The sequence below is a fragment of the Mesocricetus auratus genome, unplaced genomic scaffold, assembly GCF_017639785.1.
Source record: "Mesocricetus auratus isolate SY011 unplaced genomic scaffold, BCM_Maur_2.0 Super-Scaffold_100676, whole genome shotgun sequence".
Classification (NCBI taxonomy): Eukaryota; Metazoa; Chordata; class Mammalia; order Rodentia; family Cricetidae; genus Mesocricetus; species Mesocricetus auratus.
Genome location: NW_024429266.1, coordinates 22,746,814 through 22,818,902, shown reverse-complemented (window position 1 = coordinate 22,818,902; position 72,089 = coordinate 22,746,814). Strand labels below are relative to the sequence as shown.

At 39.8% G+C, this 72,089-nt stretch overlaps 2 pseudogenes; both read right to left on the bottom strand.

Moving 5' to 3' along the window:
• Positions 1-24,612: 24,612 nt before the first annotated feature.
• LOC110341118 lies at positions 24,613-25,219 on the bottom strand (annotated as a pseudogene).
• Positions 25,220-29,603: 4,384 nt separating this feature from the next.
• LOC101836355 lies at positions 29,604-69,978 on the bottom strand (annotated as a pseudogene).
• Between the last annotated feature and the right edge of the window lie 2,111 nt (positions 69,979-72,089).

Sequence of the window (72,089 nt, the reverse complement as noted above, 5' to 3'; positions counted from 1 at the left end):
GTTCAGGATCAGTAGACATGGTTACAGCTATGACCCAGGAGTTTTCTTCATGCTATGGTTCTATCTATTCCAGAAGACTGGATCTTCAGTCATTTGCTTGAGTATCATTTTTGCACTGCTTCTTCCTTTATCTTATCCATTTTGTATTTGTGTCTGTTGGGATTCTAAATTGATTACCAGTCAAATACAGGTAGCCTTTCCCTCTGCCAATAGGAATCTCTTTGAAACTGATGAATCCTGTTAAGGCTGATAGCAGTTGTCACTTGGTAATGAGTAACACATCCTCAGCTTTACAACAGCTGCTAGAAGAGGAAGATTGTCACTCAGAGGAGGAACAGACCGCTCAAACACAACACCTGCCATTTTCATCCAGCGATTTGCTTTAGGCTTTAACACCAAGACCTGGCTGGCTGGGGCTTGAGTATCCAGAGACATTTTGATCAGCAATGGAACAGCTGAAGAATGCACACTCTCAGAACCTGGAGTTCTTGTCAGTTACATTCAGGAAGGAACACCTTAGGCTCCAGAACTAGAGTCAGTGACAAGATGACTGCATCAGAATGTGGCTCTCATTCATGAGTGGCATCTTCTACGAGAGGACTTTATCTTATCAGATGAGAACGACAAGGCCATGGCTTTCAATGTGTTCTCCAAGTCTTAGAATGCCGTGGAACGATAAACTTGAGTTTCATTGTTGGAGGGACTGGACAGTCAATGACTCTCACCCTCCTGGGCACATTTCTGCCCTTGTAGAAAAGGGAAATTTTCATTGGTTACTTATGAAATAAGGTAATGGAAGGCAAAAAGCATTGAAAGCTAAAAATTTGGAAGTAGAACCTAATATTGAAAAGTAATCTACGATGTTAAAATATCATGAGTCATTTTTTAGAAAGGTCAATTTCTAGCATTTCTGAAAATAGTAATTTTCCCCCTTAATACACCAAAGCTATCAACAATGGGAGGGAACTGTGTTTTCCTACCTTTCTTGTAAGGAAGAGTTGCTTCTACTTAAAATGATAGCATGGTGAGTTTTAGCCAGGTTCCATAGTACTGGCCAGGGGAAAACAAAGAACAAACCCTCAAAGTTTACAAAAGATGTTCAAAGATGGGGGCTCTCAGGTTGTCTTTTCTGAGCTAGCTTCTCCATAGTCTTACTAATTAAAGAAAGAAGGCTGGCATTTTAGACAATGGGTTGACACTCAATAAAAGTTCCCTTGTGTCTGATGGTCCTGATGTTGTACAACTTAATTTTCTTCTGAGATGTTTGGTTCAAAAGCCCATACCGTGTAGCTCATTTTTGCAACCCTTCCAGTGCTTAGCACAGAATCAAAAGAGAAAACACTGTTTATTGGCTTACTAACTCTTGAGTTCCCAAGCAGAAGTAAGGACACAGCAGGCCATCTTCTCAGCTGTGTGTCTCATGGATTAATTTCTTCATGCAAGCAGTCAGGCAAGTAATTACCCACCTAACCAGGCATAGTAGTAATTTGGAATTTAGTCATTCTTTTGTATAATTAGTTATATTTGTAGCTATATTCAAGCATGTCCTATCACTCTGCTACTCCAAATAAAGGGAGAGACTCAAGAATTTGAGGGCAAAAACTGGTGAACCTTGGCCACTGTTTCATGAATTAATGGTGAAAAGCAGAGACAAGGGACTTAATATGGTTGTATTGAGAAGAATGCAAAAAGGGTTGTCTTTAAACAGAGAAAAACTTGGGGCAGACAACAACAGATTTGAATAACTAAGCAGTATAGGCCAAGGGCTGGTCAGCTTGAGTACTGTCCTCACTCTGCTTCCACAAAGTGGTCTGAAGAAGTCCTTCTGTGCTGGAGGGGGCAATCTGCTCCCACGAGAGCAATACTGCTCCAGTATGCAACCTTGCCTTCACGTGTAATCAAATCCAAGGTGACTCAAGAAGAAAGATGAAGGGCAACAACTTAATCTCTGTACCTTCAGGGAAAACAGAAACTCCAAATGCAGACAGAACATTCTGGAGATGTAAGGCAGAGATGTCAAAATTTGCCCCTACTTTCAGCTACGTTGTGGACAGGTCCAGGTGAGGGGTATTCAGGCATCTGTACTGGCCTGTCCTTGGGGTTTTGACAAGACATGCCCTCAGCTGTAGCCACTAAGAGCACTACCTGTGCATATTCACTATTTCCTTTTTAAAAACCCTGCACACCTCCCATCCTTCTCTCTCTCTCTCTCTCTCTCTCTCTCTCTCTCTCTCTCTCTCTCCCCCTCTCCCTCTCCCTCTCCCTCTCTCTGTTCTCTCCCCTTTTTTTTTCCTTTCTCCTCTTTCCTGCTGCTCCTGTCCCTGGTGCCCAGTCTCCCCACCTCCCTTTCCCCTTTTTATGATCCCTTCCCCTAATAAAAAAACCCTCTGCTTGAACCTTGTTGCACTGCATCTTTCTCTCGAGTGCTGCTTTTCTTAAATTACAACATCCCTCCTCTAATTCCTTCCATATCCACCTACATTTCCAAACCTCACCCACCTTCATGTTCTTTTTTTTTTTTAACCCACCAAGTATAATTTGTGCTGACCATATACTTTTGGTGTATGGCCTCCCACTGGAGTGTCATTGACTTACCAGGGGTCACATTCTTAAAGAAAGCCAACTCTCTTGTGTGGGACTTTGTGCCCTGTTTTCTTGTAGTCATCCACCTCTTCTGACTCTTAATATTTCCACCCCCTCATTGATGCTTTCAAAACTTTTTTTCTAAATAGCTTCTAGGTGTCTGTTTGAACATAAGCAATATCTTTCATACTCTATCCCATTTCTTCTCTAGTCTCTGTATTGTGCCTAAGCATAACAATGCTCATTTTAAAAAAGTCAAAACCAATACAGAAGAAATTAACACTATAAGCCTGTCATAGCTAGCAGTAGTGGAAGTGCAGGTGTATTCATTTCCAGACAAACAAATCAAGGCTGCAAGCAAAGCCAGTGCTGGTGATAGGGCTGGAAAAGGATAATCTCAGTGTCCTACAAAGGATTACAGAAGCATAGCTGAAGTAACTGAGGAAGGCCTCCCTTTTGGGAAAAGGATGTATCAGTCCAAACCAGGCTAGTGAACACACAGATTTCTCCTACACTGGGAGGTAGCCCTATATGTCTAAAATCCTCAAAATAGTACATTTTTCATCATCATTTCTGAAGCATGCAAATCACTTATTGTTTTTTTTCTTTTGGGCTGCCCTTTTACCTTTGTAGTAGATTGTGTTAATCACATAATTATTTTTATCTGAACTATTTTATCTTTCTTGAGCAGAAGTCACAATGAAAGATATAAACACATGAGTGCCAGTGAATGGCAGGTTTCATACAACTTTCGGGGACAAGGAGAGCAGGAGTCACTTTTTTCATTTTGATAATTGAATGCCTTAAAAAAAGCAATTTAAGAAGATAGAATAATGTTTTTTGGCTTACAGTCTTAAGGGATACAGCTTATTTTGAAGAGGAAGACATGGTGACATGCAGCTCAGTGGTGGCAGGATTTTGGCAGCTGAAGAAGGCATGGTGACTGTTGTTAAAATGTCTAAGTTTACCCAGTAACAAGACACAAACTGTGACTCAATGATTGCACATGCAGTTTTTTTGGTGGACAGGGAAGGAAGGGGTCTGAGAAGTAACCAACCTGTGCAGAGCTGAAAGAGAGAGAGAGAGAGAAAGAGAGAGAGAGAGAGAGAGAGAGAGAGAGAGAGAGAGAGAGAGGAGAGAGAGAGATGATGAGAGTAAGACAAGAATAAAAGAGAGAGAGACAACAGTAAGAGAAAAGATGAGATGGAGAGGAGGACGAGAGTAAAAGAGCGTAAGCTGGCAGGGGTCAGTCCTTTAAAGGGGTCCTTTGCACCTGCGTGGTTCTCACAGACCTCTGGGCTGGCCAGAGTGCTGCCTGAGTGCATCTTGCCAGGTAACAGGGCAGGCCAGCATAATGCCTGAATCTTTTCAGTAACAGGTGGCCCCACAGTATCAGGAGTCTACAGCCAGGCCTGTCTGCCTTTTCACATCTTGGAACAACAGGCAGCAGAGAGCAGACAGGAAGTAGAAACAGACAGTGAGACCTAAAGGTGCATCTCCCCTCCCATGGTTCCACTCTCTTAATGCTCCACAGCCTTCTAAAAAGCACCAGTAACTGGAAACCTGTCAGGGCCCATAAAGAGGGGTCTATTTCATCTTGCCTCAAGATTAAGAGAGTACAAAACCATCCTCAGATCTATAACACAAAACTTGGCTGCTGCAAGATATTTCGGTCTTGGTAGCCGAAGTCTTTATCTAAATAACAGCAGACTTGGGCTCCGGTGTGTTGTTTATGCTTGTCCCTGAAGGCTGGATGGCAGGTGTGGCTACCAAATACCTGGAGGATTAAGGGAAGTCTGTTTGCCTCTTATACATGATAATAGAAGTCTTCTGCCATTGTCCCCAGTTTGGTTGAGTACTTAAGAATATTAAAGAATAAACTTGGGACATTCAGTATGGACTGGATTTAGCCCTCCCAACTCTATTCTATGTCTCTGTCTTTCTCTTAATGTCTTTAGCTAGACTTTCTCAATCCACACTCCCCCTCTCAGGTACGAATCGTGGGCTTGTTGGCTGGCTCCGACTGCAGCCCAGCAAAGACAGCTTCCCACAGGAACCAAATCTTCAGATTGTCTATTTAAAAATTATGTGTGAACCTAAATTTATGACAGAATCAAACAAAGGGGTTATATCTGGGAATCACCAAGTTTGTTTGTGTGTTTGTTTGTTTTCTTAAAGAGCAGATGAGATAAAGAATGTAAGAATATTGTATAACAAAAATTGTTGACCCTACTAAAAAGCTTACACAAACAGACTTATCAAGAAATTATCAGAGGGGAATAAGCAATAGTCTTTCTAGATATGCTGACTTAGAGTTAAATTCAGTAAGCCAGTGACCAGCAATGTTACATGCCGTGGAGAGATCTAGCTGGTAAGATATGAAAAACATCCTTGGGATTGGTGACAGAGTCATGATGTCATCTTTCTAGAATCCAGAGCCTTGGTGTTGCATTTAGCTTGTACAAGGGCGCAACAGATAAGTGACACCGAGGCTCTTTCTACCTATTGTCAAAATGTGAGCTACTGCGTATGTCTACTCTCCCCCAGTACTAAAACTGTGTTTGCAAGCTTGTTCACCATACTGCTGTTTGTTTAAAAACAGGTGAAACTGTTGACCACCATCTCTGAGCACATGGCCAGTCCTCTCTAGTATCTAAATTTGTGGGTCTATGGTATCTGTGACTAGGAATGAAAATGAGGCGAAGGAAGGCCTTAGAGACATCGTGTCTTTAAATCGATCTGATTTCTACAGAAAACCTTAATACATTTTCTAGATTTACACTGAATAAATGATATTCACTTATGAGAGTAATCAGAAAAGACCAGAATTTTGTTTGAGGAATTCAAGTAACAATGAGAAACTAAAGTCTCCCTAGAAGGGAATACATTGACAATAATAACCAAAGAATTTAGAGGAAAACCCTACTTTTAATGAACTGAAATCCAAGGAAGTCATGAGAAAACATTCCACTCAATTCTGTAATATTTGGAGATGTTAATGTCAAAGCAGTGCACAGTGTCAAACAGTCCATGCAGCTGTTGTCCTCAGAGCAGAAACCACCAAGACAGCTACCCAAAGATGCGAAGAGAATGAATATTCTGATAATTAGAATAATATTAGAGGAGTCATGTGGGAGAGATTACACAATGTCCCTCCCAACCCAAAAGCATATGATTGTGGATCTTTGCCCCAAAGTACTTAGGGGATTCTCAGAAACCTTGTGTCTGTAGCCCCCAGTTGTAATAATTAATCCAGGGACCTGAACCAAACAAGTCATTCCAAAAACCAGAGTGGATTTTATTTGATACCTCCTGCTGTATCAAAGTTATTTACAAAGTAGAAATCATGGTCCTGTTATTTCTGAATTCCATGACCCAAAGAACTGACAACATGACAGAAAGCATAAAGGAGATGGAAGAGGAATGCCTGGGGGCTGGAGGCTGTTTCTACCCAAACCAAATCCCAAATAAGGAGTAGGCAGAGAATGAGGCTGAGAGCGGAAACTGTTCTTAGATTTTCTTTGACCCAGCCCTCTTCATAAAGGAAATGCCTAGAGCAAGGTAGAGGCTGAGCCCGCGACAGTCCAGTGGCAGTCTGAAGCATATTGATTTTTCACTTACTCTAGAGAAAAGAAGCAAAAATGATAATGTTAGAAGAACTGAGAAAATGAAGATTTTGTGAAAAAGAACTGTAGAGCAATAGCCCCATTTACCTCCACTCAGGTCTTCTTCTTCTTCATGGAGATCTCATCCCCAACACTTGGCTTTTACAAATAATAGATTTCCTCATCAAAAACAGCTATAAATAGCACAGAGAGTATGTATAATTACTATAGAAATAAAAATAAAAGAGACAATGGGTACTCTCAAGGAAGCGGAATCTGTAAAAATTCAATTTGCATGAGGTACTACAGATGTTAGCTAAAAGTGAAAAGACAGTAAAGACAAAGAAAGCTGGACTTTCAGAGATTCAAGGACAGAAAAAGAAAGGTGAAAATAAAACCTCATTCCTCAAAAAGTTAAAAAATAATCTCTACAATCTATCTGATTCATTTTTTGAAAAAAATATCATTATTTTAAGCATGCTTGGTACAGTATAATCTCCTCAAACAAGAAAGAATAAAAGGGAAGGTAATTAGAGAGATTATTTTGAAGATTACATTAACGATACCCAATATGAGTAATAACTAAGAAGAAAAGAAAGTAGGATAAAATAGAGCGGGTGAATTAATTTAAATAAATAATTTAACACAAATATATACATTTGTGTGTATACACATGTATATGTGTGCAAATACCTTCATAATAATTGTCCTTGGATCTTTTCAAAGGAAACAAAATACTAAATAACAACGGAGAAGGGATTAAGCTTGAGAGGAAGAAGGAAAGACAAAGCAGGAGGCAGACTTGACAGCAAAATCTGGAACATGAGTTGTATATTGGGCCATTGATAAATCACACATATCCTGGACTGATGTGAGGAGCCCATGAGAAGCAGAGTGGGAGGGGCCCAGCCCAGACACACACATTACTGATTGTCAGGACAGACACACAGACGGATATGGGAAGAATGGCAGCCAGTCAAAGTGAGGCAAGATGTGCAAACAACCTGTATACAGAGTGCATTCCTAGCCGAGGTGTGGTTTCTGACATGAACCAGTTCTCTGATAAAGCAGATGTGCAGCAATTCAACTCAATTCTGATGCTATCTAGAACACCCCAGCATCAACCCTTACAAATTAAAAGGCCCAGACATACAAGACTATCCCAACTTTAGATTCCAGTTGTGAGTTCCAGGCCACCAGTGCTTCTGATCAACCAGCTATAAATTAAGAGTTCCCATGACTCTCTTTTCTTGAGTAATATTCTGTTAGGAGGGTCGGCAGGACTATATTTACCTTGTCAGTTTCGTACAAAGGGATCCGAGCACAAAAACGTCTGTGCCCAGGGAATTGATATGTGAATGCATTCACAAAGCTAGATCTCTGAGTTACATTATCCAACAAGTTTTTATAGAATTAAGCTCAGGCCTCCTGCCCCCTCACTTTCCAGGAATGGATTAATGAGGCTAAAAATTCCAGTTTTCAAATTGTCTGAAAGGTTCAGGCATCATACTGGCCTGCCCCTGTTACCTGACAGAATGCACTCAGGCAACACTCTGGCCAGCCCAGAGTTCCATGAGAACCATTCTGCACGCAGGTGCAAAGGACCCCTTTAAAAGACAGTCCCCAAAGCCGGGTGATAGTGGCGCATGCCTAATCCCAGCACTCCGGAGGCAAAGGCAGACGGATCTCTGTGAGTTCGAGGCTAGCCTGGTCTCCAGAGCGAGTTCCAGGACAGCCTCCAAAACAATACAGAAAACCCTGTCTCAAACAAACAAACAAACAAACAAAAAAGACAGACCCTGCCCACTTACGCTCTCTTATCTCACTCTTCTTACCTCTCTTCTCTCTTACACTCTTCTCTCTTTTCTCTTACCTCTCTCTCTTTATCTCTCTCTCTTCTCCCCCTCTTGAACTCCCCGCCCTTTAATAAACTCTATAGTTAATACATCTCTTGGTTCGTGTTCCATCTCGCACCTTCTAACTTAAAATAACAACATTGTCCTTTTGGGTAACCAACCCTGCCTTGAGGTTGCCTAGGAGTCGCCTATCACCTCATAAGTGTAAGTTCAGCTGTGATCCCCAAGATGACTGACTTCATTATGGACAGTAAAGGCATATTCTATCCTGAATAAATCCAAGTGATGGAATTCTGTCAGGAGTTATAGAAAAACCATATTTTTATTATTAGCCCCATTAACACACAAATAAGTCCATCACCAAAACTTGGGAAATTTTATTGGGTATTTGGGTATTTAAATTAACCTCTGGCTCAACATTAAGCTGTATAGACATCAATAAGTGCTAAGAAGATGGGATTACATATAAAAGCAAGGAAAATAGTACCACTACTTCTATGGGGTAACCAACTGCTTTCTGATTATATTTGAAGCCTTCTCCACAGGAGGGAATTTCATGACTGGCGTCCTATAATCCTAATCAAAACGCTGAGGAGCTATTGGCAGATAGTTGTCAGAGAAGGAATGATCACCTTTAACAAGGATGTGGCCCCTGGTAGGATTCCCATGCGCCAGTGGCTGGGCCTACACCTATGCACAAAAAGAGTAAGACATGAAGTTGGCAGCAGGAAGTGCTAAAGGGATATGGAGGGCACTGTAGGACAGAAGCCGTGGGGAGGAATTCTCTAGAATGTGGGACATTAACAATAAATAAGAAGTGTGCTTCAAATGACAATGTAAAGCTCAGTATGCAACAACAAAAACACTGAAGAAAATGAAGAAGTAAAACCCCCAGTTAAGAAACATTTTCCAGTTAGGTTTTAAAATGAGCCATAGTCAGTACACATAGTCTTATAACTCACACCAAGAAGGCAAGCAGTTAAAATCTCAAATTCACAAGACATCAGGAACACATCTCCCTGAAGATGACATTAGATAATGTCTTCGCATTATTAGTCACTGGGGAAATATAATAGGATGTGGCTACACAGATGGCTGTAATCAAAAAAGCAAGATGAAGCATTAGTGAGGAATTGGTGCACAAGGAACCCACAGGGAGAAATGGAAAATGCTAGGACCACCTTGCAAAACAAGAAGCTTCTTAAAATAATCAATCCCCCATATGACCTAACAACAACAATCTAAATTTAAAAAAAAATGAAAGGAGGGATTGACATCTGAAACAAGCATGTTTCTAATTTAAATAAAAAAATATATTGAGAAAAAATAAAAATTCACTTTGAAAAAAAATGAAAGGATAAGCTAGCACAAAACCGCATGCAAATATGCATAGCCTTATGGTTTGTAACAGCCTTAAAGTAGAAGCATTCTAATTGTGTATCAGCTGATATTAAGGAATGGTATGGCCAGGCAGTTGTGGCATGTGCCTTTAATCCCAGCCTTTAGGAGCAAGAGGTAGGCAGATCTCTGTGAGTTTGAGGCCAGTCTGGTCTACATAGAGAGTTCCAGGACAGCTAGGACTGTTACACAGAGAAACCCTGTCTTGAAAAAACAAATTAAGAGTGGTATATACATACAAAGGAATAGCATTCAGTACATAGAAAGAAACAATGTGATAGCTATCACTATATGGATATCTGACAATTTGAACTCTTATAAAAAGATATTATAGACTGGGTGGTTCAAACTATAGGCATTTCTTTCCCATAGTCCTGGAGGCTACACAGTCCAAGAAGAGGGCATGGTAGACTCTGTGTTTGATGAAGACTTTCTTAGTTTGTAGAGAACCATTTTCTCAAATCCTAGTGTAGCATGAAGAACATATTTTAGCTTCTTTCTCTTATAAAATACTAATGCTACAATGTAGGCTCTGTCCTCCAGTACGACCCAAAGATAATTACTTCCCCAAAGTTCTGTCTCCCAATGTCATTCTAATGGGATTAGGGTGTCAGCATTATGAATTTAGAAGAGGGAATGGTCAGCCCACAACAATGGATTAACCTTTGAAGACTGGACTGTGCCAGATGTAAAAGACTGCATATTCTGTGGTTCCACCAGGACCTGACTGGAGAAAGCCACTTCACAGAGGAACAAGCAGTGGTTGGCTAGAGCCTGTGGGAATGGGTGTTGGTTACAGAGGAATGGAGAGAAAATTTTGAGCACTTCTAAAATTGCTAGTAATCACAAAGCCGTAAATCACTGACTTACACCATTTCGGTAGATAAAATGTACATACTGTTAAGATTAAATCTTAAACTATGTGTTTTTTTTCAATCTTTAGCAGTCCATGAGGCCTGGGAGAGACCAGAGTCTCCAGAGAAGTCCAGCTTTGTATATTTGGATAAAGGCAATGCCTTTCCTTTCTCATTGTCTGACTTGATTAACTCTGCTTACAAAGAAACAAGTTTATGGGAAATTTAAATGCTTGATTCCCTAGGGGACTTTTGAATTTTCTGCTGTCCCTAGAGGAGATGTCTAAATAGCATGTGTGAATTTCATTAACAAATGATAGCTGAAAAAATTTTTTGAATGTTCTTCCATTTAGCAGCCATTCTGTTTATTTTCCCCAACAGTTTCTCTTAACAGGTGTCCACTTTTTGAAACTTCTACAGAGTGACTATTAGGCTGCAAGGTCCTTGTGAATTCTTTTAGCTAGGAACTATGATGAGGGTGTAAATGATGAGCTGGAGATGTGGTTCGGTGCTGCCAGGCTTGTTTAGTGCCTGAGACCCTGCATTTGCTTTTCCCAACACAGAGAGCAGATATCAAATATGCCTGGAAGAGTAGGAGGCAGTAACTCCAAATACACCCACTAAGTCCTAAGTTATATAGTAATGGAGTAATTCTTTAGAGTTTAATTGATTAGCTTGAGTATAAGTCCCCATTTCGGTTCAATTTGACAGACTTTTCTTTGTCAGACAAGATCTCACTATTCAGGCCCAGGCCTACCTGGAGCATGCTATATAGACCAGGCTGATCTGTACTCAACAGAGATTTGCCTGTCTGCCTCCAGAGTGCTGATATTAAAGATGTATACAATCATATCCAGCCAATATGAGAAATTTCATGTAACATCAGCACATACATTTTTATTAATTCCATTCATTAAGGGGCCAAAATGATTGTCCCATAAAAGTAAAGTGTCAAGTAAATTTCATGCACATGTAGAGAAGTGATTAAATTATCCTAAAATCGTGCTCACAACAGAAATGAAGCAGAGATTAGTAGTCGGTCAGAAAATTGTAGGGCTGTTTTCTGTTTTATTAGTAATGGCGGGGGTTCCAGGAATTTGAAATCTTTAGTTTTCTCTTCTCCATAGATTGGGTGAAATTAGTAATAACATAATAGTTACATGGCTCTGCCATGTTGAAAAACAAGCATCTTAGCATCTCAGGTCCTGCAGCAAGTGACATGCATCCAAATGACATGATCTTCTCACAAACAATCCACATTTCCCTGCCTGAAAGTCCCAAACTGACTCAGGACCACAAGCCTTCAAAGAGAGCCGAGGATTGCTGATCTCAGAAGAGCTCAGGGGTGAATCACTGCCCCCTTCTGCCTCATCTCATTCTAATCAGGGAGCTCCTCTTTGCTGTCTTAACTGTCTTCCTCTATGTTCAAAATCTTGGACTTTCATGAGCTCTCTCTAACTTCTTTAGAGCAATGAGAGAGGTGGGTATTCTTTTTACCATATCTGCATCACTTCACAGCTGCTCCCTATAGCAAGGAGTATAAAAGCCTTCCTCAAGGTGGCTTCACTCCAGGCACGCCGACATGCAGAGGTGGATCCTTGACTCTCCTCATCCCCACGTGCATACAGGCAGGCAGAGTGACTTCTCACATCTACTTAATCCCAGGCTGGCTTCTCACTCATCTTCTTGCCTCAATCTCACCTTCCTACTGCAACACCAGTGCTTGCATTATAATCTTTGGCCATCAGGCTAAGTGGCGCGCCCACCTCGACCAGCAATGAAGACGCAACTCTCGGACTCTTCTTTAAGCAGTTTATTCAGGAACCTTGAACAATCTTCTGACCAATCTTCTGACCCCAGGGAGTGCCAACCCACACCTTAAAAGCACTTGGGCGGCCAACCCCAGTATGCCGCGTGGAACATGCAGATAGGTCCATGTATGCGGAAGCAAGCCTGATATCCAGCCTTAACCAAATACAGGTGGGGCTCTTAAGGAATTGTTTATCACAGAGAGCACCTGCTGTTGGACTAGCAGAAGGTGGAATCCAGCGCCATATTAAGGGTGCGGCACTTCACAGCTCTCTATAGCTAAACATCTCCACAGACTTTCTAATAAATCTGCTTAGGTCAACCTTCTACAGAGGCCCATCAGTCAAGCACAAAACCCAAGTGAGCAAACCCTGACTCCTTCCTTTCTCTAGCTTCCACTCAATTTCTTATTTACCTGCTTCCACATGTGAGTATAAGCACAACACCCACAAATACCATGAATATTCCCTTAGGTATATATTTGTTTTGTATTTAATTTTTTTTCCCCAGCAGCAGTTAATCTTTATGATCTTACTTGATCCTCTTCGGAGACACATCCCTGGACTTCAGCTCCCTCTGGACTGCAGAAGGTGGTTGGTGTTGCATGAGCACAATAAAAGAATAAAGAGTTCCCTGTCTGAATGTCAGGTTCTAGTCACAGATCTTTTACTGCTAACAACTGTGATATTGTTGGAAATGAACCTGATCAAACATTATTAGAACAGACATGAATCTGTCTGTCATGAAGAAAGTTTTTCTTCACACATTCTTAGAAATTCCAGCCACTGACTGTAGGGGCCACATAGAGGAGGGACAACCTAACTGGTCAGGAAGCAGAAGGAAGAAAGTGGAATTCAGTCCAGTGTCGCATCTGCCGCGCAGCCTGTGTCCGAGAACATGCGGAGGGTGTCGGGGATTGACAACACAGGGACTCGTTCAACGATGTAAAGAAAACTTTAAGCAGGCCCCAAAAAGGTTCAAGAAAACTTCCTAAGAAAGGCTCCCACCAGAGAAGCCTCTGCTCTCTCCTCCCCCTGGCTGGTTCTGCTCTGACACCAAAAACTGATCTGGGCGTGTCAGAAAAGGTGGTTAGTCTTTGGACAAGGTCGAGTTCAGGGCGGTTTCCATGGGCAGGCCTTTTCCAGGAACTTATTGCCCCAGGCATTGTATTGTTTTTAGTAAACATGTTTTTAGTAAAACATTGTCTTACAGCTGCCTACTCCCAGGCAGAAGGAGAAGTGGGTCTCTGCTGCTCAAGGTCTGGTGTCCCCACAGTCCAGAGCCTGTGTTGAGCTTACTTCAGGAAGGAACACTTAGCTTAGCTATGCTACAAACATTTAAGATGTATACATTGAATCCATTTTTTAGATTTATTTATTTATTATGCATGCAGTGTTTTGCCTGCAGGCCAGAAGAGAGCACCAGATCTCATTATAGATGGTTGTGAGCCACCATGTGGTTGCTGGGAATTGAGCTCAGGACCTATGAAAGAACAGCCAGGACTCTTAACCTCTGAGCCATCTCTCCAGCCCCATTGAATCCATTTTTAAGACTGTGAGTTGGAGTGTCCTTAGAAACTACAACCTGACACAGAAGTGCCTCTCAGGAATATTGGTGTGGTGTGTGAGGGTCTGATAAAACTCATAGTTGAACATGGTTTGATGACTCATACTTGTAATCCCAGCATTTGAGAAGCAGAATGATCACAAATCCAGTTCGAGAATAATCTAGTTCTGTTGGAGACTAATCTGGGCCAAAACAAATAGATAGTGGTTTGGACTTTATATACCAAAGTCTGCATGTGGGTGGTTTGCTTTCTCTGGGACTTAACTACTACTATATGGGGCAGTCTTTCCAGTTCAAAGTCTCAAAGGCCAGAGTATCAAAGACACAGGGAATAAGGCACATAAATAATCAACACTGGCCTTAATTAAGTCATTTGAACTCTTGAGACCTCTGTTTTCTTATCTACACAATGAAGGTGGCATATGAAGTAACCTTCAATGTCTCTCAACACACTCTGGTTATAAAGAAAACATTTCTTGGCTCCAGTGTTAACATGCTTTCAGTTTTTTTTAATGATGATGAAAAATAACCATAGTTAAACCAAGATTCCCAATTTGGAGGGTATTGTTTATGTCTGGGATAACCATTGTTTTCTTAAAAAGAGATAAGCCTGACAGTTTTACAACCAAAGCACTTAGTGTCATTTACACATTTTTCCCCAAATGGGATTGTAGCAGATAAGACAACTGAGTTATCTAGAAAACTGTAGAAAGTTTAGATGAGGAAAATGTCTGATGAATGTCACTCATAGCCATAAGGATGTGGGCCAGCTTGCTTTGAGTCATGTCCAGACAGAGAAACACACATACAGAGAGACAGAAAGATAAAGAGAGAGACAGAGAGATAGACAGATAGAGAGGCAGAGAGAAAGGAAGAAAGAAAAGAAAGGAGGAATGGGCAAGGAAAATAAATAATCCTTAGAAGGTAACAATGAAGGTACAAACTGCTTTATGGGAATAAATCATCGGATGTAAAAGGAATTAACACTAATCTGGAGAAGAAAAGTCTTCCTTCTCCCTCTGTAAGTGGGAACAGCAAGCGACACATGGTAGTGTGTGCCTATAATCCCAGCACTCAGGAGGCTGAGACAGGCAGATCCCGAGTTGGAGGCCAGCATGGTTGCACAGTGAAGTCCTGTCTCAAAAACACAACACAAAACAAAATGATAGCAAAAGCAAAATGAAAAGGCATGTGGAAATAGTGGGGACAAATATGCATTTGAATAAATTGTAAGTCTGTGGGTTCACAGGTAGATGGTAAGGTCCCAATGAACCTAAGGTATGTGTGGTCATCAGTGACATTTAAGAGGGAGTAGAGTAAGAATTCATCTTTATCAGACTATGGACACCCCCATGGAGGGCCTCACTCTCCCTAGGGAAATGAGGGGATATTGGGGGGGGGTTGGTGGGAGGGCACGGGAGGAGGGGAGGGAAAGGGAGAGGGACCTGGAATTGACATGTGAAGGAACCTTGTTTCTAATTTAAATTTAAAAATAAAAAATACATAAAAAATTTGTCTTTATACTTAGCAATTTGCATTGTGAGGTATTAGAAAATACAACCTGGCTCCATTTGAGAAAGACACAGAAATCTGAGCAGGGATAACTGTTAGTCGCACCACGGGGCACACCACTGGGTTGGGGGCCAGATTTCTAACACCCTGTGGCAGTGCACAGCAATCCAAACGTGTGGGTGAGAAGACAGATGGACATGGAGTTGTCAGCAACCATGAAGAGACGGGGGAATTACAGAGTGGTGAAGTCTAATCTTCAAAGTGCTAGTGAGAGATTCACTGTGGATCCCTGATAGGTAGGAAAAACAGAGAAGCTATGAAACTGTCAGAAGTGTGAGAGGAAAAGAAAAAAAACTGAGTAATGAAGATTCCCTTTCTGAACACTCACCAGTTTAAAGAAATTAAAGATTTGCTTAGCTGTTCATTCACTCTTGTTTTTAAAATTCTTACTTATTATTTTTAATATTTATTTACTTTGGACAATTTCATGTATACAATGAAATATGATCATATAGTCTCCATCCTTGCTCATACTTCCCTCAACACATTCCTCTCCAAACTCATCCATAGCTACAGGGACGAAGGGCTATCCATCCACCAGAGCATGGGAATCCTACTAGTGGCCACATCATCTTATAACCCAAGGCAGCTTGCAATTGGCTAACTAACCAGGCTGGCCTCAAACTTACATCAGTGCTTCTGTTTCAGCCTGCTGGTTACTGGGACCATAGGTATGAGCCACTATGCTTGGTTTAAGAACAAAGTCTTAATAAAGTTAAAGAGCCTGACTGTATTGGAGGAATATAACTACTTTAAGTTGGGGTGGGGGAGGTGGTGATCAGATTGTAGAATATTGAAATTTACTATCACAGAGGTTAGGCTACTCCAAGGCCCAGATTCAGCAATGTGTTTGGATTGCTGATGGGGAAGGACTTTGGGTCAGAGATGAAGATTAGATTGTTGGATAGGTGTCTGCATTATGCAACCACAGGAGACCTTGGCAAGGTCTGGGGAAAAATGAAGATTGTGAGTCACACAGAGAGTCTAGGAATGACAGATGGACAGTGTAAATAGCAAACACATGAGCTTTTGTTCAACTCGGATATCACAGTGTTTTTCATAGATAGGATTTCACTTAATCTTTATAGCCGATAAGGTAGACATGACTATTCATGTAATTTTATAGCCAAATAAAGTGAGATTTAAATCAGGATTTGTCACACCAAATCACTGGGTCAGAAAAAGTGGTGGAGCTGAAACTCCAGCCCTCATTTCCTGACTATTGATCTCAAGTTCTTGCCAGGATAACACACTCTCATGGCTGAGATAAAGTTTTACCCCTTGGAAGCATACATGCATTTGACACCAAGTCTTAACAAAAATGCTTAATAAAAATATTATAATGTAAAGCATGAGATTAGATAAGTTGTTGCCCTGGAGCCACTGGTTGAAATGAAGAATGTATTTCCCTCATTTTGTGCTAAAGACAACAAAAGGCCTTTGCATATGCATCAGGCAACGCTGTCCTCAACTGCTCAATAGTAAATGTAGGAGCTTCTTGACACACTGTCTATTTACTGTTCTTATTCCTGTTTTGCTTTCTAAGCAGGGCCTCCTGTAGCCCAGACTGCCCTCAAACTCACTATGTAGCTGAGGCTTGCCTTGAACTCCTGATTCTCATGCCTGTACCTCCTGAGCACTGGGGTTAGAAGTGACTATCATCACCTGTCTCTTGACATATGTAACTCAACTCAGTTATACCTGGACAAGAATGTTACCTAGCAGAAACTGGAGGTGATGATGGCCCTCTGAGTGCCATTCCTTCCCACCCAGCCTCATGGTGTTTGAAACAAAGACAACCGCTTGATTCCAAAGACAGAATCCTAGAAAAGGCAGATGAATAGACACCATTCCAGGCCCTCCAGTGGCTATCTAAGAACCAGAATGAATACTGACAGGCATGCTGATTCCATGAAAACAGGAATAAGAACAGTAAATAGTGTGTAAAGAAGCTCCTACATTTACTATTGAGCAGCTGAGGACAGCGTTGCCTGATGCATATGCAAAGGTCTTTTGTTGTTCTCTTACCCAGATAACTATTACAAAATTGACATTATATACATGTGTTGAGAAAATGCCTCAGGAAGATGCCACGGACTAAAGAATAAGTTCTGATTATCACCATCCTACACTGAAAACATAAACCAGTTTCCAGCACCAACCATGTCAACCTGATTGACTACTGATGAGTGACTTCAAGATAACTAGCTCTACTGTGTGAGTAAGCTGTTTTCATGTGGATTGCTTTGCGTAAGGAGCTTATTGTCCCCGAAGATCCTAATTTGAGACAGATCCAGGTCCTAACCTCTTGAGGAAAGACATCAAACAATTAGATAACAAATATCTTCTTATATTGTTCCAGTGACATTGATTTTGTCAACTTGATTACATGATGGAATATCTACTTATGAGGTGCATCTTTGGGTCTACCAGTGAGGATTTTTCTGAAGGCGATTAACGGGGGAGTGAAAATCAACCCTGGATAGGGATGGCACAAATCTCACAGGCTGTATTTACAAGTTGAGTGAAAAGAGAAAAAGGAAAGACAAAGCTGGCTTATTTGTATTCGACTTTCTCTGATTCATCATCTGCCCAGATGTGATCATGGATCCTGGGCTTCTGCCACCACAACCCCAAGTCACTCCTGCCACCTTGCTTTCCCCACTGTCAACAGATTATACCCTCAAACTCTGAGCCCAAATCAGTCTTTCCTCTCTCAGATCATTTGTTATCAGTTATTTGGTCACAGTACAAGAAAAGTAACTAACACACCCAGGAAGGTGGGTCCAGGTTTATTGAGGCCTGCAGAGGAGAGGATGAACCAGCCTTTTTATTATTATTATTTATTTTTAAATTTTAATTAGAAACAAGGTTGCTTCACAAGTCAGTTCCAGGTCACTCTCTGTTTCCCTCCCCTCCTCCCGTGACCTCTCCCAACCCCCCAATAACTCCTCATTTCCCCAGGGAGGGTGAGGCCCTCCATGGGGGTGTTCATAGTCATCCAGGGCAGGGCCTAGACCCTCCCCCAAGAGTTCAGGGTGAGAGTGCATCTTACATTGTTGGATGGGAGTGCAAAGTCCATTTGTATACTGAGGATAAATACTGATCTACTGCCCAAGGCTCAATAGATTACCTAGGCCTCCTCACTGACACCCACATCCAGGGGGTCTTGATCAGTCCCATGCTGGATTCCTTGGCATCAGCCTGGGATTCAAGAGATAACCCTTGTCAGGTCAGCTGTTTCTGGGGGTTAAACCAGCCCAGTATTAATCCCTTTGGTCATCAGTCCTCCCTCTCTGTTACTGACTTTCTTGAGTTCAGCTCAGTGCTTAGCCGTGGGATCCTGCCTCTTCTTATAGAACAAGAATATCCTAATAGGCAAATGATTGTCTTAGGGTATCCAGGCAGAGAGGTTCACAGGCAGACTTCAAGACATAGCTGAAAGCTACACTCAAATTCCTGGTCCTGTGTGTATATGAAAGATAGACCGACAGAACTCTACTATCTAGGGAGAAGCCACTATTGAGAGGACCAAAGGACACTACAGTAATAATGACCAGTATGGGTAGAGAAATGAAGTCCAAACATCACCCTCAAAGTGCAGGTTGAGCCTTTGGAAACTCATCATCAAATCTTAGATTCCAGCTTAGAGGGGGAGAGCACACACAATGATACACTCTGGCAAAATAGGTGTTTGAAGTCCAATATGAGCTATAAAAATTAAATTGCAGCCGGGAGAGGTGATGGTGGTGCATGCCCTTAATCCCAGAACTCAGGAGACAGAGGCAGGTTGATCTCTATGAGTTCGAGGCAAGCCTGGTCTACAAGAGCTAGTTCCAGGACAGCTAAGGCTACACAGAGAAACCCTGTCTCAAAAAAAAAAATAAATCAACATTAGATTGCCTCTGAATTGGAAAATTTAGATTTATGTCAACTAAATCACTGTCCATGCCATTTGCCTCCCTCATAATTCGTGTTTAGATGCACTTACTGAGACCCACACAGTCTGCACATCATTTTCAGTGGTCACTCAGTCAAGTAAACAGATACGGCAGGAAACATCTGAGTTTCTAGGTCTACTTACTAGGCTGCATCTCTGAACAAAATTGAGGATGTTCATGATCTTAGGGGTCTTATGGTTTAGCCCATGGAATGGACAATGTTTAAATCTCATGCTATGGTCAATAAAGATAATGAAGGATATACATCAAGGTCAGGGAAATAGTTGGGGCTTTTGGTAGTTTCAAATGTGGTGCTTTCCTAGTGACAATATTGAAGCAAATTAACTGGAATTCATGTTCTTTGAAGTGCTGGCTATAGTTTCGGTATAGTAAGGCTATTTTTCTTTTTTCCATGACAGGATTTCTCTGTGTAGCCCTTACTGTTCTAGAACTTACTCTGTCAACTAGACTGATCTGGAATTCAGAGAGATTCACCTGTCTCTGTCTCCTAAGTGCTGGGATTAAAGGTGTGCACCTCCACTACCTGGCTAGGCCTTTTTTCTTAAGAAAGCAAGTGAGGAAAGCAAACACTTACATGGGACTTACAGCTAAAGCAAACCAATCAAAGATCCTACTAGTCTACTATTAGAAAGAAGACATCCCAAAAATGAGCAGAGAATTCACTTATATTAATTCAAATCCAGATCTGAATGAGAGTCTCAGGCCTTTCTAGGTGTGTTACCTTGGATCTTAGTCTCTCTCTCTCTCTCTCTCTCTCTCTCTCTCTCTCTCTCTCTCTCTCTCTCTCTCTCTCTCTCTCTCTTTGTTTCTCCTTCCTCCTTCCTTCCCTCTGTAACTTGCTTTGCTTATAGGCCCTTCAAATTGCATAGTACTAATGGGTGTTGAAAAATAGCTGCAGTTTCTAGGAATTGCGCAGCAGCTCCGGGTATTTGAGAGCCAGCTATCATATACTTCCGTGTCTCCGAGGGCACTTGATACTCCTTTCCCACAGCCAGAGTTCAGCCACTGGAATCACCTTTTGCATTCCATCATGAGAGATGTACCTCTCCACAGTGGTTGTGAACACATAGAAGGCTGATGGTGGTTTCACAGTAAACTCTTCTTAACCACAGGGCTTGATACAAACCGAGTTTGGGGATTCTGATCAGCAAGCCAAGAAATAAATCACTATCAGATTAGTGAGCACACATGCGGAACCTTGGCTCTTTGCCAAACATTATGCTAATAATTCCACATGTATCAAGACGTGTATTTTGTTTGCATTCTCCTTCTGTAGGTAAGCTTTGGTTAGAGGCTGTGATGTCTAAGCAATGGAGGAATATAAGAAGAGAGGACATCATTGTTAGTGGGGAGAGAAACGTTTTACAGCTAGGCACCTTTAGCTTTCCTAAAACACACACATGTAAACACATTTTTCCTCTGCCTCTGTATAATGCCAACATGGTCTTGGGGACAGGGGGAAAGAGCTTTGCCAGCTTTAAGCCATTCCTGGAAAGGGCATGCTTTTCATAAGCGGTTTCCTGGAGACCATCTGAAATAGAATCTTCCGATGCTGAGATTTTCCCAGAATGGCACACTGAGAAACTGATTGAGCTTCTTCTGCAGTAACATTCAAAACCAACAATTAATTTTTCTGTGAACAGATTCAAACCGCAATGTTTGTAAATGGCATCAGAAGAAGTCATGCCGACTACAGGCGTGAATATTTTCCTCCACAAGGAATGAAACTTGCCTGTATCCTAGCTCCACTGAGATAGCCCAGGGTTGATGGGAATGCCGCCACAGAGACCACTCATCCCCAGTGTTGCCTTTCCCTGGGGAACACTGTCTTTTAAGGTGCCATGGGGGTCAGTTGATGGGGCCAGCCTGAGGTCCTCGTGTCATGTCTGAAAGAGGAAACAACAAAATCTTCATGGGAAAATGATGTAAAAATGAAAATAGCCTAAATATACAAGTATTATCTAGCACCCTGGGGAGAGTGTAAGTATAGCCTGAAAAGAGTGGGCTGTGTGTGTGAAGCAAGATAATGGAAAAAGGCAATAAAAACAGGATTATAAGTTTAGTCCCAGCTGTGTAAAGGATATGTCTGCTCTTGTCCCTCTCCTCTTAGATATGATCTCCGAGGTACTTCCCAATGCTCAGACTCTGTGTTTCTGGTTTCAAATAAATTATTTTGTTGAAAATAAAATGGATTTTTGAAACATAAAGCAAAAATCTGACTATTTAATAACAGTGTGTAGGAGATATTTTTGCCATTTGGTTGCATATCAGAGGCCTGGAGATGTCTACTCAAGTCTTCCCTACACACCTGCTAGTCTCCTCACTCCATCCATACCACCAGAAAAACAATCTGATGATTCTAGAGCCTCAGAAAGGACTTCTCTTTGACTCTGAAACCGTCTCTGACTTCATCTTCCCCAACTACAAATGTCTCTCATGTAGTTTCCCACTGACCCAGGGAAAAATTAACATTCCTCCTTCCTGCTTTCCTTAGTTCCTGAACATGCCTCAGAAACACATCTTATTGTCTTATCACCACTGTGTGTGTGTGTGTGTGTGTGTGTGTGTGTGTACAAGGCCATTTTCTCTCATTCTCTGCCCTACCTCCTTGAGACAGGATCTCTAGATGAACCCAGAGCTTGTCCGTTTTTGGCTAGTCTAGCTGCCCAGCAAGCTCCCGAAATCCCCAGTGATCTTCCTGTCTCCATCACCCTTGTGCCTAGAGCATTGGGATTATAGATGTGGAAGGCCATTCCTGGCTTTGACATGGATGACAGGGATCCAAACTCAAGTCCTTGCACTTGTGCAGCAAGAGTTCTTTTATTGTACTGACTAAACTTGCTGGTCACAGATGCCGGCACCTTTAAGAAAGGATTGTGTTTTAATCGTTTTGGGATCCTCAAGATTTGTGGCAAGTCTTAGTCCAGTGAACCTGTCAAAAAGTGTTCCGGGCTAAGAATGGGAAATGGTCACAGAGTCCCAGTCCTAACCAAGAAACTATTTGCGACTGATACCTGCTGGGAGAGGGAAATAAGTTTTCCCAGAGTGTCACTGGGTCTATCAACCACACTCCCAGGACAGGCTCTATGCCAACACTGAACAGACACTGTGTTTTTGTGACCCTTTCGTTTTGGTAACTTTTGTCTTACTGATTGTTTGTTTGTTGCTTATTTTTGTCTTAGAGAAAGATAGAGAACATGAAGTTCGGTGGGGTAGGGAGATTAGAAGGATATGAACAAAAATGAATCAATGATTATATTGCACACAAATAAAGAAAAGAAAAAGTAGCTGGCCAGTGGATCACCTTCAAATACTTTCTAAATCTGAGATGGTTAAGTGGTTTTAATATATATGATGCTACCTATACAATTTATTAAAATATAATAGTAAACTAGTGCTCCAAACGGGCTGTACATGGGAAAGATATTACCAGAAGACAAAAGAGACTACTTTGCCCTACAGAAGATTCCTTCTACAGATATGTAGAAGTAGGATAAATCTAGTTTTATAAAAGAAAGTTCACTGTACACACTTACTTAGTTTTGTACACTGTTGTCATATGAATGGGACCATTTTTCTACTTGAGCCATTTCTAACCAAATTAAAATAACCAAGTAATAAACCCAAATCTGGGTGTCAGTGAGGAGGCCTAGGTAATCTATTGAGCCTTGGGCAGCAGATCAGTACCCATCCCAAGTATACACACGGACTTTGGACTCCCATAGAACAATGTGAGGTGCACTCTCACCCTGAACTCTTGGGGAAGGGTCTAGGCCCTGCCCTATATGAAATGACAGACTATGGACACCCCCATGGAGGGCCTCACCCTCCCTGGGGGAATGAGGGGATAACGGGGGGAGGAAGGTTGGGGGGAGGGCATGGGAGGAGGGGAGGGAAAGGGAGAGGGACCTGGAACTGACTTGTGAAGCAACCTTGTTTCTTATCTAAATTTAAACTGGAAAATAAAATAAAATAAAAATCAAAAAAAAGATGCAGAAACAACTGAACCAATTATAGTTAGGAATGCAATTATGGTGTTACTTTTTTTATACTCTACAATTATGTTTAGAAAATCACACAAATAGATCACTAACTTGAATGAAATGCATAAATTTGTAGCAAAGCTCTGTTGTCACAAAAAAAATTGTCAACGAATGCTCAAATTTAATGATTATTGCACCTTTCTGTCATATTCCTGGGTCCTCTGCCAGTGTTATGTGAGGGAAAAAAGAAAAGCAAAACCAATGAAAACTTGAATCAGAATCACTGATGTTATCAAAGAGGAAGCTAATTAAAATCTAGAAGCCATCAGCAAGACTACAGCAAGGAAAATGTTATGGAAGGTGTTATGAGGGAATCTAGATTATAAGACATAGGTTCAAGCCAATAGGAAGTCTTTAATTAACCAGCTGTTCAGGACCCGAGTAGGGGTCTTTTCTCAGGGTGAGCTTTTAAGCATAAACCTGCAGCATCCTGGGTTGTCATTCCTCAGTTAGTAAGTAAGGACAGTTAGTCAGCAGTGAAACTACAGAAGCTAAAAAGCAAGGTTGTTGCAATTAGGGATTTTCCCAGATACATGGACTTTCATGGATTAGGTCTTTGCTTTTTTACTGCCTATATGCTGGGTTCCAAGGCCTTAAATTGTATGTCCATCATGGTGTCAGTTGTGCTAAGGTCTGGGGGCCTGTGACAAAGGAATCAAATTGCTAGAAAACTGTACTTAAAAGAAGTTCTTAATTGGTCTAATTAATAAAATCCCAGTGTCTGATATAGAGGAAATGCTGTAAGATCAGAGATAAGAAGGAACAAGTCACAGCCATACCTTACTTCCTTAGTTTCTCAGCAGACAAGGAAAAGAGTTCCTCTTTCTACCTGCTTATATCCTGTTTCCACCCAGCCATCTCACTTCCTGTCTGTCTGTACAGACCTCCAGACCTCTATCAGTAGCTAGTGGCAAGCTCCATTCTCTGACCCTCAGACAGGCTTTATTTGTACAAGCAAGGTATCACCACTCTCATATTTTCACACCAGCAGATTTTGAGAACAGAAACAGATCTTTTCCTTCTATGGCAATAGAATTGCAAGTGCTTTTTTTGAGTATTGCAGAAAGGCAAATGTGTGTGCAATGGTAATTCTACTCAGATGTTGCAGAGTGGACCAGGAAGATGCTTGTGGATTCTGAGGATGACATATGTTGTAATTTTTTCATTGGACTAATGGACATTCTAGGGAAAAAAAAGAGAATGAATACAGACATCTAAGACAAAGGTGAATGAGACTTCTCTTATGTCTTAGACACTTTTGGATGGAACCATGCTTCAATGCAGTCCACTCTGCTTTCATGAGACTTTGGTCCAGTTCCAAAATTCTATCACTTAACCAGTGAGAATACTCTGAAAATTTCCTTTTAAACAATAGACCTACTTATAATGGTGGGGTCTTTCTGTGTAGCTGAGTGTGCATGGAACTGACAACCAACATTTATGTTTGGAGCAAATCCTAACCTTTCCTTGTATACTCTCCCAGACTGCTTCTCTGTTTTCAGTCAGAGGTCCATATCACCTCTAGCCATAACATTATCAATAGCTCCACATACATCATCACTGTAGTCATTAAAAGATTTTCCAGCTGGGCACTTGGGGTCTCTAACCAAAGTGACTGAGGTTACTTTGTCTCTGCTATTTGTTCAATGTAATTAACCATCATCTTCCAAGTTTGTTTTTTGTTTTTTCATCTTCTAATTAATGCTCAACACCATCCTTAAGAAGTGAGTAGTTATAGCCAGACATTAAATTACTAAACAAACTAGATATCATTGCACAGAGCCCAAAAGTCTCCAACAGTTTCAAACTTAGAGATCAACTAAAGGTTTGTTTGCCAAGTTTTGCTTTTGTTCTCCTTAAAACAAAACAAAACAAAACGCAAAAGAAAAAACTCAAGAGCTTCCAACTGTTCTGTAGAGAATGTTTAACAAAGTGTTCTAGGTTAACAACCTCCTGATTCAAATATATCATTCTGCTCCCACTGGTGATTAAATGTTTGGATATAATTAACCAACTAGTTTACTCAGTATCAGTTTGATTATGTATGAGTGTGTCTGAACATGTGTGTGTTGGGTGGTGATGGGGGAAGTCCTTCTGTATATATGTTTGTCTAATTGGTTGATTAATAAAGCACTGTTGACCAATAGGGAATCAAAATAGGTGGGACTAGGAGTCGAGGAGGATTCTGGGAAATGTAGTCAAGAATGGAGAGTCACCATGTGATCTCAGGAGGAGAGAACACAAGTCTGGTGTTCTCGATAAGACAAGACCTTATAAAAATATATGTAGTAATCATGGGTTAATAATTAAGTCAGAGTTAGGCGATAAGAAGCCATAGCAAACAGCCAATAGCTTCGTAATTAAAATAGTGTCTTGTGTGATATTTGGGGGTTGAGACAGTGGCGGGATCCAGGAAGCTGGTGGGAAAGAATACATGTTACAGGGTGGTAAGTATTCATATGTGAAAGTTAAATAAGTTATTTCTTTGCAATAGGGTCTCTTGCTGAACCAGAAATTCATAATTCTGGCTATGTTGGCTGACCAGGGAGCTTCCAGGCTCCCCTTGTCTCATCTGCACAATTACAGGTTCATGTAGCCGTGTCCACCATTTTTATGTGGGGAGTAGGAGATCTTCACTCAAAGCACACAGCACAGCAAACACTCTTACTCACTCTTACCCCAACTGCTCAACGTGACATTATGAACACGTTCCTCCATACTCCCATTCTTGATCTGGAGAGAGGCTCTGTCTCTGCACCATCCCTCCTGCAGCAGCCATCAGTGTTCTTACACTTCTCTTCCCTCAATAAATGCACAGAAATTTTTGTTTTCCAATCTTAAGGTGACAGGTTGGAAGAAAAACATCTTTAAAAGCGATTTCCAAATTGCCTAGGAGATGTTCTTTTCTTTGTGAAGTTCCCTTTGAGCAAAGATGTGCTACTACAACTCATTAGAAGGCTGGCCTGGTAATATTTTTCTTACTGCATGGCTGAGCATCAGTTTAGTTCTCCCTTTTCACTCATGCCTCTCCCATCCCCTATACATGCTTACATTAGGAAAAAAGTGATACTATTCTGTCTAATTTATTGATGATCACTAATTTTCAGTATGGGTTGTGATTAGAATTAAAAAGTCAGAGGGATCAGTGGACAAATTTCAGAGTACTCCAATACAGAAAACCCAAAGACATAGAGGATTGCTTAAACACTAAATTCTAGAAAGAACAGACAGTATCCGGTGTCTTCATTTTGCGTGTACTACCAAAACACAAACAAAGAAAGTTTTCTCTAGAGTGTCCCAGTCCCTCTCTGAATGCTCTCATCCAGGATCATGCAACACTTTTCTCACAGGTAAGATCCCTGTCTGAAACTGGGTGATATGTTACTATGACTTAGAATTGCAGAATATTAAATTTGCTGCAGCCCCTACAGACAAGGAAAATCATCCAGAGTCACAGAAAATGTACTGGTAGGTCCAGGATTCAAATGTGGTGTTTCTCAGTTACAACTAAAATAACTTCTCTAGACATATAGACTAACACTGACACCTTCACATTTCTTCGGGAGTTGGTGTATTCTTGTGGCATTCAATTTCCTATAAATTGCCTTAAGTTTGATTTTCAGTTTGGTTCCTTGTCTCTACGATAAAGCACCAAAAGAATATGAGGTTCATTAGACAGAAACAGGAATGTCTGGATGGTGTGAAAAGAAGTCAGGAAGTGGCTGGAACAACAGTCTAAGTGCCTTTTGTAGAATATTCATGATCTGTAATGTGATAATTATAAGGCAAAAAGAAAGATAGTTCTAATTAAATGACTGAGAAACTGGAATAATCACAGTTAAATGGACTTTTAATTTTTCACTGCAGAGCACTCTATAAAAATCATGAAAAGACAGCCAGGTATGATGGAATATGTAGTCTCAGGATAGCAGGCACAAGGTCAACTTAGATGACCTAGCAAAACGCCGTCTCAACAAAGAAGAAAGACAAACTGCAGAGGGAGTAGATACAGACATGGAAAGATGCTTGCCATCACCCATCATTAAGGAAGTGATGAGATCCCATCACACACACTGAGAAGGACCATCTTTGTAGACTCCTGATAGCGACTGCTGGTGGGGAAATGCACAAACAAGTTCCTCACACATGGCTGATGGGAAAGTAAAGTGGGGAAGCTACTCTAGAAAATGATTTGACAGTTCCTCAGAAAACTAAATATAAACTTCTGACTCAGCAATCACACTCCTGAGTATCTATTCTCGAAAAACTAAAGCACATGTGTGCCAAAAATATGTATATGAATTTCCTCAGAAGGTTTATTTGTAATAGCCAAGAGTTGAAAATAATTCCAGTATCTCTCAGTGGATGAACATTGAAATAAAGAATGGTGGAGGCAACCTGGAAATGAGTGGCCATTGACATATAGAATATCTAATCTCTCAGCAAAAGTATGCTGAGTGAAAGCAAGTCAGCCTTAAAAGTCTACATTCTCTATGGAACTATTTCACATCACCCTGAAAGAGACACTTTTACACAGCAAGAGATAGTGGTGCTGAAGGATGAGGTGAATGCCACTCAAAAGATACAGCAGGTTATCTAGACTGGAGCCATAATGTGAGGAGCCCTCAACATACAGATGATACTGATAGACATGAGATTGTGTGAAATGAATACGGAAACAAGTACAAGGGTCAAGCCTTGCATCCTGAAACATACACTTTAAAATCTTTAAGAAACGTACAAGGTGATGAGAAAGGTTCGAGTACAGGCAAAGAGCACTGTTGAGTCTTGAAAGAGACAAAGCTAAGTCTGTTCTTGTTTCAGCCCCATCATTTGGTTTCCATGGTGGATATATGTGAACACAACTTTCTGTGCATCGAAGCATTGAGGACTTGCATCCCAAAAGAAACCAATATGTTTTTTCCTTTGAGTCAGTGGCTTTGAACGTTGGGATCTCTTCAATTCTGGTGGCCATCAGTACAATAGCAATCAGACATAACTAGTCAATGAACACATCATCACAATAGCCCAGTTAGAAAGTGATTTAAAAGAAATTGTCTTACATAACCTGAAAAATGTCCCCTTTTATTCTGTTTAAAATCATATCAGGATATTCTACTACAGTGTTATACAATATGTAAATTGTGTTGCTATATAAACTTTTTTAAATAAGAAAAGGAAGAATCAGTGAAAAAGAAAATGATAAGACCATATTGTACTAGAGTGGTAGAGCATGGGGTAATTTCTCTCTGTGTTTAGTATTTTCTACATTGTGGTTTTGGAACTTTAAATAATGAACATAAAAATAAAATATCTTTATATGTTTATGAGACATCTCAAGACAGTAAATACATGGCATGTTCATGCTCTGCAATCCTGCTTGTACACCAGCTCCAGTATGAAGCCACCACCCTTCACAAAGAAAAACTGTTCATTCAAACAGGAATGCAAAATCATTTCAGGCATGACAGAGGGCTAGGTCGGTCCCTGTATGCTGCCTCCCCCAGTTTGATTTTTATACTTTCTTAAGGTATTAAAATTAAAAGGTTAGGATTTCCACTCAAAATTACCAATGTGACAAACTTCTGCCATAAATATCAACAGATGGATCTTAATAAATCACTTACAGTATAAAAATACTTCTAAGTAATAAGCTACAAATATTTGAAAGTATGTAATATCAAATTTTTATATGTATAGCTATACTATGTCAATAGTTAAGTTTACATATATTTTCTTTCCTTTTTTCAGTTTCTTAATTTTTAGGGTGTCATTAGCCAAGGCTGGCCTTGAAATCCTGATTTTTTTTCTCCCTTACCTCCCAAGAACTTGAATTTCAGGCACAGACCACTATGTCCAGCTAAGTATGCATTTTAAACACAAAGTCTGTTGTGGCATCATGTACTATAATTTGGTTAAAATGGATCTTGCTGACACCACATTTTCCCTTTCCTCCTCTCACATAAGACTACATACACTCTCTTGTCGGAGACTAGAATATGAACATCAAAGTTGACCTCCAATTTCCTTCAGTGTTCCTGTTTTGTTCCCTTCTCCATCTATTTACATAGAACAAAAAATGGTTATCTTGCCTAACCAGGATGATAGTCATGAACATGTAGTGCTATATACAGATTTACTCAGTCTGTGTCTCTTCCATCTGTCAATGGCTGATGAAGACTATTGTTATGGTCACATGTCTAAGAACCTAAAGAGTGTAAAAGCAGATCTAAACCATCATAGTGGAAGCAGTTCTTGAGTGCAACACAACAAAGAAAAATGTATAAAACTATAGTACATTTTTTCCATCAAACACTGACAATTTCCCTCCAGTCCTTCAAGCAGCATCTTAAAGTTATGTGGTGTTTGAGTGATTCACATATTTAATAAGTGACCCATCTAGCACTTTTATAAGCAATACCTCAATATTATCAAAATTATAAGATCAAACAATGAAGTGTGGCTGACTTACAAATGTCTGATTAAACTGCCCTTGAAGGGTTAACTTAGACTCTCATTGTGTAGTAAACAGCAAAGCAAACAGAACACAGGCCTCCTTTCTGAACTGTGGGGGGTAATACAATGACTGATCCAGCAAGCTATCTTCATCCAGTTTCCCCTGACAAAATGGCTAGACCCATCTTGTCTCAAGAAGTTCTTTCAGTGGCCCACACATATCCATGTACTTCTTACAAGTACCTATGTGCACCTCGTGTCTCTGAAGCAAAAGCAGAGCCCCACATGTAAACATTTCTGTTAATCAGATTGTATTCTTTTAGCTATGTCGGTTGCTGGCACTCCCTCTGAAGGAGGGTATGACTGGCAAAATGGATGTGTTCATTATTTGTTCTTTACACTAGTCTCAATACAGGGGCTGGCAGAACATGTGGCCACAGCTTATCTGGACCAGCTGTTGTAGCACCTCCAGGCACTCAAAGGATTGAAGGAGGTGATGGGAAGCTCCAGATCATCACCGCACTCCAGAGTCTTCATGGAGGCAGAGGCAGCATGGACTTCCCTTTGTCACTGCTCAGAAGGGTGCTCCTCTTGTTTGCTTGCCTCCTATATGAGAGTAACTGAGCAAAGTCAATTCAAAGCATATCACTGATGACTTCCAGTGCTGAACACCCCCCATATGAAACCTAAGCTTCATACATCGGGACCGTATCTATCTAGTCCTCTGAGAAGTACCTCCTATGTAGTGGGAGGGTCTATAATGCTTGAAATATTTAAGTCTGCTAAAAACATCTGAACCATGTATTTATGGAAAACTCCCTTGTTAATGACTAAGCCCTGGGCAAAACTTGTCTGTCATTTTTACATTTGCAGAGTTTTCCCCTCCATGGGTAAAATTTTATAGATCATAAATTCAAATGTTCTGAGACGTTTAGAAGTTATTTATTCTCACTGTCTCAACCAACCCTCTGGTGCTGATCTATTGACTCAACAGAGCTTAGTTGAAACTGGCACTAATCTCACTAATAATATTTTGTTCCAGGACCTATCTGCCAAGAACTTTAAACAGTGATGAGGTAAGCAGGAAAAGGCCAAATCCTGAACTTTGCCCTTGGATCTGGCTTCTACCAGGTTTTCTCTACTCTAGACTAAATCTCAGTTTTGTTGATTCTTGGGTCCACAATGACTCTGTCGTTAGAGAACCCTTGTGGTCTCAAGCATGTACAGTGTGAATACTTGAGACAAAACATCCACAAAGATGATCAAATCATATTGAAGGTCAAATCATATAGACTTTCTTTTTGTGTTTGGCTTTGTCTTTCTTGTTTCACTTACAGTAAGTGCAGTGACGAGGGCTTCCAGAAGACAGAAATTGCATGTTGAGTCTCAAATGATTCTCCCTCACTGGTGTGTCATCAGGTCATCAAAGTGGCCCAAGCTTCATTTGCATTCAACCATACAACTCAACTGGGGAAGCGCATGGTCTTCTTTAAGGGCTTTCTTGTCCTAGATCGTTCAAGATTCATTAGGAGGCATAGATTAAAGACTTCTGGAGGGAGTCCTGCCTCAAGCCCAATATAATTCTAGAATCTGTTACAGCATGGTGCCTAATAAGAGGAATTCCAAACGCTAACCAGGAATACCTGGGATAAAGAGGAAAATAAAAACATAAAGAAGAGTACTTGCTGGTGATTTATGGAAATAACACATCTGGGTGTCACAATCCCTTACATCCCATCATGAATCTTCCTTGTTTTATAGAAGAGGAAACTGAGACATGAACTGTAACCCTTTTCTGGGAAACAGTACAAGTTTGGAAGAAAGGGTCATGTTTTAATCATCCAAGAGGAGGAACTGCCATGCTGTGAAAACAAATTAAACTGGAAACATGCATACTAGTTAGAGCCTGTGGCTATGGTACATGGGGGGGAAGTGATGAACATTAAACTAAAAGCTTCTAGAACTTGCTCTTTATTGGATAGAAGAGATATTTTACATTATTTCCTGTGTGTACCCTTCCTGTCTCTCCCTCCTCCTGTATTTGTTCTTAATCAAGGATTTGAAATTTGAGAGTTTCCTGCTCAGTTGGAGAGTAACTTCACTTAATTTTTGTCTATTAAATTGAATGGAAATGTGAGTACATTTCTCTGCTCGGAGTTTATGCCCCATGTTTTATCAGACTGGAAGGGGTATTCTCTGATCTCTTCTCTCCCCTTCCTCTATTATGACACACACTGAAGGGGGCATCTGTTGCTTCCACTGGTGAAGTTCCCTTTGGTTTGGACCCACCTATTTCTATTCACAGTGCTTAAGTTCACACCGGGGGAAGATGTTAAACTGGTGACAAGCTGGTTGTAAGTTTACTGAAAAACTTTGTATGCTGTGTTTTCCTAAACAACTATTAATATAATGCTTGTGTTTCTGTGTGTGTGTCTGTCTGTCTGTATGTATGTGTGTCTGTCTTTCCCTGTCTCTCTCATGTCTCTCTATCTTGCTGGCTCTCTCTCTCCCTCTCTCTCTTGTTCTCTCGCTTTCTGGCCCCTCCCTCACTCCATCTCTATCTGTCCTAAAGATAAGAAGAGTTATTAATGCCCAAGATTCCAAAAGAAGTACCAGTAATGAAGAAAATAAATGAAAGGCTTTGTGCACCAGGCTGTGTTTTCCAGGGCAATACTTATCCCTGATTTGTTGCCTGGCCAGTGGTCAGCACAGGGAATGAATTAGTATCTCTTTTCCTCTGGTTCCTTATCTATAAAATGAAGACTAGGGATAGTTGTTTTTTAACCAGGATACTTCTATTCCCACTAGTGCTTTTTAGGATCATTATAGGATATATAAATAGAACATGGTGAGATTTCTATCATCTCATTTTGAATAAAATCAAAGCTCCTCTAGGAAACCCTGATAGCATGTCAACCATCATTAAAGTGAAAGAACAAAGATAAATGGCAGGAGTCTTTGATTCTGGGGCTTGTTAATCACTGTCTGTAACCATATTAACCCGAGGCAGAACTGACTCTCTGCATGTTTCAGAGGCCTGTTGGCCTCACCCAGATGTAATAAACAAAGTGCTTTTATCTCTGCTCTTGCAACTCAGTCAACTCTGTACTGAAGAAGGTAGCTTAGGGTAGAAAAAAGTGAAGTCTGGAAAGTTGGTCACCCAGGCTGACCCACTCATGTCAGTGAGTGACACAGGGGACAGCTGCTTTGTAGCTAATATGTTTTTTTTTCCCTAGGTAGGATTATTTCAAAGTCAGAGAGCAAGTTAGTGATGGAGTATGAGCATGATAAAATGTGCTTATTAATTGAAATCACATTCATTGGTCATGTACAGTAACTAACTCAGTAGAGTATAAAGACTAAGATCACAAACATGAATACGCGTAAGTTCCTGCCTACCTACTTACCAAGAGCAATAAAGCATTGGCAGTTCTGTGTAGGAACACTGTAAAAGACACCATGGAGTTACATTGAGAGGGTAATCACTTTATTAGAAAAGAAAAGTCAGAAAAAACTTAGTTGAAAAGTTATGTAAAGTTCAATCTAAGAGTATAGTTTGGAGGAAGTGAAAGGAAGTTGTAGAGCTCAAACCAACCTAGTGAAACCTTCATCTCAAAAAACAAAACAGGTCCTTTGTGATGGCTCAGTGGGCAAAATATTGGCTGCCAAGCCTAGCTACCTGAGTTCAATCCCCAAAACCCATATGGTGAAAGGAGACAAGCAATTTCCACATGTTGTCTTAGGACTTCCACACATATGCACACGGACACCCCACAAACACTAAATAAATAAAATTAATAAATACATATAGTGCATAAAATGGTTTATATATGTATATATATATATATATATATATATATTTATGTTTCTCTCTAATCATACTGTCCATAACTAGAGTCATGTTTTCATGTTTGGGTGATTTGAAAATGTTTTGAGGAAGTTACATGTAATTTGCTAGAATCTATTTGCCTGATATTAAATTTTAGTAGTTATTTATTACATATTAAACTATTCAAAATTAGCATAGATAACTAGTTAGAAATACGAATAGAATCTGTGACAGTTAGCCGGGTGTTGGTGGCACACGCCTTTAGTCCCAGCACTCGGGAGGCAGAGGCAGGCGGATCTCTGTGAGTTCGAGGCCAGCCTGGTCTACAGAGCGAGTTCCAGGACAGCCTCCAAAGCCACAGAGAATCCCTGTCTCGAAAAAACAAAAAACAAAAAAAAACAAAGAATCTGTGACAGTTAATCTTCATTGTCAATTTACCTGGCCTTGAAATCACTTAGGAGACACACCTTTGCGAATTTCTAGAGTAGTGTAACTGATAAGAGAAGACCCACACTGAATGTGGGCAACGCTATGCCAACACACTAGGGGCCTAGACTAGAGAAGAAAAAAAGAATGAGTACCAGCATTCATCAATTTGCTCTGACTGCAGAAGCAGTGTAAGCTACTGACTCAAGTCCCTGCTTCCAAACCTTCCTGCCACCATGGACTACATCCCTTCTTAACCTTAAGTTGCAGGCTGAAGTCAGACTTTCTTCCTTTAAGTTCCTTCTTATAAGGTGTTTTGTCTCAGTAAATGAGAAAAGTAATGAGTAGAATGCCCTAGCACAGGTCTGAAAGTGCTGGATGGAATTGTTACCCTAGCAAATACCTATGTAAAATTATCCAGATGGCTATCTAGAAACATATCTTGATAGGTCTTTCCAGTTTTGGAAAGTTTATCCTAGCATTGAATCTCAGAGAGGTCTACAGACAACACGAAGCTCACAGTAAATCCATGACAGATGAGTACGGTGGTTAACAGCCTCCCAGAACGAGGGGCTGCACTTCCTGCAGAAGAGAGTTGTTAGGAAGTGCTTTGCTGCTCAGCTTCACAAATGGCTCTTGTTTTCAACTGAAGCTCAACTTGAAAGCATAACATGAGTTGTTTATTTGAAGAAGCTAATGACGATAACTCACTACTGCAGAACACAGCATCTGTTTTAAGCTACCATCTATCAAGCACAAACAATGGATCGGATGGCATTTGAAGTGCTGTGCATATGTTGTCATAGTTAATCCTCACTGCAAGCCATTGAACTTGGTACTAGTAAAGCCGTTTTTTTATATATGTATAACCAGGTAAATTCCAACAGGAAAAGTGATATAGCTAACTTTCCATACGTTGTAAGTAATAAAACAAGCATTAATTTTGCATCCTCAACAAACTGTCCAGTAAACACCACCAGGCATGTCAGATGCAATGATGTAAAAGCTTTGGTTTCTGACTTCAGGCAGTATACAATCTGCTTGGGGAAATTGGATGCTAGTGAAAGTAAAGTGATGTTAATGCTGGGATGTTAGAAGCAATGTGGTAGCACGAATTTAGAAAAGGGGGTATCTAGAAAAGCTTGTTTATAAAGAGAAATTTTGTGAAACTTCTAAGGAAAATCATGTCTATAATTTAGGAAAAAACCAAATCTGTGGAAATGCTTTTTAATAGTGTGTGTGTGTGTGTGTGTGTGTGTGTGTGTGTGTGTGTGTGTGTGTGTGTGCGCGCGCCAAGGGATACTTGAGGAGGCCAGAAAAAGGCATTGGGATCTCTGGAATCGGAGCTACAGGTGGTTGCAGGTGTGGCCTAATTTGGGTGCTAAGAACCAAACTCAGGCCCTCTATAACATCATCTGTGCTTTACCACTGAGCAATCTCTACAGTCCCAATGCAAAAGTTCTTCAGTGAGTTGATGGGCAAATAGAGTTAGTGGTGTGTAAGGGGCTACAACAGAAGGTAAAACTTGAAATGAAACAGCAAGCTATCTCCTCCCCTTGAAAATGAAGCCTTGAAAAGCTTCAGAAATTCTGGTTTGGGGCCTTGGGAGACAGCACATCTGGTAAACTACTTGCTGTGCAAGCATGAAGAGCCGGGCTTGAGTCCCCACATCCCTGTAACAAAGCCAAGCAGTGTGACTTATCTGTATCCCAAAGCTGAGGAAGCACAGATAGGGGAAACCTGGCCAGCCCATCTAGTTAAATCAGTGAGCTCTGGGTTCAATAAGAATCCCTGTCTCAAAAAGCAAGTTCAAGACCAATTGAGAAAGACATCCAGTGTTCAACTTCTGGCCTCCTCATGTACATGCATCCATGTGACCACATCTACATATGCACATACATTCTGGTTGTATTTCAGAAATGTTTGTGTGAGAGTAATTCTTTTCCATTGATTGTGTTGTTGTAGCAAAGTATGTTCAGGAGAGCATCCTCAACAGTGCAATTTAAAATTTTATTTCTATGCTCTCCTCCCAAAACATAACCCCTACGCCCAAGCTCCATTTATCCAGATAATAAGGGAAGGCAAGGAGAAGGAAGTAAACCAAAGATTGATGGGCCCTTCTGGAAGGAGGGAGGTATTGGAGGAAGAGCTCAAGATGTTTGTCATAGAATCATCTTCTCCAACAAAAGAGCTGTCTTCATGAGGTACCACTGCCCTCATTATAAATGAGCTGTTACAAGGAAGGCTTTTCAGTTAATTAAGTTCTCTGAATGATTCTGTGGAGTGCTGAGTACTGTGATTCATTCTGAAACAAATTTCTAGTCTTTGTCTCACGGAGGATGACTGTCAACGAGTACGTTCAGCAGTGTACTCCAGCACCTCGCCCCCAGTGAGTCAACAACTTGAGGTGAGGACCAATTACCATCATCTTGTTTTTCCTCCAAGAACTTTCATTGCTTTATTTTCCCCTTGTTGCTAATGTCATTTTCCCCTGCTAATATTGTTTCATAACATCTTCCAGAAAAATAGGAAACCACTTGCCATCCTTGTCACTCGTCTCTCCAGGTCACACGGCTACTGTTGTAAGATAAACCTCAAGTGACTGTGAATAATGTACTTGATAAACCCTGTGTGTTAAGGGCTCGGGAGGACATTCCTGAGTGGTGGGGGGGGGGCAGGGACGGAGTTAGGATGTCATGGTGGAGCTGCTGCAGAGATGGGAACTGTTTACTCTCTCAAGTAATTTATGATAAAAAAAACTTGATACAGGCTTTGGGGGACTCTGCATTCTGTGTCCAGACCTGCTTTTGTTAAAACAGCAAACCTGTAACCAGGGAGAACATCTTCCGGCCTCTGGTGCTAAAGTTTCTGAAGTCCTCAGTGATTGGGGCTCACACCCACAGTTAGTGAGGAATAAGCATAGTAACATCAGCTCCCAGGATGTTTTCACTCAATGGTCAAGAGCTGTACAGTGTGGTGTCATCACATTTAATGCTCAACAAAAGCATGCTGTATGTTCTACTTCATGTTATTCTCGAAAGTGAGGCATCATTAGCAAAGTTGTATACAGTGTAGGAAGGAGCCTTCTGACTGTTTGAGAGGTCCATCTCACAGATTCACTATTAGCCAAATATTGTGTGTGTGTGTGTGTGTGTGTGTGTGTGTGTGTGTGTGTGTAATTGTTTTCCTAGTGAACTGCAGTGGACTATAGAGATAGCTTTTCTCACCCCCATGCTGGCCCAATCTGTCCATCCAGCACACCTCTGGAGAAGTAGCTTTTTTGAAACACAGACTCAACAATGTTGTTTTCAATCTTCTGAAAACATGGAGGGTTCCCTATGGAAAATGTACAAAGTCAGAGCTCCTTCAGTCAGCTCTCCATCAGTTCCACCGGATGAGCTTCCCCACCCTATATCTCTTTAAAGCTTCCCTCCAATTCTAACTTTTACACAGCTGCCTACTGTCGTCTCACCAGTACACGTGAGATTTCCCACCTATCCACATGTTTACTTGTTATCACTTTTTCCTGGAATTCCTTACCTGTCTCAAGTCATAGACATTGTAAGATTCAGATGAAAACATTTAAGACAGAGTCTGCCTTCTCATCTTCATTTGGTCTGCTGTATGTGAATGTGCTATTTAAGGATAAACTAGGGTGAAACATTCCTTGTCCATACTCCTATCTTATCATTGTTCACTTTTACACACACTCTTTCTGGCATATCTGGTTAATTTTGTGCTCTTAGCATGGCATCGTGTTTTCAAAACATGCTCAGGAGAACTTGACTCAACTGAATCACATAGTCACTGTACATTTCTCTTTCTTTACCAGATTCATTCCAATACTTTTACAAGATGTTGTATGCCATGAAGTTACTAAATTATGTTTTTGGCATATTTAAAAAATATTCCATGTCAATCCTTTTTATGTCTAGTTTTGTGGAGCCCAATCACATATTTAAGTTAAAACTTAAAGACACATACTTCCATTTTCACTTGGACAAATGGCTCAGAGGTTAAAAGTATAGATGGAAGTTTCTGTCCCACCTATGACTCCCAAATAAACACACTGAGGCCAATAGCTCAGGCTTATTACTACCTAGCTCATACATTTTAAGTGCCCATATTCCTTATTTACGTTCTGCCACATGACAGTGCCTTTGTTGACATGGCATGTTCATCTCCTGCTTCCTTTGCATCTGCCTGGTAACTCAGTCTCTGCCCTCCTTCCTCTCAGCCTTTTCCTCTCTGGCTCTCCTGCCTAACCTTATTCTGTTTAGCTACTGGCCAGTCAGTTTCTTTATTAAACCAGTCACAATGACAAATCTTCATAGTGTACAAAAGAATTATTCCACAGCGTAAGGGAGATTGCTACTCTTCCAGACAATCAGAGTCAGGTGTCCCTTTTTACCCATGAATTGAATGAAAGCTGCACAAGTACTTACCAGAGATCAAGCAGATGTTGGCACTATTATACTTCCTACCAAAGTCATAGAAACACTCGTTCTTCATTCATCAAGAATTACTGAAGAGTTAATATGTCTCAATGCTGTTTTAAGTACTGGGGATACATAGTGATAAACAACAGAAGGCCTGCTATTATGAGACTGGCATGCTACCTACTGAGCTAATGAGGCACCTAAGGCCTGCTATTATTAAATTCACATCCTAATCATGTTAACACATTAAGTCATTTTAAAACAACTCATCGCCCCATACCTCACCCCAGTCTCTGCCATAAGTCCTATAAGAAGTCACTGGATTCACAACTGTATATCACCCCATTTTCTGGGACCCAACTCTACTATACAGGAGTTCTGGTTCTCTCTCCACCTCTCTCTCTCTCTTTCTCTCTCTCTCTCTCTCTCTCTCTCTCTCTCTCTCTCTCTATCTCTCTCTCTCTCACACACACACACACACACACACACAGTCCTATACACTTTGATATGAGAGAGCTGTGTTTCTTGCATTGACATAAATGACACAGCATTTGGGCGTGTGCAGGTTAGCATTAACTAACAACTTGATCCTACATAGACTCACCTGGGAAGAATTATAATGAAGAATTTTCAAGAACATATTGATCTGTGGGCATGACTTTGGGGGATTGTCTTGATTGTTGATTGAAGTAGGACAAAGATACAATCCATTGTGAGTGGCAACATTCCCGAAGCTGTGCACTGAAGCACATCAAAATGAAAAATGGTAGCTAGCAACCAAACAGATGGCATGGATGCATTTGTTTCTCTTTTGTTTTGGCTATGGGCATGATGCCTTAAGTTCCTGCCTTGGCTTCCCCCCAAATCATGGTCTGGAATTCCGAGTTGTAAGCCAAATAAACCCATCCTTCTTTAAATTTTATCACAGCAACAGAGATGAATCATACTGGCAGTAAGTCAGGGAATAGAGTTCAAGGAAATTGACAAAAGTTTCTTACCCAGTGAAGAAGCAATCCACAAAGAAACCTTTAAAAGAGGGTTTCAAGCAAAGAGAAAAGTAGGTGCTGCATTTCTGATTTCCAGAACAAAAGGTCATGGCAGTAAAAGCCCAATTTTTTAAACTAATATAAAATTTAGATACAGTGAAATGTACAGATCCTAAATGGAAAATTGATAGTCTATTCTTTTTCTTTCCTGATGACTAATTGGTATTCTAATGTATGAACATAGCACAATTATCCATTTTCTCTTAGTATTCATTCGAATTATATCCAGTTACTGACTATAAAGGATAAAGCTTTTATTGTTATATATAAATTCATTGTGTTTATACATCTTAAATTCTCTTGGATAAATATTTAAAGAAGAATTTCTGGGTCATAGGGCAAATGTACTTTTGATTTTAAATGCAACAGAATTGGATGGTTTTCAAAAGTAGTTGTCCAATTTTGATTGCCCTTGGCAATGCATAATTCTGCTTGTTCTACATTCTTTTTGATATTGACAGTGTTGGTCTTTTAAAAAATTGTTATTGTAGAATGTACATCTTGTATTTTGAACATGTGTTACCCTTTAGCAGAAATCTGAAGGCAGCAAAGAGGAAAACTGTGGGAAAGTCATGGGGAAAGTGACTCACACAAAGAAAACAGCAAAGGCTGTGAGAATTGGCTGGGAATAAAAAACAAGAAGGTCATATTGACTGGGACATAATGAGCTAATGAGAGTGAACATGTTTTCATTTGCTTATTAGCCATTCATTTTATTTTGGTATCATTCTTTCTAGAGATTTAATCCAAGGGTTTTGCTCACCACATTACTAGTTTTAAAGTTTATTTCTATATTCTGCATAAAGAAAAGCTTTTAATTTCATTATTTTATAAACAAGAATGAAATGGCCAAAAGGTTTCTATAAGTAACCCTCCTATATATAAATGGCAAATGGACTGAGAAAGACATCAGGGGAAACAATGTCTTTCAAATAATATAAAATATATTGGGGTAATGCTAGACAAGCAAGTGAAAGACTTTACGATAAAAAGATATAATTTCCAGGACAGCCAGGGTTACAAATAGAAACCCTGTCTCAAAAAAAGCATGAGAGAGATGGGGGAGAGAGAGAGAGAAGAAAAATGAAAAGAAAAAGATATCAGAAGATAGAAATATCTCCCCTTCTCATAGACTGGTAGGATTATGTGAGAAAAAATCTATTTTCAATAAAAGGAAAAAATAAAACATTTAGGATTCCAAGGGTCTAGAGAGATTGCTCAGTGGTTAAGAGCACTGGCTGCTCTTCCAGAGGACCAGGGTTCAATTCCCAGCACCCACATGGCAGCTCACAACTGTCTGCAATTCCAGTTCCAGGTGATCTGACACCTTTACACAGACATGCATGAATGCACATGAAATCAAAATCTTTTAGGATTCCTTTTACAAAGGAAAGAAAAAAATTCATTCTATCCTGATTTCATTGCTTATTTAAAACATGTTTGAAAGAGGCTTCTGCTGGTGATGTCTACAAAGCCTACATCATGCTGCATCAACACAAAGCCTATCTCAAAAAGATGTTATCAAGTTGAATTTTAAAAACAGGCATCTGTTTTCTTCTTCTGTTTCATTTCATGAACTGAGTGATAGTTCATGATACATAGGAGAAAGACTTTCATCGAGAGGTATTTTTAAAACAACAAATCAAAAGATAAATGACAAAACTAAAAAAATGATAAAACAATGCCAGCCTATAATTAAAAAATAACTAGAGGCCTAAGAATAGCACACAGTGGTAAAGGACAATGCTCTTGGACCCATCCACAGTACTCTAAAAGAAGACAGAGAAGGAGGGAAGAAATACTTGAGAAAACAGAAATGGAAAGAAATTAGCACTAATAAAGAATATTTATGAGAATCCTACAGCTACTAGACAGTATCATTTCTCTGTATGATCCAAAACAAGGCAAGAATGTTTGTTCTTATGATTTTTTTTATCAGCATTGTACTTATGGTATTAGCTGGCAGTAGATCATGAGACAAATAAAAGTGTGGGATTAGAAATAAATAAATATGTCTTGCTTGATTGATTTAAGCATTTATTTTAAAATAACAATTATTTACATAGAAAATTCCAAAGAATTATACTCCCACTGGGAATTTTTCTAGCAAAGAAATAGCTTTCCTATGAATTTTTAATGGATGACAAAGCAATTCAATGAAGACACAATGAGGACATTATTGAAAAACATCTCACCACAGATCCTTATTTTTCAATTATTTACATTTCAAATCATCACCTGATTAGCATATGTTAATCATATATAATAATGGGTTTCATTATTATATTTTCCTACATGAACATAATGTATTTCAATCATACTGATTCCCATTTCCCTCTCTTGTCACATTGCCTTTCTCTTCCATACAATCCCCCTTCTACCTTCATGGTGTGTGTGTGTGTGTGTGTGTGTGTATGTGTGTGTGTGTAGGGAGGAGAGACCAAATGAGTTTCATTATGTTGTTTACATGACCATAAGCATCTTACCAGTCTCTTCTTCATCTGCCAGTAACTGCACATGAGTGCTCAGAGGGAGCTGTAGTCCCATGAATCCCTCCTCCTTTCATGACTAGCCCCAAACAGGCTCAATCACAGCTGCTGTGAATTCAAGAGAGTAACAGCCATGTCATGCCTGGAAGTTGGTGTTCAACACTGTAGTCTCACCCCACTTTCCTCCGGCTCTTCTCATCTTTCCATGATGTTCCCTGTGCTTTTGAGAAGGTGAAGTAGATGTCTGGCTTACAACTGGGCACCCGTAAGTCACTTATCCTCAGTATTTTGCATAGTTGTGAATCTCTGTGTCATTGATTACCACTTGAGAAAAAAAAACTTCTCTGTCCTACAAGCATCAGTATCAATGAGGTTGTTGGCTTTTGTTTGAACTCCTTTGTGTTCCTTCCTGGACTTTGGAATGCTCTCTTCCTGCTGAGAGTTCCTCCATTAGACGACTTATCAATGAGATATTGAAAATGGTTCACATCACCAGAGAAGCTTCCTCCTGCAGCAGATGGGAACAAATACAGAGACCACAGACAGATATCATGCAGAGTGAAATTCCTTGCAACACTCAGTCCTCCATCAAACTCCCCTTCCTCAGAGCTCAGGGAAGCCCATGGAAGCTGAGGCAAAAAGAATGTAAGAACCAGAGGGGGTGAAGGACACCAACAATACAAAATCCTCTAAATCAACATGATCAAAGCTCTTATGAACTCACAGAGACTGAAACTGCATGCACATGGCCAGCATGGGCCTGTACCAAGTCCTCTTCGTTTTCATTATGACTTTCACTTCACTGCTTTTATGAGATTCCTGAGTGTGTAAACGAGTGGGTCTCTTACTCTTATGCCTTTTCTTGGGCTCTTTTCCTTTTGTTGGTTTGTCTTGTCCAACTTTGATGTAATTGTTTTTGTTTTATCTTATTATATTTTATTTTTAGAAAATAATGAACGAATGAAAACCTAGCCACTAGGGTAAAGTTTAACAAATGAACTATCATTTATAAATGCTGGGTGAGGGAAGATCAGTTTTATTCAGTAAAATGACACTGGATATATCAACCACTCCAGGGCAGGTCTCATGTTCAGGAGTAGCCAACCAACAAATAATGTACTCCTCGGTTTTTTGTATTTTAGTTTTGGTATTTTTGGGGGGGTATGTGGTGTGTGTGTGTGTGTGTGTGTGTGTGTGTGTGTGTGTGTGTGTGTGAACAGTTTTTTCTTTCTTTTTAAGCTATTGATATATTTTGTTTTCTAGGTTTGTAGGACTTTGCTATTATATTGGGTTTTCAGATTGTTTTTGAGAAAGAACTCAAAGTTGGGTATATAGGGTGGAGGAAAGGATCTAGGAGAGCTAGAAGGAAAAGAATATGATCAAAATATATTTAAACTTAAAATTGTCTTAAATAATAAAGACATAATAACAAATAAATTATAGAAAGAAGATAGTTAAATTTACTATGGAGAAATCTCACAGTCATCATTTTAATTGAGTCATAAAAATTAATGGTATCAATAATAAGTCAAAGCCAGTTTTAAACAAATAATGAGACAAAGTGAATGTCACAAACCATTTATTTCCTATATGATACACCAAGAAAGAAAAAAAAAACACTGATAGTATCAAGAAAGAAAAAATACATCACTGAAGTGGCCCTCTTGTGCAAGAGTCGTAAGTTTAATCGCATCATGAAAACAAAGTTAAACAAACAAAAAACCCTAAGGCACCATCTGGTAGCTACAGCTGGAGGGGTAATATTTGAAGATGTATGATTTGCTTTTTCCCCTCTGAGAGGATCTGAGAATTGAGCCTTCAAGGGAAATCTGTTCACTAATAAGACCACCCCAGGAAAACAGAAAGAATTATATACCTTACTGCTTTACAAGTACAACAGAAAAAGAAAAAAGCCAAGGCAAGATGACTTCTATACAAGTTGTAATTATCTCAATTCTGGAAGCAAAAGATACTGAAATGGTTGTAACACCAGGCAACTCAATATTCTAGTTTTTTGAATGACTGATGACCTCAGAAAAAAATGAAACAAGCAGTTGAATGAAAAAGAATGCCAATTCAAAACATGGTTATGAAGGTCAATATCATTCAGCAAAAAATTTGAGATTTTGAAGAAAAAAAAGAGGAAGAAAAAAATCAAAATAAAGGACATCAGAAAGCATCCCCAGTAGACTAGATCAAGCAAAAGAAATAATACCAAGGATTAAATATGAGGTTGAAAATTACTACACTAAGATACTAGCAAGAAAGTAAAAATTAGGAAAGTATGATCACAAATTTGAAAAACTCTGAAAGTGATCTTTAAAAATTAATGGGTAAATAAAGCATCCCATGATAAGCATAAACTAAATGCATCACCATTGATAAAGTATTGCAAAATATACTTTAAATACCCCTATAGACAAAGGAAGATGGACAGTCTCAATCACAAAGCCCAGAACAAAATTTCTTAAGGGGAATAGATGAGAATAGCCAGTTAAACAAATCTAATTCAAGAAATAGTCGAAGAAACCTAATATAAACACAAGAGGAAAAATAATAATTATTCAAGTTAACCAGATAAACAAACAACAAATAACATGAATCAAGGAATACTTTTCAATAAAACCCCTAATTATAAATTGGCTGACCTACAATTAACAGTGCAGAATAATTTATTTAAATTAAAACAAGAGTCCATTATTTTCAGTCTACAAGAAACATACTTCAGTAGCAAAGACACCCATACTTCCACACAGAAAGAGAGAGTACAAGCAAGGGGAAGCTTGAAATAAGTATAAGTAGATAAGTAGAAGAAAATATGCCAAAGTAGACTTTGAACTAACATCAGAATAGGTAAAGAAAGCTAGTGAATATTAGTAAATGTAAAGCCCTGTTATGAAGATATGAATATATATAATATATCCAATATGTATACAGGCACTGAATATTGGTATACCCAATTACATAAAATAAATATCCCTGCACATAAAGGGACTGATTGCGTATATATTCAACATGTATGTAGGCAATGAATATTGGTGTCCTCAGTTTCATAAAATAAATATCCCTGCACATAAAGGGACAGATATGTCATAATAAATTCCAACTAAACATCCAAAAAAGTAACTCTATAGTGAAATTGTACTATGGACTTAACAGACATCTACAATCAATCCCATTAAATAACTGGTAAATAGACACTGTTTGCAATAATCTATGGAATTTTCTCTAAAATAGATCATATTAGAAGTCATAAATTCAGTCTTAATATATAAAAATAATTGAAATAATTTCTTGTATTTTATCAGGTCATAATAAAATGAGAATTAAAAAGGAATAGCAAGAAAAACAACACACATGTGGAATTGAAATATGCATTCTTGAATGATCAGTATATCAGTGAATAGATCAAATGGAAATTTTAATACTTAGAACTAAATGAAAATAAAAAACAAAATTTGCAAGAATTGCTGGGATACAGTTTAAGTAGCTTTAAGAGAAGATTTATATCTATGAGTTCTAGGATGTAAAAAAATCATATATCACAAATAAATAGCATAATGATGGACTCTACAAAATTAACATTTTAAAGAGAAACCAAACTGAAAATTAGTAAGTAGAAAGAAATAATAAAAATTGGTGTGGTAACTAATTAAATGGCAACTGACAGAAAAATGCAAAGAATAAATGAAACAAAGAGTTGATTCTTTGAAAAGGTAAACAAAATGAAAATACTCTGTATTAGTATTTCTGTGATAAAACATCATGATCAAAAACAACTTGGAGAGAAAAGATTTATTTCTGCTTCCAATTCTCAGGTCATACTCCATCATGGAGGGAAGTCATGGAAGGAACTTGAAAATAGGAGATGATGTAGAGGCAATGGAGGAGAGTTGCTTAACTGGTTTGTTTCACATGGCTTACTCAGACTGACTTCTTATAGTAGTCAGGACAAGCCATCCATGGGTGGCTCTCTCCCATGTGGAATATGCCCACCCACGCCAATAATGAGTGAGGAAATGGCCCACAGACTTGTTCACAGGTCAATCTGATAGGAGTATTTTCTAAGTTGACGTTCCTTCCCAAATGACTTCAAGCCTGTGTCAAGTTGACATAAAAACTAGCTAGTAAAAATCCTTAGCCAAACTAACTGATAGAAATACACAGAAGACCCAAATTAATAAAACTAGATAAAAGGGTGATATAACAGATAATAATAAAATCCAGAATATTGATAAGGAATACCTTCAAAGTTTATATTCAAAATAGGTAAAAAACTCCCAATAAATTCCTAGATACTTATGACCTACCACATTTACATGAAGAGGACATAAACACATACATACACACACAATTAAAAATAAATAAAATTTTACTTTAAAAACCTGGAGTATGTCTTTGCAACTGTGTTTATGACATGAAGAATACTTAGAATCTATATAGGGGTCTCAAAATGAAACACCAAAAGGCAACAATAGCAAAAAGCAAAACAAAACCCAAATTGATCAATCATTAAGAGCATTCACACCTCTTAAAAGATGATGTTGATGGTCAATACATACATGGAAACATGTTCATTACCATTAGTCAACAAGGACATGTAAACCAGCAAGACTTTGAGATTATTATTCATCCCAGTCGTAATGGTTATCAAGAAAACAAAAGTGTATTAGCCAGGATGTAAGGACAAAATAACTTAGATACTGATGATTAGATTATAAATACATGAAATCACTATGGAAATGCATATAGAATTTTCTTAGAAACTAACAAACTGAACTACACTACTTCTGGGTTCATACCTTAAAGAATCCAAATCTGCTAAGTAGCCTGAACTGGCTATGTCTTCTGACTGAATTGGCGCCTGGCCCAATTGTCATCAGAGAGATGCCACTCAGTAACTGATGGAGGCAGATGCAGAGACCCACAGCCAAACATTAGGTGGAGGTCAGGAATCCTGTGGAAGAGGAGGAGAAAGGAGTGTAGTAGCCAGAGGGGTCAAGGACACCACAGGAAGGCTCACACAATCATCTAACTTGGGCTCATAGGGCCTCTCAGAGAGTGAACCAACAGTACAGGGAGACTGAACAAGGCATTCTGCATATATGTTACAGTTGTATAGCCTGGTTGTCTTTTATAGGACTCCTAACAGTGGGAACAGAAGCTGTCTCTGACTATTTGCTGGCTGTTGGGACACTACTTCTCATACTGGGTCACTTTGCCCAGTCTTAATACATGGGAAGGGCTTAGTCTTACTGCAACTTGATATGTTATGTTTTATTGATACTCATAGGAGATCAGCCCTTTCCTGAATGGAGACAGAAAAGGAGGGAACTGGAGGGTGAGAAGGGAGAGTAGGGGAGAGGGACTGGGAGGAGAACGTGTGGGAAAGGCTAAGGCCAGGATGTAAAATAAGATGAATAAAAAAATCTAAATCTGAATGGAAGAGAGAAAAGTCAATGTTTACTATGACATCATTCCTTATAGCCACGTTATGGAATTGGCCGACATATTTATCAATAAACAAATGGATAATATAGAAAATGTGTTAGGTGCATGCAATGGATTTTATTTATTTACCTACGTGTGTGTGTGTGTGTGTGTGTGTGTGTGTGTGTGTGTGTGTGTGTGTGAAACCAAATCTTACAATGCAGCCCTGGCTGGCCTGGAATTCTTTGTAGATCCGGTCTGGCCTGAAATTCAAGAAATCCACCTGTCTAAGAGCTAGAATTAAAGGTGTGTGCCAGCATGCCTAGACTAACAATGGACTTTTATCCAGCATGCGGGAAAATGGATAGATCAAGAGATCATTGTCTTAAGTGATACAAGCCAGATTTATAGGGAAAAAGAAAAACAGCACAAGGCTGGAGGGAAGGCAAGGGATGGAGAGGGGGTAATTGGAGCTAAATATAAACAAACCCTACACTGTACATTTATGAAAAGATCACAAATGAAAACCATCAGTTTACATAACAAACATGTTAATTATAATTTGAGGGAAATAAAAATGAAAAAAAAATCAGCCTAAAACCATTTTAAGGTTATAAAATCAAGAAAGTCAAAATCATGATAACTAAAACAAATGAGAAATTGCAAAAATTATCAGGTTATTAGCTGATCAAGATATGAAGGCAAAGCCATGGTGACAAAAGCATAGCAAGGTTGGTGTCCCTGCAAGCAGCCCCTGACCACGAGGCTTAAGGAAAGGGTTGACGAGCCCTTTTATGCCAGTGTCTCCCCACAACATTCTCCAAAGACCAGGCACAAAGCTCTAGAATTGAACATTCCCACTGCTGGCTTCAGTCTTCTTTGGTCCAACTCCTCCCTTTCCATAGGAAATGTTTTCCCCATGCCATTGTATCTTTGTTGACTTGTGCTCTCGATTTCTTACCTAGTCTTACAGCTCAAGTTTGCACTCTACCTATGGTATATTCAGAGACTTTTAGATTTGACTACTGAATATGATACTACTTCAGGACCCTTAGAAACAGACTAGGCTTGACTTGCATTTTGAAATGTACGTGAGACTTTGGAAGCCAATAGTAGAATGTTAGTGTTTGGATGAATGTCCCTCTAATGTGCAGCGCATGGTGCTCTGGGAATGTGGGGACATGGATCTTTAAGAGGAGGGGCTTAGTACGAAGACTTAGGTTATTGAGATGTGGCTTTGAAGAGGACCCTGCAATCTTAGTCACAGGATGACACGCTGTCTTCCTCTTTTTTTCTCTCTCTATATGAAATGACTTGTCTTGTTCTATCATGTGCTTCTGCATAAAAGGCTGCTTGACCACAGGCCCAAATTGGGCCAGTTTATCATAGACTGGCACATTGGAAACTATGAGCCAAAATACACTATTATTATTCATTTATTTCTTACAGCCACACTTCTCAACCTGTGGGTCATAACCCTTTTGAGGTTATATATCAGATATCATTCATATCAGATATTTACATTACAATTCATAACAGTAGCAAAATTACGGTTATGAAGGAGCAATGAAAATAATTTTATTGTCAGGAATCACTATAATAGGAGGAACTGTATTAAAGGGTCACAGCATTAGGAAGGTTGAAAACCACCATCTTAGAGTAATAGAAAGGTGACCAATAGAGATCTTGAACTGGATCTTGAATTTAAAAAATATATGTATACACACATATAGATGTATATATGTATACACACATACAAGTATGTATATGTACATGCACATATATGCACATGTATCTATAGACACATATATACATTTTATGTATATATATGTATGCTCACACACATATATATAACACAGAGGGCAGAAAATTTGAACATAGTTTGCATAAGAAGTAGTGTTATAATACTGATGTCAGCTTTTCTGAATTTGATCAAGGTAGAACAGTTTTGAAACACACATTCTGTTCTTTTTATCTAGGCTTATATTAATCACTCTTTGTAATGCCATGACCAAATCCTTAACAATTTGAGGAAGGAAGCATTTGCTTTGGCTCATGGTTTGAGTGTACAGCCCATCAATGTAGAAAAAGCATGGAGGTACACACGGCTCACCACTGTGGTCCCAGGAGCAAGAGGCTGCTCACTCATGTCTGAGAAGACTATGACGCAAAGAATAAGGAACAGTAGTACATTGTTGCTTGTTGTTGTTTTTCCTTGACCTGTTTTTATTCAGCCTGGGATTCCTACCCATGGGATGGTGCCACCCACATTTGGGATGGGTCCTCTTCTCTGGAAATGCACTCACAAACACACCCAGAGCTGTGTCCTCTATATAACTCTAGATCCCATCAAGTTGAAAATTAACAACCAAAGGGCTCAAGTTCTTCAAAATTTTGTTCTCTTCCCCGCCCCACTTACAGTTTCTCCTGTTCGTCTCATTCCTTTTCATATTCTACATCTTGAAAAGAAATGTGAATAGGAGAAACAGCAAGTGGAGAAAAGAAAGAGCAAAACTTTCACCTTCCACATCCATCTCTCTTTTCTGAAAAATCCTCTAGCATTTCTTACATGCAACACACTATGTGATGACCGACTAGTCAGTGACACAGCAGCTGTCAACAGACTTAAGTGATAGGGATGTGAAGGACACCAGGGTATCACCTAGGTAAGCCAAGGCCATGTGGTGATACACAAATTAATAGAAATGGGCTAATAGTTAAGAGAGAATTAGCCAGTGAGAAGCCTAAGGCAATGACCAAACAATTATATAGTCTCTGAATGGTTATTTCATAGTGACGCAAAGATCCAGTGGATGGAGAGAAACCTGTCCAGTAGGACCCACACTAAACAGAGAAAAGTCTCCCATTACACTTAAGAGCAGAAATTCATCACCTGAACAAATTTTTCTGTTTGTTATATTCATTTTTATCTTTTATTTTACTTCCATTCCCTGGGCTAACCTCTAATCCTTTTAGAACAAAACATAATCAATATTATACCCAAATTTATTGATAAATAGTTTGGTTTCTTATATGTAGTATATTCTTTACTTTAAAAGTTTGTTGTACACAATACTAAAAACCTATCAGGCAGCACCATTTTCCTTAGAAGATGCAGGGAACTTTCACTGAATATGAACAACAACAAATAGACCCCAAGACTGGGTGTGTATGATCACAACAAACAAATCAGAAGCTTGTTCCTACCTTAAATTTTATACAAACAGACAATTCAATACCCAATAGTTGTTGTTATTAGGACATGAAATGTCTGTCACAGGTCCTGTGATTAAACCTTGGTTACCAGATGGTGACGCTATTTGGGGGAGGTTGTGGAACTGTTGGGAGGTGGACAGGGCTGGAGGGAGTGTGTCACTGTGGGTGTGAGACTTGAACTGTATAACCAAGTCCTGCTTTGGGTCTTTCTGCTTCCTGGCCCCCCAAGACTTGAAGAGTTCTGACAACATGATCCAACTCCATCATGCTTTCCCTATCATAATGAACTCCATCACCTTCAACTGTGAATCAGTCCTTCCCCTAATGCTTCTGCCATTCACTTTGTCACAGAAACAAGAAAAATAACACAATAATTTCCCAGAAAAATACTTTTGAATAATTATAGTATTAATTTGATATCAAACTAAGCAACACTTGCTTCATTCCCTCTGCATTCTAGAGGAAAATAGGACAAGATAAGAAATCTAGTCAGAGCAAATTAGTCATCAAAGGGTAGACAAAGAGAAAACAGCCCTCACCTCAGGTCTCATTGACTCCTATTTATTTTTTAATTTATGCACCAGCCTGGTTCCAACCTAAATTATGGAAATGGCACCTGTTAGGTCACAGAAGCCATGGCAACTGGGCTTCTGCACATGCTGCAAGTCATCAGATAAGGGCAGGCAGAAGTTCTGGTATTCCTCAAGTACACTGAATAAGACACCAGTTTTAAGCCGAAGAGGAAAAGTTTCCCAGATAATCTTTGACTTCACCATTCATCTCCTCTCAATGTTCCAACTAAAGGAACCATAGAGCCAAAAATGATTCTGAAGGCCAGGTCTAGGGTGTGGACAAAGAGAAATAGTACCAAATAAGTTCAGTTTATTCCTCACCACACAAAGCACATTCCTTCTGGCTTAGTCTAACCTTGCTCATGTCATGGCACTAAAGATAGATCTAACATTTATTCCTAGAACATTGTTTGGTTTACTATTGTTAACTTCTTCAAGCAGAGTGGTTTTTCCCAAGAGGTTATATTTGGAGATCACAAAAACAACAGTCTTGGTCTTCCTAGAGCCAGAACTACAAAACATGTTCCCTTCCTAGTCCTCCTTAATATGAATGCAAGTGCATTCTTGTACAGTCCATTAACTCCAGCAAGCCAACAGTCAGCCCCATGCCATTGTTTTCACAAACACAGACAGAGGCACTGTGTTTTAAAACAGTAGACAAATGATTACTATGACTGTGTAAATTATCTAAGAGGTATTTTTTAACAATCCTTGATAGGTTCTGATAATGAAAAGACAGAAGAATATCAGTAAAACTGTATAAATAATACCACTGCTTAGCTGCCCTGCACCTTCGTTGGCCTCAGTGTTTGGCATGCATGTGGATTCTTTTGAATAACCTTGATTCTGATGTGATATTGACAAAAAAATTGGTTCCTCATTTGATGTTACTAGTAAAACGAATCCTGATCACTTGTAGAATGTCCCTTTAGAATGGTTGTTCTCAACCTTTCTAATGCTGCAATCCTTTAATATGGTTCCTCATGTTGTGATGACCCCCAACTATAAAACTCTTTTGCTGTTATTTCATAACTAATTGTGTTATTGTTGTGAATCATAATGTAAATATTTTTAGAGACAGAAGTTCATCAAAAGGGTCACAACCCACAGATTAGGACTACTGATTTAGAATATGGAGTTGCCATGTTATAAACAATCAAAGAAAAAGTGATTGTAAATGGGGCAGCAGCTCCTATGAGTCTCACTATATATTTTTACAAGACCCTAAGGACTGTCAGGCTCTATAGTACCTGTCAGTTCAAAATACGTTCTTTTTCTGTGACAAAGGTAATGACCCAAAACAACGGAGGGAGGAAAGTGTTTATTTCAGCCTGTAGCTTATAGTCCATCACCATGCAAGTCATGGTAGGAACTCAAGAACTTGAAGCAGAAATCATGGAGAAACTGCTTGTTGCCTTGATGACAAACACATGCTTAGACAGATTTTTTTGTTAAGTATTTTATTTAGTTTTATTTCATGTGGATGAGTGTTTTACCTATATGAGTGTACATGCACCACATGTATGTGTGTTGTCCTTGGAGACCAGAAGAAGGTATTAGATCCCTGGAGTCACAGAGAGTTGTGACTTGCCATGTGGATACTGGGAACTGAACCTAAGTCCTTTACAAGAATAGTAAGTGCTCTTAATCGCCAAATGACCTCTCTATCCTCCTTAAGTAGCTTTCTTTTCTTTTTTTTTTTTTTTTTGGTTTTTCGAGACAGGGTTTCTCTGTGGCTTTGGAGGCTGTCCTGGAACTAGCTCTTGTAGACCAGGCTGGCCTCGAACTCACAGAGATCCGCCTGCCTCTGCCTCCCGAGTGCTGGGATTAAAGGCGTGCGCCACCAACGCCTGGCTCTTAAGTAGCTTTCTTATAAGACACAGGACTTTCTGCCCAGGGACTATTATTGCTGTCCACAGTGGAGTAGGGACTCATATCATTTAACAATCAAGATAGTTTCCAATAGACATGTGCACAGGCCAATCTGATCTAGCTAATTCGTTTTTGAGATGACTGTAGGTTGTGCCAAGTTAATAGTCAGAGCTAATTAGGTCAATGTCTCTATGTAATTAAATGGACAGACATCTATTCTAAAACAGTACACTTTAGCTAATCAACATTTTGGACAGATTTTTTTATATAAATCCAAGATATTCTGAGCTCCTGAATCATGTGCTATAAATATTTTCCCTTGCAGAGAAAACCAATACAAAAGAAACCTATGGCATCAATCCTCAGAGCCTCTGCTTCAGACTGCATTTTAAGGTAAATATAAGAAAACTACACACAAAATTCACTGTTGGTCACATGTAGCTAGAGCTGTGAGTAGAGTTAACATCAACAAACCTTAGTTTAATATTATCTCATGGAGTTTAAACTCACCTACACTGTGGGTAGCAATTTCCTCTGGCTTGGACCATTATACCTTGAACCACCTTGAGCAGCTGTGATCAATTCACTTAAGAAGTGAGGGGGAGGCTCACCAGACTCCAAAGCTCACAGGTACCTGCCCTAAGATTACACATACAGCAAGCAACTGCTTGGGTGAAAGGAGGGAGACTTTTCAGTGGCGGCCTTTTAGTGAGTCACCAACACTCTGGGTAGCAGGCCTTCTTAGATGTGTAGTGACCTCTGAAGCATCCACGCTCTCTTAATTAACCTCAGTAAAGTTGTAAGTTCACCAAACTGCAGTTGTGAGAATGTTTTCTTTGAACTTTCTATGTTCACTTTGTGAATAGACATTTCTTTATGACTCAACAGAAAAAAAACATATCTAGCTTATTAGAATTAGCATTGCTACCACTCTGTGATGAATATCTTTTACTTATTAATGCCATAACCTTTTCCCCTTGTTTTAAAAGAGAAAAATGAAAAAACTAATGTTACTTATTGTCCTAGTTACTCTCCTATTGCTATGATAAAACACTGTGATTTGGATTGATGGTTCCAGGCAGATTGGAGTAGGCTATGATGGAGGAGCAGAGGCAGCAGGCAGCTGGCTTGAACAGTAAGCAGAAAGCCAAGAGAACAAACTAAGAAAGGTTTGTGGCTTCTGAAACCTCAGAGCACCCTTTAGTGACACACTTTCTCTAGCAAGACCACACCTCCTAGTCCTAACCAACAGTGTTATAACTGGAGACCAAGTATTCAAAAGCCCAAGAATACAAGGGACATCTAATTAAAACTTCTGCAATTACATACACACTGAATTTTATGCTTTTCTTTCCAAAGTTCATAACAAACTAACAGGTATATAGGCCAGTTCAAGTTATCTTAATGTGAAATACAAAGTAGCATCTAAGACTTTTGTCTTTGCTTGAATTCAAATCTTGTGACTCCCAGGGCAAAGTTTGTTTGTTTTCCAAATTTATCTCTAAATGCAAACATCTCATTTTGTTCTTTTTATTCAGAAATCTGAAGGTCTTTGCAAATGTGAATTTATCATCAGTGGTGAAATGGCAATGAAATAACTTGGGGCATAATAGACTTTATATTATCCAGGAATGAATTCAAGTCCAAAAAGAAAATCCTATTGTTTTCCATCAGCCAATGAATTAGATGAAAAGCCCAGATTTATTTTCATCCATTTAGTTAGTAATTTGATAAATATTTATTGATGACCAGATATAAACCAAGGACCTGGAAGATGCTGGGGATTCATCAATGAACAAGAAATGAAAAGTTCCAGTTCTATTGAAAGACCTCAATACACCTCCCTTGAGACTCAGAAGGTCGCCCCAGTGGAAAATTCCTCAAGGTCCCCTAGGCAGGGAATAAGGTCAGATGGAAAAGAACATCTGGTCCAGAGTGCTGATGCATGAAACCACCAGACTGTTGAGATAAGCTTAGTTTTGAACTTGTGGTTTCTTCAGGAAGGTTAAATTATGCCCACACTTTTTGCAATACCCCTATTGCTTGCCAAGATTATGTATATAAAAAGAAAACTGTCTTAAAGCCCGACGTGCTCAGCTAGCTAAGGCTGCTGGAGTGCCCAAAGGCGCCTGTATGAACAATAAACCTCTTGCGGTTTGCATCCAACTGTCTGGTTATTGAGCTCGGGACATTGCGATACGTTGGACCTGATTACCTTAGGTCCTTCACTATGAAATTCAAATGTAAGGAGGAAGTGAGAGATACTCACACAAGAAGTCAGGAGAATGTCCATGTATACACTGATATTTTAATTAGAATGAAAGGAAGAGTGTTACTGAAAAAAGTGAGTAAAAATGTCAATGAGAAAGTCATGGAGCTATGTTAGGGACAGAGTTCTAGATGAAGGGTCCACAAAGGGAAACACCCTGAGGTCTTTGAAGGTGTGCTTGTTTGGAGGTATAGTAAGAAAGTCAGTGTGTACAGGACACAGTGGGCTAGGGAGCAGAGAAGAAGATGAGTCAGAAAAGGATCAGTCATTGGGCCCAGGATGCAGGGAACAAATGTAAGTTGTGTGAGACACCGAGTAAGGAAGCTATCGGGAAGTTTTGAGTAGAAAAGTGATAAAACTCAGCTTTTCCCATGATTACTAGGTGGCTATGTTAACATTAGGCCACAAACGATAAACTTGTATGAATACAGAGTATGTAGGAGGCTTAATCACGAGCTCAGTGAGAGATGATGGTGACTTGGACCAGGCAAACCACACTGGGAACAGTGTGCTTTCTTCTGGTTGTTGCATTGTATTGACTCCAGGTCTCTCCCTATACCGGATACATGAGTTAGAAATGGCCAAGGGTTAGGGTGCTGACTGTTTGGAAGTTTTTTTTCTGTTTTGTTTTGTTTTTTGTTTTTTGCTAGCCTGACTTTAACCTCACAGTCTTCCTACTTCTTTCTTTAAGTGTTGGCATTGCAAAAGGGCATCAATGCCAAGCCTATTCAATAGTGATTTTCAAACACTGAAAGGGTTAAGTAAGGCAAAACAACCTGTGGTGGTTTGAATGATAATAGGCCCCATGGGCTCATATATTTGAATGTTTAATCACCAGTGAGTGGAGCTGTTTGAAAGTATTAGAAGGATTAGGAGATGTGGCCTTGGTGGAGTACTGTGGTCTTGTTGGAGGAAGTGTGTCACTGTGAATGGGCTCTGAGATTTCAAAAGTCCATGTCAGGCCACTGTACTGCTCCCCTCTGCCCTCAGATCAAGATGCAAAAGTCTCAGATACTGCTGTACATGTCTGTCTGGGTGCCTCCATACTCCTCACCATGATGATAATGGACTAAGCCTCTAAAACTGTAAACAAGCCTCTAATTCTATTTACGGATATATATATATATTTACTGATAACAGTAAACTCCCAATTGCTTAAAACTGTTTTTATCTGGATATAACAGTTATCTCCAATGATTCCCACATAAGATATAGTTTAGCACTGATGTAATCACTTTTCTATTGTTGACTAGAAGAGGGTAGTTCTGCACTTTAGCTGCTCTCCAAACACATGCTTGGCATTTGTTTCATGGACAAAGAGAAATTCTGTAACATGCTTTGGTTAGTATATTGAGCATGCTTCAATATGATAGCGGTTCCTTCAGAAACCACAATAGATTTTTGAGGTCTTGGTGCAGCGCTAACAGTCTCCTTCTTAGAACCTGGAGACTCTAATACTGGTTGAGCAGTGCTACAATCACAGACCCACAGAGTCATTCATCAGACTTTTATTTTACGTGTATAAATATCTGTCCACACATGTGCCTGTGCTCCATGTGCATGTAGTGCCTGAGGATGCCAGAAGAGGGCTCTGACCACCGGGACTAGAATTACAGTTGGTTGTGTAGGTGCTGGGACTTGAACCTGGGTCCTCTGGAAGAATAATCAGTGCTCTTTACTGCTGAGCCATCTCTCCAGACTCTCATCAAACTTTTAAGCTGAATTCCAAACCCGTCCTCACTCTCCTGGTTCTGAAGGTGTTTACCTTACCTTTGCTTTAAAGTTTGCCTACTGAACACATATTACACCCAGTTACCAGTTCTTTGTATGAAATTCTTCCTTTTGAATCGTTTGTATCATTTATCTGATAACTGGACATTGGTTGACAGAAATTGGAACCTGCATTGTCCCATGGGATGGCTCTGCAAAGGTAGAACTGTAATGTTGTTTTGGCCTCTGTTTGGACCTGAGCTTCATGCTGAGTTTCTGGCATGGGTATGTGATACTAGCACTCTATGGAGTGCAGCAAATCACACTTATGCAATTATGAATTGTGGTCTCTTGGACCAGTGTGTACACTAAAGCAAATATGAGGTTAAAAGCATCACCACCACTGAATCTCAAGTCATACGTGGAGATCCCTGAAAGAGCCTCAGTTTTGCAGCCATAAGGGCAATGCTCCCCTCAAATCAAACAGTGTTTAATTGTATTACTTGCAGAAGTGGGGTTACCTTCTCTTTCTCTTTTTAAAATGTGAACATTTGTCTAGGAAGAATGACACCACAGCAATGAGGGAATGCAGACTGACATGAAAATAGAAATTTGAAACCCTGACTCATTGTGAGCTTCCCCCAGATATAGAAATAGTCATTTGTATCAGCAATCAAGTTTCTATATTGCTGGAAGGTCCTGTCATAACTTTACTCAGGTGCTCATTTTCTTTATAACCCACCGAATGGCCCCCTGTTGTTTCTAGACAATAATTAAGAGTTTGATCTTAGAATATTTTGGAGGGAATGAGGAGCAAGCGCAAGATTATTTCCTGAGAGGAAATAATTCATATACTAAGATACTTGGGAGATACTTTTACCAATTAAGAGATATAAAGTGGTGGAATACATATAGGATGATTCCTAAGTGGGACAAAGAGCATAATGAAAATAACTTAGATAGAATACAATTCATTTACATGAATGTGTATATGGAGGTGTGGGGTGTGATATCTGGGTTGTAGTTAAAAGTAGCTTTAGTAATTTATTTGGTAGACTGAATGAAATTTCAGCTAAGCATAATGAAGCAGAGATGTCTGATATCCCCCAGTTTAACATGGAAAAAGGAAGCCAAAGTTTTGGTGATACCAGAATTATGAAGTTTATCATTTGTGAACTACATACCCACAGTGATTTCATCCTTTGCAACAGTCCACATAACAATTTGCTCCCTGAGGCAATGAAAGATTTATTAGTGGGAGGGATGCCAGTGTCCTTGGACAATTCAGTTACAGCTATTTCTGCCCTCTCACTGTGGTAGTGGGCCATTCTGCTGTTAGAATGAGCTTTCTGATGTCGATAAGGATATTGGGATCCTTGGGTAGAAGAGGTCATTAGCAATGCATGTCATCTATGACAAAGCAAATGTTTTTATTGCTAGCAGGCATCAGAAATAAGGTTGCATAACCAGCTGTTTCTAACTCACAAAACTTTGTAGTTGATAATTAATCTTAGGAAATAAATAAAGAGACCACTACATTTTGATTTATGTAACATGAAAAACTCAGTCCCACATGTCAATGAAGAATCAATGTTTGACTCAGTACACACACCATAGGGTCCTGTGGATCTGAAACTGAGCCTCTAATTACATAGCTTTAGATGTTTTCTCAGCATTTGCCCAAAGGCATTGTCACTACTTAGAAAAGTTAGTATCTGCAAGGGAAAAGGAATGCTAGGGTCTTTTAGGGGTTACTTTATAATGCCTTTTTAAGCCCATAAATCAAAGTAGGGCTTGTGAGGGTCAGGTAATGCCTGGAATTTTGGTCAAGCTAGAATTTTCACTATTCATCAAGTCCCTAAATATAAAATTGAAAAATATATCCTGTCCCATGACAGATACACCACACTGGACTGCTGACAGTTATTACAGAAAGAACCAAGTAAAATACACAGAACATCATATTAATCCTAGGATGGCAAATCATCACAGAACTGGATTGTGAAAGAGCTGTAGATGTTAACCTCATCATCAAAGGTATGAAGGATGCAGAGTCGTTCACAGCTCTCTTATCTCCTCCTCCTTTGTCCTGTGCAAAAGCATCTCACAGAAAAACTGCAGATCTCAAACTTGATAAGGCAAATGCTCCAGCACTTGCAACTGCTATTCCGGCTGTAATATTTTCCCAAATAAACCAACACAACCCCCTGATACTGTGCACACAGCAACTGAGCTTCTGAATGATTTTCTCTGTGTACCAATTTGGAACAGCAGAAACAAATTATTTTGTCTCATGTCACTGATGGTACCGCTTCACAGACTAGCCTGAGGCTACATACACTCTGCTTCTGTTATGGAGTCTACAGAGAGCTTAATTGTCTTCATATTCTGTACAACACTACACCAGGGAGGAGTTGATTCATACCCATAGAAGGTGCCATTTTGCATACAAATGCCAGGAAACTCCAACACAGAGTCTCCCGCTATAATGGCTGAAAAGAGTTATATTGGTTTCTCACTGTCAATTTCCTGTAACAGATTGCCACAAATATAGATGCTTATATTTATTTTCAGAAGTCTAAAATCAACGGATTTGCTTTTAAAGGCAACAGGGGAGGTGTTGTTTTGTTGTTTAAGCTTCTAGAGGCTGTGCACATGCTTGACCTACAACCCTTTCTCATATCTCTACCTCTTGCTTCTATCACTGCATCTTCTACTCATTACTCTGACCCTCCTGACTCCCTCCTTACAAAGATCCTTATAAGCGAGAGACCACTGAGATGACCGAAGGTAATTTCCTAGTCTCCAGATCCTTATCTTTAATTTAATGACATGCAACTGTCTCTTACTGTTATAGTGAGATATATTCACATGCTGGTAAAATTAAGATATTGACATTTTAGCAGTGGGGAAGAAGGGACATTATATTACCAGAGCAGAGCACTGATTATATATGTAGATATCAGATGGATTAAGTTTGAAAGTCACTATGCAGAGTGAGAGTTGAAGTCATTAAAGCTGTCAAAGACATAAAAGAAAGGAAAGAACACATTATTATAGATGGAGGAGGTTAATATAATTAATTATTTAATGCAAATAGATATGATTAAGGGTAAGATTGGGTGTTTAGTAAAATCGTAATTGGGTCTGGGGAGTGGCTAACACAGGCATACCTCAACACTCTTGTGGGTTTGGTTCCAAAGCACCTCAATAGAATACTGCAGTGAAATGAGTCGCACAAGTGTTTTGTCTCCTGGTACATGTGAAAATTACATCTACACTGCACTGTTGGCCTATGAAGAACACACTAGCCTTATGTCTACACTGTACACTCCTTACATTTCAGTGTTTCGGCGCTAAAACATGCAAATGTTTATCTGAGCCTTCTGTCGGTTGTAGCTTCTCACTAGTGGCGGATTTGCTTAGATGTTGATGATTGCTGCCGCATCACTATGGTGGCTGCTGAAGGCTATAGCGACTGGGACCGTTTCTTAAAATAACACAATGAGACGTTTGCCACACTGATGGGCTTTTTTTTCCTTTTCTATCTCCAGGAGCATGTTGGCTATTTCACAGCCTTTTCCCCATAGTCAAATTAGTCCCTGCCTATCAATGGTGCTTATGTGATATTCTAACTCATTTATTGTCCTCTCATCAAATTGCACATAAGCTTCACCAGATCTAGATTCCCTCCAACAGAATTACTTTCTATGTTCATCTACAACAAGCAACTCTCATGCCGTGAAGCTTCCTCATGAGCTTGCTGCTGTCCAAGCATATCTTAATCGCTAATCTAGCTCTTTCTTTTATGTTTTTATCCCATCTCTAATAACTTCCCCCATTGAAATCCTGAACCCCTAGAAATCACCCATGAATGTTCAGTCAGCTTCCCCCAACTCCAGCCAATGTTCATGTTTTGGCATTCTTCCACAAACCACAAGTGTTTGCAATGGTACCTGCAATGACACACTCTTCCTAGAAGCTTTTCAGTTTACTTTCCTCAATTTTGTCAATAGAATACATTACTTATGGCAGCTGTATAGCCTCCCAAGGTACTTCTTAAATAATAAAACTTGAAAATTAAAATTATTGCTCAGTCATGAGCTGTACAATGGTTGCTGTATTACCAGTTATGAAAACACCATTACTCTCTACACCACTCCAGCAGAATTCTTAGGTGACCAGGTGCAGAGTCAATGAACAGGGTTCTTTCAAAAAGATACATGCAGTAACTCTCAACAAGGAATTTAAAATATTGTGCTGTAAACAGGTGTATTGCTCTCTGAGCATCTTTATTTCACTTACAAAAAGCAGGGAGAGTGATTTCATATAAGTATTATGAGCTCTAAAATTTTCTTGACTTGTAAATAAGCATTGACTTCAACTTAAAGCCACCAGCTTCATTAGCCTCGAGGAGTCAGTCTGCCCTGTAAAGCTTTGATGATGAATATGGACTTTCCTATAAAGCTGTGAAAGTCCTGGGTGGTTTCCTTCCAATCTAAGCCTGTTAAGTTTATATCAAAATCTGATGTATCATCTTCATCTGTTATTTTTAGCTAGATCTGGATAATTGTGTTAACTATCTTTTCTAGTATTATAATCAAATACCTGATATAAGTAACTGAACATAGGTGGGGTGTTGTTTTGTTATATATATATATATAACATATATATATGGATAAATGTAAGAGAAAGATTTAATCTACTGAGAACACAAAAATTTTTTTGCACATGCACACACACACACACACACCTCGAATGACAAAAAAATTTAGGTTACAGGATTCAAAGACAATATCTATATAGATTGTTTGAATAGCAAAAAGCTAAAAAGGATATTATTTTAATATTTGATGATTTTTATATTTCCTCAAAATATATTTTATTAAAATAAACAGTTGAAGAAGAAAATCCAAACACCCTGTTATCTACCAGAAACACTGAATTTGTTCATTAAAACCTTCCTGTAAAAACATCCTGATCCTGGATGACGTCATCCTGACATTTAAGAAGAAATGACACCAACATGGCTGAAAATAGACAGAGGGAGCGTTTTACATTTTTCTTTAGGATGTCATCATAATCTTAATTGCAGAGGACATTATAAAAAAGGAAAATACAGACTAATTTCTTTTATGAACATAGATGGGGAAAAAAGATTTGAAGAATTAGTGCATTAAATCCAGTCAAGTTTCAAAACAAATAGCAGTCCTGACCAACTGGAGCAACCCAGATGTTCAATGGTAATTTATCTTTTAAAAGACAATCAACAAAGCAGTTGAGGTGGGAGAGCAAAGGGGAGAGGAGGAGAGGAGAGGAGAGATGGGGGAGGAGGAGAGGAGAGATGGGGAGGAGGAGAGGAGAGCAGAGGAGAGGAGAGATGGGGGAGGAGGAGGAGAGGAGAGGAGAGATGGGGAGGAGGAGAGGAGAGGAGAGATGGGGAGGAGGAGAGGAGAACAGAGGAGAGGAGAGATTGGGGAGGAGGAGAGGAGAGGAGAGATGGGGAGGAGGAGAGGAGAGATGGGGGAGGAGGAGAGGAGAGATGGGGAGGAGGAGAGGAGAGGAGAGGAGAGATGGGGGAGGAGGAGAGAAGAGCAGAGGAGAGATGTGGAGGAAGAGAGAAGAGCAGAGGAGAGGAGAGATGGGGAGGAGGAGAGGAGAGCAGAGGAGAGATGGGGGAGGAGGAGAGGGAAGGAGAGATGGGAGCAGGAGAGAAGAGCAGAGGAGAGGAGAGATGGGGGAGGAGGAGAGGAGAGGAGAGGAGAGGAGAGATGGGGAGGAGGAGAGGAGAGGAGAGGAGAGATGGGGGCAGGAGAGAAGGGAGGCTGGAAAGAGATGCGGTGGGGGTACAGTATCATTTCAGTGAATGCAGAAAAACTTTTTTTCCCTTTGAGACAGAATAGCCTTAAACTGGATGTGTATCTGAGGAAGATTTCAACTCTTGATCCTTCTTCTATCTCTCATGGACTAAGTGCACAGGTATCCACCTTGCCTGGTTTACAAAGGGCTAGGGAACAAATCCAGGCTTTGTGCAGGCTAGGCAGACATTGTACTGACTGAGCTACAACTCCAGCCCCTAGGAAAAAAATTTAAGTAAAATAGTAAGTAAGAAAAAGCAGCCTGACCAAATAGAAAAAGATGCAGAATAAGTGAACTTTTGGAGATGATATTTAAATGGTCAATATGCATTCATAAGGATTCTCATTTTTACTTGTTACCATAGAACACATAATAGAACTCTGATATAATGCTAATAAACAACTAAACTGAATGACTAACATGTTCAATAGCAATAATATTGGTTAAAGTGTAGAATGCCTGAAAGTCTTAGAATTGCTAGTAGGAGTCAAAGTGTAGACATTATTGAAAACTCTTTGATGCTGTCTACTAGAGACTATACATGATATATTCTACAACATCACTCCTCGACATATATATTTGAACACAAAAAAATGTGAGTTCAAAAGATGCACTCATAGAAAGAACATTAGTAATGACCAAAATTGAAAATAATACCAATTCTTGTCAGCAACAAAGGGAAGCACTCGATAGTGGCTTGATCAAGCTTTAGTGATAGCCTATTTCCTAAGGACAATCCTGGTTTTGTACTGTCCAAGATGGGCCAGCAGCTCCTACTCCCTGTCATAGTCATTGCAAACTGGCCTGATCCTCATGGTTCCCTGTTCTCTTCCTATACTTTGGCAATCACTCTATTTAAACATGAACGTTTCTTCATTTATCCCAATTTGAGTGTTGACAACCATTCCTTCTAACATACTTGTGCTGCAGGTTCACTAAGGGGTAGAGATAGAGGCCTTTTGCATTTCACATGTCCATGCATTTAATACAAAATGTGTATAAGTTCATGGTGTATGTGCATGTATGTGTTTGATTGTATGTTGTATGTGTGTTTGAGTGTCTATATATGAGTGTGCATGTAAATATGTGTGCATTTGTGTGTGTTGATAATGTATTATGATTTGGAAATAAACTGCTACAATGCTATTACTGATAGAGAGAACTTTTTGCTAAAAACGAGTATCAGCTAGAGTCTCTATTACTCTGAAGAGACACCATGACCACACCAACTCTTACAAAAGGAAAACATTTAATTGCAGTTGCCTTACAGTTTAGAAGTTTAGTACATCATTGTCATGGACAGAAGCATGGGAGCACACAGGCAGACATACTGCTAGAGCGGAAGCTTAGAGTTCTACATCTGGGTTGGCAGGCAGCAGGGAGGGAGTAAGACAGTGGGCCTGACTTGAGCCTCTGATACCTCAAAGCCTTCCCCCAGGCCACACCTACTCCAACAAGGCCACACCTCCTAGCAGTGCTAATCCCTATGAGCCTGTGTGGGTTATTTTCATTCAAACTACCACAACATAAATAAAGGAGAATTTGATTTTACTTTTAATATTTATTTGTTTAATATAGTAAAATAATGAAGAATCTAGAGAAAAAGATAAAAATCCTCAATATTCTATGTCATGAGTGCTGGAATGTTTTCATAGCATCCACTGCACTAAAATGAGCATTTTAATGCTCAATTAGAAATATATAAAGTATCTGCAATAACAGAAAACACAAAAGAACACAAATATGGATACTAAACAGGATACAAGGAAAGGTGTAGAGTTCTGATGTAGGAAAACATTTCAGAAAACTTCAAGCACAAAGTAAGGGCCAGAGACAGAGTAGCATTGGATGAGGCAGGGAGTGAGATCCCAGGTGGATCATTAGAGTCTGGAACACCTTTGCATAGTAACTGAGGAGAAGCTAGAAAGTAGACAAGTTGTAGACAAGCAAGGTCCTGCTAGCTGCCAGTGAGGAATTTCAGATGTGACAACAGAAATGTGAAGAGGTTACTATGGCAGAGTCAGTTCCTGCGCCTTACCTTGGTGGTGGTTTGAATAAGAATGCCCCGCCCCCATAGGCTCATATATTTGAATGCTTAGCCTTTAGAGAATGGCACCATTTGAAAAGGATTAGGAGGTGTGGCCTTGTTGGAGGAAGTGTGTCGCTGGGGGTGGGCTTTGAAGTTTCAAACCCCACATCAAGCCCAATCTCTCTTTGTCTCTCTCTCTCTCTCTCTCTCTCTCTCTCTCTCTCTCTCTCTCTCTCTCTCTGCCTATGGCTCCAGACATAGCTCTCAGCTTTTGCTCCAGCACCTGTCTGCATGCTACAAGGTTCCAAAGAATAAACTATGAGACAGTTACTGTACTAAGTGGGGAAATAAATGTGGGGACACCAGGCCTTGAGCAGAAACCCACTTCCCCATCAGCCTGGGAGTGGGCAGCTGTAAGATAATGTTTACTAAAAACATGTTTACTAAAAACAATACAATGCCCGGGGCAATAAGTTCCTGAAAAGGGCTGGCCCATGGGAACCGCCCTGACCTCCACCTTTTCCAAAGACTAACCGCCTCTTCTGACACACCCAAGTCAGTTTCTGGTGTCAGAGCAGAACCAGCCAGGGGTAAGGAGAGAGCAGAAGCTTTTCTGGAGGGAGGCCTTTCTTGGGAAGTTTTCTTGAGCCTTTTTGGGGCCTGCTTAAAGTTTTCTTTACATCGTTGAATGAGTCTCTGTGTTGTCAATCCCGGCACCCTCCGCACATTCTTGGACACAGGCTGCGCAGTGGGCATGGCAAATAAATTTACTGAATCTATCTAGAAGAGTTGCAGAGGGGGACTTAGAACCTATTTGAAGTTACTGGATACCAGCTTCATACTAAACCTGTTCTCTGCATGAAAACCTGAGTGAGGTTCTTCCAGAACACTTACTCCCTGGTGAAATGAGACAGTGGTTTGCTACAAGACTAAGTGGGAGGGAGCAGGAACCAGGTGAGCTGGTGTTCACAAAAGAGCAAACATTCTTCATTTCACGCCATGTAACTGCTAAGCAGGGAAGTTGTGGACTGACTTCTAAGTCGGGGAGAAGGTCAGAGTCTGCTAAAGACACAGTTGTGCAGTCAGTCTGCTGCCAAGTCATAGGTTGGACTTGAACTTCAGCAGGAAGGTGTGAAACTTCAGAGACTGCAGAGTTGAAGAACAGGACCAGGCCCAAGCACACCAACACAGCAGCAGATGAGTGGTGAATCCAGATGGATAAACAAACTGAGGGTTGGACAGGTCGCTTGTGGCAGACACTGTCAGAAAGTGGGGAATGATTGGAGCCCATAGGGCAGTTGCAAGTTCTTTCCCTCCCTGGCTCCTGGCTTGCACCCTGAGTGGTTAGAAAACAGGTCAGTGAAGCCATCCCCATTGCAATAGATGTCCTATTCTTTATGAGGTCACAGTGAGGGAATTATTCCCTTTCCTCAGCTTGGGGTGTTCAATTCTTGAGTCTGGTTTCCCCAGTATGATTTTAATACACTCATGTGCTCCTATGGGCCCAATTTACTTAGGTTGTTTAAAGGGGGAGTATTCTATCAATTCTTTGGAATAAGCTAGTTATCTATTTGTGTCTGGGGGATGGTGTGGGCACAGATCATGCTATTTATGTGTCTCCTGAGGTGCAGAGTCATCCTCCATCCTTAAAATGGAGTGAATTACTACATGGAATGTATCTCTTGGGGCAAGGCATAGCCTGAGAAATCACTGTTTATACAATGTTATCTAACAGCATAGAATACAACCTGATCACAGCACTAGCGTTTTCAGTAACGGAGACTTGGTAACAAAAGCAACGAGAAGTAAAACCAGTCCTGTATCCACTCAAGCATAAACTAAGGAATAAGGACACAGATCTCAGTGATGACCTAGATTCAAAGGAGTCTGTTGTGTTAGAAATGGAAGGGAACTTGGAGGCCTCATATCCAAAGCCCTCATTCTCATGGAGGAGTAAGAACCTTAGAAAACGCTGAGGATGTGGAGACTAAAGGTGCAAACTCTAACCTTCAATCCAAAGATCCATTTGCTTTGCGAGAATCGTGCCTAAGACATTTTGCCTTTAAAAAAATCAATCAAGGCTTTGTTTTGAAAACTGTCCCCCAGTGGTATGTCAGATAATACTTTGCTGTGAGAACATGGACTGACAGAATGTTCTTGTTGCAGGAATTGTTTGTCAGGGAATGATGCTGTTCTCTAGGGAGAGGGACGGGGCTTTTGACAGCCACGGCTGACCTCGAGGATAAATACTGCATTAGGGTAATTACAGCAGCAGAGCAGCTCTCAGAGAACCCTGACAGCCCTCTGTTCCATTTAGAGATGGAATGGGAGTCCTTGGTTTCAGTATCTCCTCAAGACAGGAAGAGACCAGCAGTATCTATTTTAGTGTATGCAGTGAGAAAGCCTTGTGCAGCTGACTGTTGTGTAGACACAGTGAGCCCATCCCCAGAAGAGGATTCTAGGCATCAGAAGGCTAAACAGAATCAAGACTGCAGCTGTGGCTCAGTTCACAGGGTTATTGGTAGTAAGCACTGCGTGCCTGGTTCTGTCCCTCACACTGCACACTCAGCATCAGTCAGGAGGAGGAGGCTGGAGCATCTTTCATTTGTATTTTGATCCCTTGGTCTTTGTTTTTAAACCCTTTTCATTTTCTGTGTTTGAGATTGTACATGGTAACAGGCATATGCTGTTCTCCCGTGTGCTTGGATCACAGGCGTGTACCATCGTGCCAGGCTCTGCCATTAATGTTTTAAACAACGTATTATATCTAAAGGAAAATTAATCACTTGCCTGTAAGCTTTCTAGAAATCTTCTGCTTTTCTTTTGATTTCATTTAGACTTTAGTCTTTACTTTTTAAGAACGTAGCCAAATTTGGCAATACTTTCCCTTTTGTCTTCAGGTTTTGAGTCTTAACTAGGAAGTCTAGTGGGGCTCTCATCTACAGGTTTTGAAGTAACTCATTTGAAATACATCCCTCTTTTTTGATACAGAAACTTTACACAATTTTTATCTAGAGAGAATAACTACATTTTTAAGAACAAGAACATTTACAAGTAACAGATTCTGCTTCATCAAAAACTTCTGCAAGCAAGCCATTACCACTGCATTTAAAATAATACGGTGGCAAATAGTGACTACTTATACTTTTATCTGTGCATTAATCATTTATCAACAATTAGGCTTTTAAACCATGGCATTGGCCATTTACTAAGATGTAGGCATTTGAGAGAAAAAGTCAAGAAAAGGTAAACACATTTTAATAACATCTCCTTTAAGATTTACAAAATCAATTTTTGCAATATCTTTGCAACATTGTAGATCCTTTCTTGAAATAAGCCAAATATATTGCTATATCAATGCTGGTCTTACAAATTTTAAAATTTTATATTCTGAAAATATTTTTCTTAACTTAAGAGTATTACACCAATGTGACTAAACTATTATTTACTACTTTACATTTAATTTTTTAACCAATGACTCTTGTCTGTTGTCTTAGTCACTGTTCTGTTGTTGTGAAGGAACATCATGACCAAGGCAACACTTATAAAACATTTAATTGGGGACTTGCTTATAGTTTCGCAAAGTTAGTCCAATATAATCATATCACCATAATGGAGGGCATGGTGACATGCAGGCAGACACTGCTCTTGAGTTGATAGATTTGCATATTGGTTCACAGGCAGAGAGAGAAACACTAAGCCTAGTGTAGGCATTTTGAAACCTCAAAGCCCACCCCTAGTGACATACTTCTTACCAACAAAACAAGACCTCCTAATCCTTCTAATTCTTCACACAGTTCCACTCCCTGGTGACTAAACAATCAAATATATGAGCCTAATCCCTGCCCTCCATAAGCTTATAGCCATATTGTAATACAAAATAGCATCCAGTCCAACTTATCGCAGTTTTAAAGTTTATCACTGTTTAAAATGTACCAATGTTTAAAAGTCCAAAGTCTCTTAGGAGACTCATGGCAATCTCGTAACAGTAACCCCCTGTAAAATCAAAATGAAAAAGAAGATCACATACTTCCAACATACAAAACATATATATATATATACGTATATATATATATATATATATTCCAAAAGGGAAGAAAGGAAGCATAGTGAGGAAATAGTAGACTAAAGCAAGACTGAAAAGCAGCAGAGCAAACTCCAAATTCTGTATCACTTGGATGTCAAAGTTCTCTTCAGATCCCAAAATCCTTTCAGCGTTGTTGACTGCAACACACTTCCCTCTCTTAGGCTGGTTCAATGCCCAGTCTGCTGCTCTCTTTTGCAGGTATCCCATGACCCTATCATCTGAAACATAACAGAGTCTCCAACATAATCCAAGGTTCACCCTCACAGCTTCATGCAAATGGCCTCTCTAGGCCTCCATGCAGGGACTCCTTTGAAACACACTTAGCCTTAGTGGCTTTTATTAGCCATGGAGGGAGGGGTTCCACAACTTTTTCTTGTACTCTTGACTCTAAAGCCAGAACCATATGACTGTGGCCAAAGCTACTAAGTACTATTGTTTGATGGGGCTAGAAATTAGTCCTCTGGTTCAATTACATTTTAAAAGCTTTCCTTTTGTTAATAATTTCCTTCACTGCTTAAGCTTTCCTTTAGTTCCTTTTCTACAAGTTGGAAGTTTATCTGGGTAGAATCTTATGCTGAGATCACCACTCCCTTTATTCCATTTAGCATCTGTTTTTTCTTAAAATTTTATATTTCTTTGAGTGCTGGACTTAGCTGTATTACATTTCCTGGTGCTCCTTTTCTCACAAACTGTGCATTTTGTATTTCTGTTTGTCCATCTGTATCCTATTCATTGTAGATATGCATAAGAATAATTACTAATATCCATGTGAAACAGACAATACTGAGATGTGTTTGAATCTCCTCTGCAAGTGCCATTAATTCCAAACTCCTTAATTTATCTTTGGGCATATTTTTAGGACAAGGGCAAAAAGCAGCCACATGTGTTGACAAAATATCACAAGAATTGTATCTAGGCCACTTACTAATATTCTTTACCTCTGAAACTTCTTGAGCTGGACCATCATAATCTACATTGCTCTCAGTACCACTGTCTGCCATGCTTCTAATAGTATGGCCATTATGTCCCACTTAAGGCATCCAACCCCTTTCCTAATCCAAAGCCCCAAAGTCCACATTCATCTCAAAAGCATCATGGCCAGGATTCTCACAGCAATATCCCACTCATGGTACCAGCCTCTGGTGCTCATAAAGAGGGATCCATTTCATCTTGCCTCAAGATCAGAGAGTTCAAAACTGTCCTTAGACCTTAAGGTCTAAAGCTTGGCTGCTGCAGGATGTTTTGCCCTTCGTAGCAGATGTCTTTATCTAAATAACAGCAGAAGTGGGTTCAGATGTGTTTACTCTTGACCCTGAAGGCTGGATAGCAGGTGTGACTACCAATTATCTGCAGGACTAAGGGAAGTAATTCTGTTTGCTCCTTATACATGATAATAGAAGCCTTCTGCCATTGTCCCCACTTTTGGTTGGGTACCCAAGAATATTACAGACTAAATAAGGGTGTTCAGTATTGACTGGATTTACTCTTCTGACACTATCCTGAGTCTCTGTCTTTCTCTTAACATCTTTACCTAGCTTTTCTCAATCCACACCCCCTCGAGAGGTCTCAGGTACGAAACGTGGTCAAGTCAGCTGGCTCTGACTATAGTCCCACAAAAACAGCTTCCCACAAGTTGTGTTACTATTCTTTTGTTAAAACACCATGGCCAAAAAAAAAGCAAGCCGGGGAGGGAATAGTTTTAATTGTCTTACAATTCCACATCACTGGTCATCATTGAAGGAAGTCAGGATAGGAACTCAAAATAGTGCAGAAACCTGTTGCAGAGACCATGGAGGGGTGCTGCTTACTGACTTGTAATCATGGATTGATCATCCTGCTTTCTTATAGAACCTAGTGACTAAGCCTAGGCATAGCACCACTCACAATGGGTTGGTCACTCCCCCATCAAACACTAATTAAGAAATTGTTTCCTCCTTTCAGATAACTCTAGCTTGTCTCAAGCTGACACGGAACTTACAAATTGAAATACTAAAATTTCAGTCTCTTTATAATATTCAGCCTCTTAAAATCAAAGTCTTTGTAAAATTCCAAAATCTCTTAAAATTTCCAATGTCCCTCAACTGTGAGTTCCTATAAAATAAAAAATAAATAAATTAGGTATTCTTTTACTTCAAGATGGAAGAACCAGGGCACACTCACAATCTGAACAAACAAAACCAAATTCCAAAAGTGTAGATCACTCAATGTCCAATTATGCGGAATTCACTCACAGTCTTCTGGGCTCCTCCAAGGGCCTTGGGTCACATCTCTGTCTTTACTTTCTGCAGCTCACACAGATGGTCTCCTAGGCTCAGGCTGGCTCTGCTGCTGTCCTTCATTGCTGTCTCACTGTATTGGCATCTCCAAAAGTGATGGTGTCTTCTCTGCAACTGGACTTCACTTCTGCTCGTAGCTTCTCATAGACTCTCTTCAGACACTTCAACCCTGTGTCACAGTGCCAAGGCTCAGCTACTTTCCATGAACCCTCCATGCCTTCAAAACTAGCACCACCTGGATGACTCTAAGACTACCAAGTTAGGCTGCCAGCATGAGGTACATCCTTGGCCACCTTTGGAACACAGCTTCTGTGTGCTAACTCCCAGGAAACACTTCCCAGAAGATTTCACCTCAGCAGTGCTGATCTCTTCTTAATCATGGTTATTTCTCAGCCAGATTATCTCAGCAAAGCAAGGTTTCACTTTAGTAGTTGTGGTATGTTGTTAATCACAGCTGATTCTTCAGTCCCAGCTAACCAGAACCTTAATTCAAAATAGCCCAGATAGAGTACTGAAACTTCATAGACCAGACTTCTGTTCTCTGAATCACCTCAACTCTCTTATCTTCCAAGCTCCTACAGAGTAGCCTACTGAACTCTGAACATTCAATATTCCAAAATTCTCCTACAATCCTCCCAAAGAAAATATGGTCAAGGGCAGTCAGTACCCAACTCCTGTTGCCTAATTCTGTCTTAGTCACTGTTCTGTTGCTGAGAAGAAACACTATGACCAAAGCAACACTTATAAAAGAAAACACTTAATTGGGGGCTTGCTTATAGTTTTAGAGAGTTAGTCTGTTATCATTGTCACAGAGAGCATGGTGGCAAGCAGGTAGG